Below are 71,070 nucleotides of genomic sequence, written 5' to 3'. Positions count from 1 at the left end.
TGCTCACTGACTCTGCACTATTGTGTGTCGTGAAGGCCACCTTGGAGAAAGCTTACCTGAAGATCAGAGGCCAAATGCCCATGATCGCTGAAGTGTTCGCCCTGTTAGAATGTTATAAGTTTCTACGAGATCCCCCTTATTCTTCTGAACTCCAGCGAATACAATACTGATTTTATTTGATTTATTGTCACATGTATTATTATACAGTAAAAAGTATTGTTTCTTGTGTACTATTCAAAGCATACCATACATAGAGAAGGAAATGAGAGAGTGAAGAACGTAGTGTTACAGTCATAGCTAGAGTGTAGAGAAAGATCAACTTACCTAAGGATCGCCAAATCTGTAAGAGATTGAATTAGAGCATTGTTAGAGAGTTCATAAGAGTTAGAACAGTTTTAGAAGCATAGAACAAGTGTAAAATATAAAATTAGAATTATAAAATATAGAATGCTGAGCACAGCTCACAAGAAGCTGCCACTCTTTAGCAGCATCTTGAATAAAAACAAAAATGACTCAATCTCCTCATACGTCAGTCCCACCATCAGGAATCAGTCTAGTAAATGTTCTCTGCACTCACTCTATAGCAAGATCATCCTTCCTCAGATAAAGAGACCAAAACTGCACTCAAAATATTTCAGCTGTATAACTGTAGCAAGATAACTGTAGCAAGACATCCCTGGTCCTGTACTCAAATCCTCTCACTTTGAAGGCCAACATACCATTTGTCTCCTTTATCACCTGCTACACCTGTTTACTTTCAGTGACTGGTGTACAAGGACACCCAGATCTCATTGAACATTTCCCTCTCCAAATTTATGACCACTCAGGTAATAATCTGATTTCCTGTTCTTGCTGCCAAAATGGATAACCTCACATTTATCCACATTATATTGCATCTGCCATACATTTGCCCAGTCACTGAATATATCCAAAGCACACTGGAGCATCTCTGCATCCTTATCACAGCTCACTCTCCCACCAGCATTGTAGCATGCAGGCACTGGATTTAGTTTTTGAAGAATAAGCGAACCTCCTAGCCTGACTTTCGTCCAGCAGAGGGGATGGGGGTGGTATTTGGCGGGCCCAGGGTGGGTACAGAATGTGCTTCTGGCTACAATCAGCCGGTTAATTGGCCAGCCAGCACGAAACATGCCTTGGGAAAGGCTCATCACTGCTGGGGAGGATGGGAAGAGAGGGTGGGTATGGGGAAAAGGGAAGGTGCAGGGCTGGCATTTCTACTGTGCTCCCTCAAGTGGGATCACTGCTGTGGAGCTTTTCTCAGAACTGTTCACCCATGAAAACTAAATAGCGATGTAGAAAGACTGCAAAGAGTGTCAGAGCAGCATAATCAGACACACAGTCTGTCCCCCAGACACCTTTATACATTTATTCCAGCCCCAACATTGCATCCTGCATTGAGGTTACAGCTATAATGTGAAGGCCATTTGGCCAACTACCTCTCTCAACAACCGTAAAAATGGACAGACCACGTGAAATGACATTCAATTAGCCCCTCAGTGGACTAAAGTTGATTGTTAGCGGGTGCACTTTCAACTGTTGCACGCATCTGCCCGACAAAATATAGTCCGAGTGCATGATGACGTCTCCTCACATGATTTCATGGGCTTCCTAAGCAGCGCAAAATTCTTGTTCGTCTTGTGATCTGATTTTATTCACAATCCACAGCAGACTCAAGTTTGGATTAATTCGGATGGTTGAAACCTCAGAGAAAGGAGTGTTGTCACTTCCCACTCAGCACCTTCACACAGTGAAAAGCAGGCAGCAGAAAATGAATTTTACAGCAAAATGTATATTGCTTCACATGAGTTCCAAAGTCTAACGTCAGAACATAAGAACATAAGAAATAGGAGCAGGAGTAGGCCATCTAGCCCTTCAGGCCTGCCCCGCCATTCAACAAGATCATGGCTGATCTGAAGTGGATCAGTTCCACTTTCCCACTTTCTCCCCATAACCCTTAATTCCCTTGTCTATCAGAAACCTGTCTACCCGTGACTTAAATATATTCAGCGACGTAGCTTCCACCACTTCAATGGGCAGAGAATTCCACAGACTCACTACCCTTTGAGTGCAGAAGTTCCTCCTCAACTCCGATCTAAACTGCTCCCCCCCCCCCCCCTTATTTTGAGGCTGTGCCCTCTAGTTCTGCTATCCTTTCTAAGCGGGAAGAATCTCTCCACCTCTACCCTATCTATCCCCTTCATTATATGTCTCTGTAAGATCCCCCTCAGCCTTCTAAACTCCACGAGTACAGACCCAGTCTATTCAATCTCTCCTCATAGGCTAACCCCCTCATCTCCGGTATCAGCCTAGTGAACCTTCTTCAGCCTAGTGAATCCACCATGGCCAACTTGCCCCTCATACCTTTAGTTTCAGTTGCTTAGATTTAACACCCTAGTTTCTGACAGAATTTTACATTATGTTTGAAGATAATATAATTCAATCATATCATCCACATTAAGATTCCAATGAGGCTCATCAAGTCTATATATAGATTGAATCTGGCGAAATAGTGCAGCAACAATAATCTCCCCCTCAATGCCAACAAAATGAATCCAATAAGGAATTCATAGTCAACACAAAAAGTCCCTTTTGCCCATCGTGTCTGCGCTGGCCGTCATACACCTGCTATTTGGCTTTTAATTTAAACACCTTCCAAGCTTTCCAGTTAATGGAACAGACAAGAGTAGGTGCTGACTTTCAAGTCATTCAACAATTTCTTTATTTAACATTTCCGGTACCAACTCAAAAATAAACAGCTGCAATTCATTCACTCTTTTACTGAACATCAACTCTCAACTGAACTTTAACTCATAACTGTGCACTATCTTTAATGATTTAACTGAAAATACATACTACCAAGTTTAGGAAAAGCCTCGGTCAAGAAATATTCCTGATGTAGAATCAGTCTTCTTCTCTGAGGAAAATTCCTTCAGAGCCCATGTCTTACTTTGGTTAATCTCTATAGAATTGTCATGGGCAAACAAGGGACTGCAGTGTCTTTTATCCATAAATTCTCCACTTACTTCCAGAAGATTCTGTGTCATCCAGCCAACTGTGTAACTAGAAACTGATCATATGGCTCTGACATCCCATGAAATTACTTGTAAACAACACCATTAAACTTAGTTCAAATTGTATGTTCCACACATAACAGTGATATACCTTGAGGCCACTTTGTGTGTTTGAATGTAAACATAAGAACATAAAAAATAGGAGCAGGAGTAGGCCATCTAGCCCTTCGAGCCTGCCCCGCCATTCAATAAGATCATGGCTGATCTGTCGTGGCTCAGTTCCACATTCCCGCCCTCTCCCCATAACCCTTAATCCCCTTGCCTACCAAAAACCTATCTACCCGCATCTTAAATATATTTAGCGAGGTAGCCTCCACCACTTCAACGGGCAGAGAATTCCAGAGATTCACCACCCTTTGAGTGAAGAAGTTCCTCCTCAACTCTGTTCTAAACTGCCCCCCCCCCTTATCTTGAGGCTGTGCCCTCTAGTCCTGCTGTCCTTTCTGAGCGGGAAGAACCTGTCCACCTCTATCCTATCCATCCCCTTCATCATCTTATATGTCTCAATAAGATCCCCCCCTCATCCTTCTAAACTCCAATGAGCTATTCAGCGTCTCTTCATAGCTCAACCCCCTCAACTCCGGCATCAGCCTAGTAAACCTCCTCTGCACTCCCTCCAAGGCCAAAATATCCTTGCGTAAGTGCGGCGACCAAAACTGCACACAGTACTCCAGCTGCGGCCTCACCAATGCCCTATACAGCCGCAGCAAGACCTCCCTACTTTTATATTCAATCCCCCTCGCTGTGAAGGCCAGCATCCCATTCGCCTTCCTGACCACCTGCTGCACCTGCAAGCTGGGTTTTTGCGACTCATGCACAAGGACCCTGAGGTCCCTCTGCACCGTCGCCTGCTGCAGTTTTTCGCCACGTAAGTAATAGTCCTTCCTACCATTATTCCTACCAAAGTGGACCACCTCGCACTTGCCAACATTAAATTCCATTTGCCAGTTCCTGGCCCATTCGCCCAGCCCTATCTAGATCCTTCTGTAGACTCTCCACACCCTCCGCACAATTTGCCGTTCCACCAATCTTGGTGTCATCAGCAAATTTCGACACCATACACTCGGTTCCCTCCTCCAGATCAACTTCTCTGATTTAACCAACACAGGAAGCTTCAGATCCAGACCAGAGTAACTTTACAACTGGCATTTGGTTTTAATTATAAGTTGACCAAAAATCCCAGCATGCTTAACTCTCAGCCACAATAGCCATTTTAAAGCCACCATTGCCAATATTGTTGTTAAATCATTGTTGTATCCATTCATTCTCCATCTATATACCTACCTCTTCTACTCTCATTTTCCAGCACTTGGTCTGTAGCCTTGTATACGACAGGGTTTAACTGCTCATCTGAATACTTAATTGTTGTGAGGTACTTCTACCACCCTTTCAGGCAGTGAGCTCCAGATTCCTACCATCCTCTGGGTGAGAAAGTGTTTTCTCAAATCTCCTGTAACTTTGCTGTTCCTTACTATAAATCCATGTTCTCTAGTTATTAACCCTTTACTAAGAGGAAAAAGTTTTTTTTCTATCTATCCTTTCTATGTTCCTCATAATTTGGTACACCTCAATCAGGTATCCCTCCCCTCAGTCTTCTCTGCTCGAAGGAAAACAACCCCAGCCTAACCAGCCTCTCTTCATAGCTGAAACACTCCAGCCCAGGCAGCACCCTGGTGAATCTCCTTTGCACCCTCTCCAATGCAATCACATCCTTCCTATAGTGTGGTGACCAGAACTGCACTCAATACTCTAGTTGTGGCCTAACCAGCTCCATCATAACATTCCTGCTTTTATATTCTTTGCCTCAGCTAATAAAGGCAAGTATATGCCTTGTTTAACCACTTTATCTACCTGTTCTGCTGCTTCCATTCAGGGATCTTTGCACATGCACCTGTTGAGGCCCAGGCCAAAAACTCTAAGATATTTTGTGAAGTTAGCCTGGACCCTAGGTTTGGCATTGATGAGCATAAGGTGTTTTGCTCCAGGCGTAATTCAGGCACCCACCAGGAAGCTTTTATCAAACAGAATATAACAAAAAGAATTAGCATAACTTTTACCAATCACAAAAGTTAACCAAAACACAATATAATTCTTAACAGCTGGTTATCTCTGTTGTTCCAAATTAAAGCAATATCCACAGACATATACACTTTCTTCAGAATTAGGTAGCACTAAAACAAGAATGCTCACGCGATGCCAGATTCCAGCTTTCCAACACATAAGAACATAAGAAATAGGAGCAGGAGTAGGCCATCTGGCCCTTAGAGCCTGCCCCGCCATTCAATAAGATCATGGCTGATCTGTCGTGGCTCAGTTCCACATTCCCGCCCTCTCCCCATAACCCTTAATCCCCTCGCTTATCAAAAACCCATCAACCCACGTCTTAAAAATATTTAGCGAGGTAGCCTCCACCACTTCAACGGGTAGAGAATTCCAGAGATTCGCCACCCTTTGAGTGAAGAAATTCTTCCTCAACTCCGTTCTAAACCGCCTCCCCTTTATCTTGAGGCTGTGCCCCTAGTCCTACTGTCCTTTCTGAGCGGGAAGAGTCTCTCCACTTCTATCCTATCCATCCCATTCATCATCTTATACGTCTCAATGAGATCTCCCCTCGTTCTTCTAAACTCTAACGAGTACAAGCCTAGTTTATTCAGCCTCTCCTCATAGCTCAACCCCCTCAACTCCGGTATCAGCCTAGTAAACGTCCTCTGCACTCCCTCCAAGGCCAAAATATCCTTGCGTAAGTACGGCGCCCAAAACTGCACACAGTATTCCAGCTGTGGCCTCACCAATGCCCTATATAGCCACAGCAAGACCTCCCTACTTTTATATTCAATCCCCCTCGCTATGAAGGCCAGCATCCCATTCGCCTTCCTGACCACCTGCTGCACCTGCAAGCTGGGTTTTGCGACTCATGTACAAGGACCCCGAGGTCCCTCTGCGCCGTCGCCTGCTGCAGTTTTTCTCCACGTAAGTAATAATCCTTCCTACCATTATTCCTACCAAAGTGGACCACCTCGCACTTGCCAACATTAAATTCCATTTGCCAGTTCCTGGCCCATTTGCCCAGCCTATCTAGATCCTTCTGCAGACTCTCCACACCCTCCGCGCAATTTGCCGTTCCACCAATCTTGGTGTCATCAGCAAATTTCGACACCATGCACTCGGTTCCCTCCTCCAGATCATCTATATAAATGGTAAATAGCTGAGGCCCCAGCACCGACCCCTGGGGCACTCCACTAGTCACCAACCGCCAATCCGAATAGCACCCATTGACCCCCACTCTCTGCCTCCTATTTGACAGCCAATCCTCTATCCACACTAACACCCTACCCCCAACTCCATGTCTCCTGACCTTCTGCAATAACCTCTTGTGAGGTACCTTGTCAAACGCCTTCTGAAAATCAAGAAAGACAGAAACCCAAACAGCAGTTTTCAGAGAGGGATATATCCTCAGACAGCAAAACTGAGAAATAACCCTAATCTGTAGCAGCTTCCAGTCTTCAGATTCAAAGACAGGAAAGAATACCCTCTCTCTGCAGCTTCCAAAACGTCAACACTCAGACAGCAGAATCTCTACCTCCAGAAAAAGGAGACACTGCCATCTCTCAACAGCATCTGAAACAGCAACAAAGCTGGCATTCTCTGTGAAAGCCTATAACGTGGAGATGCTGGCGTTGGACTGGGGTAAACACAGTAAGAAGTCTGACAACACCAGGTTTAAGTCCAACCGATTTATTTGATTGTAAACTCACAAGCTTTCGAGGTTTCCCTCTTCGTCAGGTGAATGGAGAGTTCTGGCCTCAGCAGAGCATATAACAGCACAGTTTACAGATTACTGATTAGAATGTGAATCTTTACACCTAACCTGCTGTTCAAGTCTTGAAGTGGCTAACAATGTGAGTGGAAGGAGCACTGAGCACAGGTTAAAGAGATGTGTATTGTCTCCAGACAGTACAGTAAGTGAGGTTTAGCAAACCCAGGCAAGTCACGGGGGTTACAGATAGTGCGACATGAACCCAAGATCCTGTTGAGGCCGCCCTCATGTGTGCGGAACTTGGCTATTAGTCTCTGCTCAGCGACTCTGCGCTGTCGTGTGTCGTGAAGGCCGCCTTGGAGAATGTTTACCTGAAGATCAGAGGCCGAATGCCCGTGACCACTGAAGTGTTTGCCAACAGGAAGGGAACAGTCTTGCCTGGTAATTGTCCACCTGGTGACCTATGACCCCAGTCATATGATCTGACTTATCAATCATCCCAATCAAGTTCTACTCTGCAATCCCAGGGAACACTAAAACATCAGAACACTGCATTAGTCCAGATTAAAACAAACATTGTATCAACTATACTGCTTCAGTAACAAAAGAGGATACTGGTTATAGACACAACAGCGCCAATAAAACGCCAGGATCTGCGAGAAACATTCTGCAGAGAAATGTGATTAAAATACATTTCTTAAAGCACAGTATTGTCACATACCCCAAGGTTCCTCTGGTCCTCTTTACTTCCTATCATCCTACCGTTCATTGTGTATTCCCTTGCCCCATTAGTTCTCCCAAAATGCATCAGATCTCACTATTCTGTGGTGAGGGTTCCCTACCTACCATGCATTCAGGTAGTGAGTTCCACATTCCCACACCCTCTGGATGAAAAGGTTTTTCCTCACATCCTCTTTATCTCTATGCCCTCTAGTTCTTGACTGCTGTCATAAGAGGAAAGGTTTTTTTCTTTCTACCCTATCTATGTCCCTCATAATTTTGTACATGTTTGTAGACTTCATTGAATGCAGTCAAAGGACCCAGCCAGATAACAAAATGGGTGAGAATGTTTCAGAAAAGGCTGAACTAACCTTAAAAAGTGGATTGGCACAGCAATCAGACAGTAGTAGTATTTTGATGATCACAGCTGATTGCTGCAGCCTGAGTCCAGAAACGGCACCAAACCACACCCAGTGTAAATGAATAAAGAATTTTTCAAGTAGAACCTATGAAATCATACTAAGATTGATTTTCCTGCATAAAAAAGCAAGTATCTGTCCAGAGTGTTTGATGGGGACAATGTCTACGGAGTTTTACTCTGTATCTAACCCCGTGCTGTACCTGTCTTGGGAGTGTTTGAAGGGGACAGTGTAGAGGGAGATTTACTCTGTATCTAACCCCGTGCTGTACCTGTCCTGGGAGTGTTTGATGGGGACAGTGTAGAGGGAGATTTACTCTGTATCTAACCCCATGCTGTGCCTGTCCTGGGAGTGTTTGATGGGGACAGTGTAGAGGGAGATTTACTCTGTATCTAACCCCGTGCTTTACCTGTCCTGGGAGTGTTTGATGGGGACAGTGTAGAGGGAGCTTTACTCTGTATCTAACCCCGTGCTGTACCTGTCCTGGGAGTGTTTGATGGGGACAGTGTAGAGGGAGATTTACTCTATATCCAACTTTGTGCTACACTTGTCCTGGGAATGTTTGATGGCACAATGTTGAAGCATAGAAATCCTATAGCAGAGGAAGCCGTTTGGCCCAAAAAGTCTTCACTGATCATAATCCCACCCAGGCCCTATCCCACATATTCACCCTGCTATTCCCTGACACTAAGGGGCAATTTTTTTTAGCATGATTCATCAACCTGACCCACACATCTTTGGAGCAGAGGGCATTTTACTCTATATCTAATGCCCTGTTGATTTTTTTTGCAATTTGTTATGCTCAATGCACCCTGTACACTTCAGTAGTATTTGAAATATTTCTGTTTCCTTTGCAGCCTCCGCAACCCGCACAGTTCGAGTCCGTCTCTTCCTCATTTTCGGTCTGTTGCTTTTCAAGTATTTTTTGTGGTGACAGGGCGGAGCTATAGGTAAATTGTTTTCTGCCTCCAAAGCATCACAAACTTCAAGATCCTCATTAGTTTTCACTCTGAACTCAAAGAACAAAGAAAACTACAGCACAGGAACAGGCCCTTCGGCCCTCCAAGCCTGCACCGACCATGCTGCCCGACTTAACTAAAACCGCCTACCCTTCCAGGGACCATATCCCTCTATTCCCAGCCTATTCATGTATTTGTTAAGACGCCCCTTAAAAGTCACTATCGTATCCACTTCCACTACCTCTACTGGCAAAGAGTTCCAGGCACCCACTACTTTCTGTATAAAAAATCTGCTTTGTACATCTCCTTTAAACCTTGCCACTTGTACCTTAAACCTGTGCCCCGAGTAATTGACTCTTTCACCCTGGGAAAAAGCTTCTACTATCCACTCTCTCCATGCCTCTCATAATCTTGTAGACTTCTGTCAGGTCTCCCCTCAACCTCTGTAGCTCCAGTGAGAACAAACCAAGTTTCTCCCACTTCTTCTCATTAGCTCATACCCTCCATACTAGAAAACATCCTGGTAAATCTTTTCAGTACCTTCTCCAAAGCCTCCACTTCCTTTTGATCGTGTGGCAACCAGAATTGAACACTATATTCCAAATGTGGCCTAACTAAGGTTCTATAAAGCTGCAACATGACTTGCCAATTTTTAAACTCAATACCTCAGCCAATGAAAGCAAGCATGCCATATGCCTTCTTGACTACCTTCTCCACCTGCATTGCCACTTTCAGTGACCTGTGTACCGTTACATCCAGATTCCTTTGCCTATCAATATCCTAAGGGTTCTGCCATTTCCTTTCTGTATTAGACCTTCCAAATGCATTACCTCACTTTTGTCTGGATTAATCTCCATCTGCCATCCTTCCGCCCAAGTCTCCAACTGATCTATATCCTGCTGTATCCTCTGATAGTCCTCATCGCTATCCACAAATCCACCAAGTTTTGTGCCATCCACAAACTTACTAATCAATCCAATTACATTTTCCTCCAAATCATTTATATATATTACAAACAGCAAAGGTCCCAGTACTGATCTCTGAGGAACACCACTTGTCACAACCCTCCATTCAGAAACACACCTTTCCACTGCTACCCTCTGTCTTCTTTGACCAAGCCAGTTTTGCATCCACCTTACTAGCTCACCTCTGATCCCATGCGACTTTACCTTCTGCACCAGTCTGCCATGAGGGACCTTGTCAAAGGCCTTATTGAAGTCCATGTAGAAGTCCATGTGCCCTACCCTCATCAATCATCATCATCACTTCCTCAAAAAACTCCATCAAGTTTGTGGGACACAACCTCCCCTTCACAAAACCATGTTGCCTCTCACTAATACGTCCACTTATTTCCAAGTGGGAATAAATCCTGTCTCGAAGAATCCTCTCCAATAATTTCCCTACCACTGATGTAAGGTTCACTAGCCTGTAATGAACTGGATTATTCGTACTACCCTTCTTAAACAAAGGAACAACACTGGCTATTCTCCAGTCCTCTGGGACTTCCCCTGCAGTCATGATGTGGAGATGCCGGCGTTGGACTGGGGTAAACACGGTAAGAAGTCTGACAACACCAGGTTTAAGTCCAACCGATTTATTTGATAGTAAACTCACAAGCTTTCGAGGTTTCCCTCTTTGTCAGGTGAATGAAGAGTTCTGGCCTCAGACAGGGCATATAACAGCACAGACAGTTTACAGATTACTGATTAGAATGCAAATTCCAGAACTCTTCATTCACCTGACGAAGAGGGAAACCTCGAAAGCTTGTGAGTTTACTGTCAAATAAATCGGTTGGACTTAAACCTGGTGTTGTGAGACTCCTTACTGTGTTGACCTCCCCTGCAACCAGTGAGAAAACAAAGATTTATCCTCAGGCCCCAGCAATTTCCACCTTGCCTCTCTCAGTATTCAGGTGTATATCCCGTCAGGCCTGGGGACTTGTCTATCTTAATGTTTCTCAAGAACCCCAATACCTCCTTTTTGATCTCAATATGACTCAAACTATCTACATATCCTTTCCCAGACCCATCATCCACCAAGTCCTTCTCTTTAGTGAATACTGACACAAAGTACTCATTTAATACCTCACCCATTTCCTCTGGCTCCACGCATAGATTCCGTCCCTTGTCCTTGAGTAGGCCAACCCTCTCCCTGACTACCCTTTTGCTCTTTATATATTTATAAAATGCCTTGGGATTTTCCTTAACCCTGTTGGCTAATGCTTTTTCATGACCCCTTTTAGCCCTTCTTACTCCTTGCTTAAGTTTCTTTCTAGTTTTCTTGTATTCCACACTTGTTCCCAGCCTCCTAGCTTTGACAAATGCTTTGACAAATTCAAATCATCTTGACTCTCCCAGCCTCTCTCCCCGATTACGGTTTCTATCCCATTCAATCCCCTCCCCACATCCCCATGTACACTCTTCCTTATTATAATCTACCCCATTCCATCTCCTCCCACATCCCCATATACACTCTCCCCTATCACAGTTTACCCCATTCAATCCCTTCCCACAGTCCCATGTACATTCTCCCCTATCACGGAGTCCATCACCAGTATTGGAGGAGGTGTTGTCTATTTGACAGCCTCATTCAGCTGTTCTTGAATGTTTAACTTGGATATGCTAGATCCCACTGGAAACGATGGGAATGAGTAACTGGAAAGTTGCCTTGTGTATTGAGTCTATTATTCCCACATGATTCTGTTTTCTTTCCAAATGAGAATGATCACTGTGATTTGATTACCATCAGTGGAACATTTCTGAAGTTAGAAATGCCCTTTTTTCTGTTGACATGTCTCTGGGAAATGTCATTCATTGGTGATGTACCAACATCTCCCATCTTTCTTTTGCAGGTTGATCCCATTCCAGCCTTGATCATGACCAAGATCAACTTCTAGTCAGTGGAAGCAAATGGGGACCCTCATTACTGTCTTGGGTCAAGATGTGCAATTACATGACAGATCTGGGCTGGTGGAACAGTCTGACGAAGCCCCCAGTGGTGTTTCTCCATGCGCTGCTGGTGATTTCTCCTCTCCCTCCATCACCTCTTATCCCAACCCTATGCCAATTGGCTGCTTCTCCCACTGCCCTGAATCCTCCTGATTTACACTCCCAAAGCCTTCCTATCATCGCTGACCCTGAGGAGCCCCATTTCTATCCCTGTCCTAGGATCTCTACTGAGTTATATTGGTGTGATACTGATCCTCACATATGCACAGCAAGAAATTGCAGCCCCTCCACCACCCCTCAGTGTCTTTCGAGCCACTAACTGCTCACTCCAATGTGCCTTTTATCCTCCCACTCAGCTCTTAAACTCCCAGCACCTCCTGCCCTCAGGAACACTATTCCAATGGCCCCAAGACAAATCTCTGCCTCAGTCTCCCAATTCATTTCACACCTTAACTGTGAGGAGGCCGAGATACAGACTTCCCTTCCGCATCCCTGCTTCCTGGTGCTAACAGGGCTGGAGAACAGGCAGAGGAGATGGGCATCTGTTGATGCCTGCCATTCGCTCGCCTGCCCATACTGTACCCATCTCGAGGGGGTGGGGGGAGGAGAGAAAGTGTCAGGGGTTGTGGGGCGGGGGGAGCGGTGGATGGGTTGCGGTGAGTGGGTTATGGGTTAAACATCAACACTGTGATGAGAGTTGCTTAGCACAAGCCCAAGGGGCTTCAAGACACTTGAATAAAATTCTCGTGGATGGTTATACATAGTACAGATTCCAGCCTCTGTTGATTTAAGTGTTCTCGCAATAACATCCAGCCACCCCACCCTCCCAGCACCTTGGCTCCTCACTTTTCCCCATTTAGTTTATGTTACTATTCTCAACTCCCTAACCCCTTTTGAGTTGGGAAAGTGAGGGGAGCTGGCAGTAGTCATTATGGAAGGTTGAGGAGTCATAAAAACATAAGAACTAGGAGCAGGAGTAGGCCATCTGGCCCCTTGAGCCTGCTCCATCATTCAATACGATCATGGCTAATCTTTTTGTGGACTCAGCTCCACTTACCTGCCCGCTCACCATGACCCCTTAATTCCTTTGCTGTTCAAACATTTATCTATCCTTGCCTTAAAAACATTCAGTGAGGTAGCCTCAACTGCTTCACTGGGCAGGGAATTCCACAGATTCACAATCCTTTGTGTGAAGAAGTTCCTCCTCAACTCAGTCCTAAATCTGCTGTCCCTTATTTTGAGGCCACGCCTCCCAGTTCTAGTTCCACGCACCAGTGGAAACAACTTCCCTGCTTCTATCTTATCCATTACCCTTTTAATTAAATGTTTGAAAGATGTTTTGTTTCAGATTATATCCAATTTTCTACGGCCCTTCTTTCCTGTTCCTTGTTACTACCAAATATAACCTTTTCAAACTATAAACCACAGAAATTACACAGAAACACTATTGTAGTGTGCAACAACTACAATAAAGAGAAAACAACGCTTACTTACCAATCAGCACTCTCCCTTGTAGCTTCTGCTGCCTGTTTCACCTAACTCACTCTTTTCACCTAACTCCAAAAGCACTCCTCACCATGCAATCAGAGCAGCACTCTGAGGCCTCTATTTTTATAGGCACAACTTATAAAGGCCTGGAACTGGTTTTAATTAATTGTACAAACAACCAGCCAAATTCAGTTGAGAGCTAACTCAGCTGATTCCTGTCTCACAGTTTGGGAGGCTGAGGAGTGTCTCAGAGGGAAGAACTTGGAATAATCATGGTCACTCGAGAAAAAGTAAAAGTAAAACCCATGGGGTTGACACATCTCCTGGACCTGATCATAGCATCATAAAATCCCAACAGTACAGAAAATTGCCATTTGGCCCATAGAGCCTGTAAATGACAACATCCTAGCCAAGCCCTATCCCCGTAGCCCCACTAATCCCCCTAACGTGAAGGGAGAATTTAGCCAATCAATCTAACCTGCACATCTTTGAACTGTGAGAAAAAACCGGAGCACTCGGAGGAAGCACAAGCAACTGGAGGAAGCCCATGCAGACACAGGGAGAATGTGCAAACCTCTACACAGACTGTCATCCAAGGCTGGAATTGAACCTGAGTTCCTGATGCTGTGAGGCAGCAGTGCTAACTACTGTGCTGCCCTAGGATGACTTGCATCCTAGAAGTGCTTGAGAGTGGATGTGTTGGTTATCATCTTCCAAATTTCCCTGAGTTCTGGCAAGGTCTCAGTGGATTGAAAAACTTGGACTGTGGGGTTGGGGAATTAGGCCTGGGGTAAGGATGGGGGTGAGAGTTTGGGAGGAGCATTTGGTGTCTTGGGTTGGGGTTGGGGAGAGCTTGGGGTGTCGAACACTGGGTGTTGGATATGGGCTGTAAGGTTTGGGGTGCTGGATTCTTATTTGGATCAAGTCTGAGTGGCCTGATGGAACCTACAGAACATCAGGGACCAGGTTATTGCTGTGTAAATGCCTCGACTGCACTGTCTGCAACACCTTCCATTACTTTGCTGATGATCAAGAGGAGGGTTGATGAGGCAGTAATCAGCCAGGATAGATTTGTCCTGGACAGGACATACCTGGACAATTTTCTACTTGGTTGATGCCAGCATGGTTAGGATGGCTGCCAGTTCCGTATGCAAGTCTTCAGCCAGAATGTGCTCAGGGTCCATAGCCCTTGCTGTATTCAATGCCTTCAGCCAATTTGTCACATGAATTGGACGAAGACTGACATCTGAGATACCGGGGACCTCCAGAGAAGGCCAAGATGAATAATCCTCTTTGCAATTCTGGCTGAAGATTTGTTGCAAATGTTTCAACCTTATCTTTCGCACTGATATGCTAGACACCTCCATCATTGAGAATATTTGAAGAGTCTCCTCCTCCAATAAGTTGTTTAATTGTTCACTGACATTCACAACCGGATATGGTAGTACCACACACAGAACCTAGATCAGATCAGTTGGTTGTGGAATTACTTAGTTCTATTACTTGCTGAGCATGCTGTTTGGCATGCAAGAAGTCCTATGTTGTAACTTCACCAGGTTTACACCTCATTTTTAGGTATGGCTGGTGCTGCTCCTGGCATGCCTTCTTGCACTCTCCATTGAATCTGGTTGATCCCTGGCTTGGTGAGAATGGTAGAGTGGGGGATATGCCAGGCCATGAGGTTACAGATTGTCGAGTACAGTTCTGCTGTTGCGGATGACCACAGCACATCATGGATGCCCAGTCTTGAGTTGCTTGAGTGACACACAGTACAATGGAGGATCTCCTCAATATAAAGATGGGATTTTGCTTCCACAAGGACTGTTCATTCCTACTGATACACTCATCAACAGATGCATTTGCAACAGGGAGAATGATGAGGTGAAGACTTTGCTCTCTTGTCGGTTCCCTCATCACTTGCCCAGTCTTTCAGAAGTTACCTTCAGGACTTTGACGCTACCGGGCCACACTTGGTAGGAGTTGAAGGCCTCTCCCAGTAGATTCTGTGCTCTTCCCATTATCAGGGAAGGTGTTCTCCATGGAGGGCAAACATGGTGTTAGGCTTGGGATCAGTATTTGATGCATTGTGCTTGAGTTTATGGTTCCAGTTTTGGGGGAGGATTTGAGTTGAAACGAGAGTTTGGCGTTTGGAGCCATGGCTTTGTATGTTCGGGTCTAGGGTGAGGGTTTCAGATAGAATCATAGAACCCTACAGTGCAGAAAGAGGCCTTTCAGCCCATCAAGTCTGCACTATCAAGTCTGCACTAAACACAATCCCTACCCTCAGGTCCCTACACATTATACAAACTAATCCCTCTAATCTACGCATCCCTGGACATAAAGGGGCAATTTCTCAGCATGGCCAATCAACCTAACCCACACATCTTTAGACTGTGGGCAGAAACCCACGCAGACAAATGTACAAACTCACACAGACTGTGACCCAAGCCAGGGATCGAACCCACGACCCTGGAGCTATGAAGTAGCGGTGCTCACCACCGTGCTACCCCGCACGGTACAGGCTCACTCTCCCGCCCTCCGGGGTCGTTAACCGCTCCAGCACGAGGGCCATGACACAAAAGGCACGCTCCGCTCTGATTGGCCGATTCTCGCCAGGATGGCGGCTGCTGATTGGCTAACACCGGGGGTAGCTTCCCATTGGCGAACCGCTGCCAGGAAAAGCCGCTTCGGATTGGAGGACTCCAGGAGGCGGTGGATTCCCTGTTTTCGCTGAGGTCCGGCTGGAAAGAGCAGATTCCAACCGAGTGAATCTCTCGGAAACAAGTGATCATATATGATCGGGAGAGTCCCAGAGTCCGGCTGATGGAGGCGACAGAAACGGTGTTCCTTTATCATCTCCTGCTGATATGTGGCGGTGAGAGGGGGCGCGGTCAGAGCGGGGTGGGCGGGTGCGGTCAGACCCGGCTGGGTGGGGGGGCGGGGTCAGTGTGGGGCTGGGGGGCGGGGTCAGAATGGGGCTGGGGGGCGGGGTCAGAGTGGGGCTAGGGGGGCGGGGTCAGTGTGGGGCTGGGGGGGCGGGGTCAGAGCGGGGCTGGGGGGTGCGGTCAGAGTGGGGCTGGGGGGCGGGGTCAGGGGGGGGGGATTAGAGTGGGGCTGGGGGGGTGGGGTCAGAGTGGGGCAGGGTCAGAGTGGTGCTGGGGGGTGCGGGGGGATGGGAGGGCGGGGGCGGGGGCGGGGGGGCAGGGTCAGAGCGTGTGCGGGGGGGTGGGGGGCAGGGTCGGGGCGGGGGGCAGGGTCGAGGCAGGGGAGTGGGGGGGGCGGGGTCAGACTGTAGGTGGGGGGGCGGGGTCAGAGTGGGGGTGGGGGGGCGGGGGCAGGGGCAGAGCGGGCGTGGAGGGGCGGGGGTAGGGGCAGAGGCAGAGCAGGGGTGGGGGGGCGGGGGTAGGGGCAGAGGCAGAGCAGGGGTGGGGGGGCGGGGGCAGGGGCAGAGCGGGGGTAGGGGCAGGGGCAGAGCGGGGGGGGGGGGGCGGGGGCAGGGGCAGAGCGGGGGTGGGGTGGCGGGGGTCGGAGCGGGGGTGGGGGGGCGGGGGTCGGAGCGGTAGTGGGGGGGCGGGGGCAGGGGCAGAGCGGGGGTGGGGGGGTGGGGTCGGAGCGGTAGTGGGGGGGCAGGGGCAGAGCGGGGGTGGGGGGGCGGGGTTCGGAGCGGTGGTGGGGGGGCGGGGGTCGGGGCGGGGGTGGAGGGGTGGGGGGCGGGGGGCGGAGCAGGGGGTGGGGGGGCGAGGGTCGGAGCGGGGGTGGGGGGCGGGGGTCGGAGCAGGGGGTGGGGGGCGGGGGTCGGAGCAGGGGGTGGGGGGGCGGGTGGTCGGAGCAGGGGTGGGTGGGGGGTGGGGGCGGGGGTCGGAGCGGGGGTGGGTGGGGTGGAGCGGGGTGGGGGGGCAGGGGGCGGGGTGGGAGGGCGGGGGTCGGAGTGGGGATGGGGGGGCAGGGCAGGGGGCGGAGCGGGGGTGGGGGTGGGGTGAGAGCAGGGCTGGGGTCAGAGCCAGCTGGGCTGGGGCAACGGGGTCAGAGTGGGCTGAGGGTCAGAGCGGGGTGAGAGAGGCGGGGTCAGAGTGGGGTGGGGGGGCAGGGCAGGGGGCAGAGCCAGCTAGGCTGGGGGGCGAGGTCAGAGTGGGCTTGGGGTGGAGTCACTGGGGTGGGGGGACAAAGTCACTGGGGTGGGTGGTGGGGGATGCGGGGTCACTGGGGTGGGGGGGTGGGGTGTGCGGGGTCACTGGGGTGAGGGGTGGGGTGTTGCGGGGTCTCTGGGGTGGTGGGTGCGGGGGTCTCTGGGGTGGTGGGTGCGGGGTCACTGTGGTTGTGGGTGCGGGGTCACTGGGGTTGTGGGTGCGGGTCACTGTGGTTGTGGGTGCGGGGTCACTGTGGTGGGGGGTGCGGGGTCACTGTGGTTGTGGGTGCGGGGTCACTGGGGTGGAGGGTGCGGGGTCACTGTGGTTGTGGGTGCGGGGTCACTGTGGTTGTGGGTGCGGGGTCACTGGGGTTGTGGGTGCGGGGTCACTGGGGTGGGGGGTGCGGGGGTCACTGTGGTTGTGGGTGCGGGGTCACTGGGGTCGGGGTGCGGGGTCAGAGTGGGGTGGGGGGGTCAGAGTGGGGTGGTGGGGTGGGGGGTCAGAGTGGGGTGTGGTGGTGGGTCAGAGTCGGGTGGGGGGTAAGAGTCAGGAGGGTGGGAGGTAAGAGTCAGGTGGGGTGGGAGGTGGGGTCAGAGTGGGGTGGGGGGCAGGATAGAGTGGTGGGCGGGATAGAGTGGGCGACGGGGTCACTGGGGGCGGGCAGGCGGGGTCATGGAAGAGGGATCACTGGTGGGCATGGTCACAGAGTTGGGGGCGGGGGTCACAGTGGGGCGGGGTCACAGTGGTGCGTGGGGTCACAGTGGGTGGGTGCAAGTTCTGCGCCATAACAAATGTATCTTTCTACTTCTCTCCCCGCTCCTCCCTGCCTGTCCCCCGCCCCCTCTCCTCCCTGACTCTCCACGCCCCTCCCCGCCCTTCCCGTCCCCGCCCTTCCCGTCCCACCCCTGCCCCTCCCCTCCCCCTACCCTGCCCCCTCCCCCTCCCCTGCCCCCGACTCTCCCCTGCCCCCCGCCTCCCTTCCCCCCCCACCCCCTCGTCTCTCTTCTCTCTCTCTCTCTCCCCCCAACCCCCTTTCTCTCTCTCTCTCTCTCTCTCTCTCTCTCCTCCCCCACCCCCTTTCTCTCCCTCTCTCCCCCCCACCCCTCTCTCTCTCTCTCTCCCCCCCACCCCCTTTCTCTCTCTCTCTCAGACCAGTCGTGGGGTTTTGACATTGAAAACTCTCCAACTCAACAGCACCGTTGGGACATCAATCACTTTACCAGGTGACTCAAGGACAGATGCAGTTTCCATTGAGTGGACCTACAGGATAGCAGCCGGGAGTGTTGCAACCCACATCTGCAATTGGTACCGCAACAATGCCGTGGACTGCAGCGCAGCATACAGACAACGGCTGTACCTCCACCTCAATGGCTCACTCCGCATTGCATATATCCGCATAGCCGATAGTGGGTGGTACAATCTCCTTATGAGGTACAGCATGCATGATACTTTTGCGAGGAATATAAGGCTACGGGTTACAGGTGAGTAGCTTCTCTTCTTTCTAACGTATTCAGGATCATCACTAGTCTGTCATGTATTGTGCCAGTATTCTATTGTACTCTATATGTGCATTGACTGTGTCTCTCAGCCCTCTCTCAGGGGAGATATCTGTACACTGACTGGTGTCTCTCCACTCCCTCTGTCTCAGGGAGATATCTGTACATTGACTGGTGTCTCTCAGTCCCTCTCTCTTAGGGTGATATCTGTACACTGACTGGTGTCTCTCAGTCCCTCTCTCTCAAGGAGATATCTGTACACTGACCGGTGTCTCTCAGTCCCTCTCTCTCAGGGAGATATCTGTACACTGACTGGTGTCTCTCAGTCCTTCTCTCTCAGGGAGATATCTGTACACTGACTGGTGTCTCTCAGTCCTCTCTCTCAGGGAGATATCTGTACACTGACTGGTGTCTCTCAGTCCTTCTCTCTCAGGGAGATATCTGTACACTGACTGGTGTCTCTCAGTCTCTGCCCTCAGGGAGATATCTGTACACTGACTGGTGTCTCTCAGTCCTCTCTCTCAGGGAGATATCTGTACACTGACCGGTGTCTCTCAGTCCTCTCTCTCAGGGAGATATCTGTACACTGACTGGTGTCTCTCAGTCCTTCTCTCTCAGGGAGATATCTGTACACTGACTGGTGTCTCTCAGTCTCTTGCCCTCAGGGAGATATCTGTACACTGACTGGTGTCTCTCAGTCCCTCTCTCTCAGGGAGATATCTGTACACTGACTGGTGTCTCTCAGTCCCTCTCTCTCAGGGAGATATCTGTACACTGACTGGTGTCTCTCACTCCCTCTCTTTCAGGGAGATATCTGTACACTGACTGGTGTCTTTCAGTCCCTCTTTCTCAGGGAGATATCTGTACACGATTTCAATAAATTAACCAGCCTCTCACCCATTCCTGGCGAAAGGCGCCAGAAACCCGGGTGTCGTGAAATTACACCTGTCCCAAAATCTGGCCTGATTTTTATGCATTTTTCCCCTGCAAAACCGGCATAATGCGGTGGTAAAAACCCACCCGAAGTTTACATATGATTTTGACGTGGGTGAGCATAAGGTATTTCACTCCAGGTTCATAGAATGTTCATCAAATCCTACACTGCAGAAGGAGGCTATTCAGCCCATCAAGTCTGCACCAATCACAGTCCTATCCAGTCCCTATTCCCATAACCCTGCTAACCCTATTTACCCTGCTAACCCCCAACACTAAGGGTCAATTTAGTGTGGCCAATCCACCTAACCCGCATATCTTTGGACTGTGAGAGGAAACTGGAGCACCCGGAGGAAACCCACACAGACGTGGGGAGGAAGTGTAAACTCCATACGGACAGTGACCCGGGTCTCTGATTCTGTGAAATGGCAGTACTAACCACTGTACCACCATGCCAATCAGGGATTATCCAAGTTACTCACTAGGAAGCTTTAATCAACAAAATTTATTTAAAAAGTCAGAGTGTATCAAAAAGAATTGGTATAACTTTTACCAATTACAAGACTTAAACATAACACAGTATATTTCTTAACAGCTAGCTATCTCTGTTATTCCAATTTAAAACAATATCCCATAGACATAAACCCTTCCTCAAAACTTGTTTGCACAAACGCAAGCATGCTCATGTGATGCTGGACTTTCAGTTCTTCCAGATCCCTGGACATAGGTCCTGATAGCAGGCTCCAGAGAAGGGTACATCCACCAAAAAGCAGAAGTTGAGAGGTTTTCCCGTCCTGCCTGCCAAGGGAAATAAAAGGCAATATTCACAGAATCCCTTCAGTGCCGAAGAGGCCGGTTGGCCCATCAAGTCTGCCCTGACTCTCTGACAGAGTAACTTACCCGGGCCCTCGTGGCTAATCCATCTAACCTAGCAATCTTGGGATACAAAGGAGCAATGTAGCATAGCCAATCCACCCAACCTGCGCATCTTCGGAGTGTGGGAGGAAACCGGAGCACCCAGAGGAAACTTACACAGGCACAGGGAGAATGTGCAAACTCCACACTGACAGTGACCCAAAGACAGAATTCAACTCGGATCCTTGGAGCTAGGAGGCAGCAGTACGAATCATTGTGCTGCTCATGAGCCCATTACCTTCTACACCCGTATACTCGCTTTCTGGGTTACACAATCAAACACTCCTCCCCCCAACTCTCTTTGTGCTACTGCTTTCTGCAGCCTCTCTTCATTTAAATAATAATCCATTTTCTCACTCTTTAATCCAAAATTAACAATCTCACATTTTCTCACATTAAATTCCATTTACCGATTTTCTACCCACTCACTTAACCTGTCAATATCTCTCTGTAAACTATTTATATCCCCTTTACAACACGCTTTCCTTCCCAACTTTGTATCATCCATAAATTTGGCCACAGTACACTCTGTTCCATCCTCCAGATCATTGGGGCGTGTATGGGGTGTAAGGGTGTAGTACCTTTGGTGGGGGAACATGTCACATCCTTTCCTAGACAGGATTCTCCAGGTTTATATCAACAGCACCATGGATGACCCACCAATAGTAGCCAAAGTCACGAAAGCTGTCGCCAGCTATCCAGTGGCAAAGCCCCAGGGGCAGATGCCATACCCGCAGAGATCTATAAAGCTGCTGGTCCTGCACTTATCGAGAAGCTCATCGAGTTGTTCCAGTCCTTTTGGAAGCAAGGATCTATTCCTCAGGAACTTAAAGATGCTTCCATCGTACACCTCTACAAGAGGAAGGACAATCGGCAAGTATGCAATAACCACTGAGGAATCTCGCTGCTCTCCATCACAGGAAAAACCCTCGCAAGAGTCCTGCTAAATCATCTGGTCACTCATCTGGAGCTGGGCCTGCTTCCAGAGTCACAATGTGGCTTCCGCAAAGGTCGTGGGACCACTGACATGATTTTTGCTGCGCGCCAACTTCAGGAGAAGTGTCAGGAGCAGAATCGCGAGCTCTACACAACCTTTGTTGACCTCGCGAAAGCCATCGACACCGTCAGCCGACAAAGCCTGTGGAGGATCATGTCAAAGTTCGGCTGCCCCCCTCCCCCCCCCCCCACCAAATTCACTCAAATGATATGCCAGTTCCATGATGGCCAGAGTACTGGATGGCGGAGAATCCTCTGAGGCATTCCCCGTCACCAATGGCATCAAACAGGGCTGTGTGCTCACACCCACACTGTTCAGCATGATGTTTACTGCCATGCTGAATGATGCCTTCCAGGACAGTGTTGCTGGAATCAGCCTCAAGTGCAGAGTGGATGGGAAGCTCTTCAACCTGAGAGAACTTCAAGCTATTACCAAAGTGAGAGACTGTTCTGAGAGATTTACTCTTTGCCGATGACTGTGCCCTGTATGCTGGCTCGGAGCCAGAGATGCAAGTCAGTACGGACAAATTTTCTATGGCTTCTGACAACTTTGGACTCACCATCAACATTAAAAAGACCAAAGTCATGCACCAGCCTGCTCCTCATGCACTGTAAACAGAACCCATAATCACAATGAAAGGGCAGAAACTACAGGCAGTGGACCAGTTCACTTATCTTGGCAGCACCCTCACCCAAGCAGTGACTATTGATACAGAAGTTAACTGCAGTATAGCAAAGGCAAGTTCTGCTTTTGGTAGGCTGCGCTCCACTATATGGGAACGTTGAGGAATCAGCCCAGCAACAAAACTGAAGGTCTACAGCGCCGTGGTACTCACTATCCTCCTGTGTGTCTGTGAAACGTGGACTGTGTATCAAAGGCATGCAAGATAGCTCAATCATTTCCACATGACTTGTCTTCGCAGAATATTACACATCCGTTGGCAAGACAAAGTACCAGACGCTGAAGCTCTCTCTAGAGCAAGTCTACCATCAGTCCACACACTGCTGATGAGAGCGCAGACCCGGTGGGCAGGTCATGTCATCCGTATGTCAGACGAGCGCATACCCAAGCAGTTCCTTTTTGGGGAACTCTCTGCTAGAAGACGCTCGCATGGAGGACAGAAGGAACGTTTCAAAGACACATTCAAGGCCTCCCTGAAGTCGCTTGACATTGACGCGACCACCTGAGAAACGCTGGCACAAAACCGCCCTACCTGGTACTGCCTCACTCACAAAGGCTGTCAAGCTCACGAAGCAAGGTATATTGCTGAAGCACAACTTAAGCGTGAGCTGCGCAAGTCCAGAGCCACAACTACACAACTACTACAGTGTGCAACAACTACAGTGTGCAACAACTACAGTGTCTACACAAGTCTGTCCAATATGTGCCAGGACATTCTGTGCCGGAATTGGCCTGATCAGGCATCTTCGGACACACCGCAACCAGCCTCAAAATGACTAATGGTGTTGAAGTCCTCATCGATGACGATGGTGGAACAACAATGCATTCTGAAGAGCTGCAGTGCCAGCACTGATCCCTGTGGCACTCCTCTGGGAGTGGAGTTAACACTGCTTTAAGCCATTTAAGGTTAACACTGATATTGCAGTCCCAATTTTCTCACACTTAAGCTGATTTGATTTGATTTATTATTGTCACATGTATTAGCATAAAGCGAAAAATATTTTTCTTGCTCGCTATACGGACAAAGTATACAATTCATAGAAAAGGAAATGACAGAGTGCAGAATGTAGTCATAGAGAAAGATCAATTTAATGCAAGGTAGGTCCATTCAAACGTCTGACGGCAGGGAGGAAGAAGCTATTCTTCATCCGGTTGGTAGGTGACCTCAGATTTTGCATCTTTTTCCCTACGGAAGAAGGTGGAAGAGAAAATGTCTAGAGTGTGTGGAGTCTTTAATTATGCTGGCTGCTTTGCCAGGGCAGCAGGAAGTGTAGACAGAGTCATTGGATGGGAGGCTGGTTTGCGTGATGGATTGGGCTACTTGTGTAGTTTCTTGCGGTCTTGGGCAGAACAGGTGCCATACTAAGCTGAGCTACAATCGGAAAGAATGCTTTCTAAGGTGCATCTGTAAAAGTTGGTAAGAATTGTAGCTGACGTGCCAAATTTCCTTAGTCTTCTGAGAAAGTAGAGGTGTTGGTGAGACTTCTTAACGACAGTGTCGGCATGGGGAGATCAGGACAGGTTGTTGGTGATCGGACTGCCTAAAAACCTGAAGCTCTCAACCCTTTCTACTTTTTCCCCATTAGTGTAGACAGGAGCAAGTTCTCCTTTACACTTCCTGAAGTTGATGACAATCTCCTTTGTTTTGTTGACATTGAGGGAGAGATAATTGTTGCAGCACCAGTTCACCAGATTCTCTATCTCATTCCTGTAATCTGTCTTGTCATTGTTTGAGATCTGACCCACGAGGGTGGTGTCATCAGCAAACTTGAAAATCGAATTGGAGGGGAATTTGGTTGCACAGTCATAGGTGTATAAGGAGTATAGTAGGGGGCTGAGAACACAGCCTTGTGGGGCACCGGTGTGGAGGATGATCATGGAGGAGGTGTTGTTGCCTATCCTTACTGATTGTGGAGCGTGAATTAGGAAGTTCGGGATCCAGCTGCAGAAGAAGGTGCCAGGGCCCAGGCCACGGAGTTTGGAGATGCGTTTTGTGGGAATAATAGTGTTAAAGGCTGAGCTGTAGTCAATAAGTAGGAGTCTGACATAGGTATCTTTGTTATCGAGGTGTTCCAGGGTTGAATGCAGAGCCAGGGAGATGGCATCTGCAGTGGACCTCTTGCAGCAGTAGGCAAACTGTGGTGGATCCAGGCAGTCCGGCTAAATTCTCTCATTTTGTGATCAGTCCTTCCGAAGGGATCCTTAGTATTGAGATCATTTAACCAGCAATTTGTACATTCTCCCTGTGTCTGCGTGGGTTTCCTCCGGGTTCTCCAATTTCCTCCCACAGTCCAAAGATGTGCAGGTTAGGTGAATTGGCTATGCTAAATTGTCAGGAGGACTAACAGGCTAAGTATGTGGGGTTACAGGGATAGAGCCTGAGTGGGATTATTGACAGTGCAGGCTCAATGGACCAAACAGCCTCCTTCTGTACTATAACACTCTATAAACTTACCTCATTACACATTATCGGATCCAAAATACACTGATCCCTAATTGGCTCCATAAAACATTGCTCCCAAAGCACATCTTGAATGCACTCTTTCAATTCATTCTCTTCACTGTCATTTTTAATTTGATTAGCCCCATCATTGTGAAAAGGAATACAATGCTCCTTTTACATATGGCTACTTTTTGGGAGACTACCTAACCCCATACCTGACCTGGGAGTGTTTGATGGGTACAGTGCAGAGGGAGATTTACTCTGTATCTAACCCCATGCTGTACCTGTCCTGGGAGTGTTTGATAGGTACAGTGCAGAGAGAGATTTACTCTATATCTAACCCTGTGCTGTACCTGTCCTGGGAGTGTTTGATGGGGACAGTGTAGAGGGAACTTTACTCTGTATCTAACCCTGTGCTGTACCTGTCCTGGGAGGGTTTGATGGGAACAGTGTAGAGGGAACTTTACTCTGTATCTAACCCTGTGCTGTACCTGTCCTGGGAGTGTTTGATGGGGACAGTGGAGAGGGAAATTTACCCTGTATCTAACTCTGTGCTGTACCTGTCCTGGGAGTGTTTGATGGGAACAGTGTAGAGGGAACTTTACTCTGTATCTAACCCTGTGCTGTACCTATCCTGGGAGTGTTTGATGGGGACAGTGTAGAGGGAGCTTTACTCTGTAACTAACCCGCTGTTGTATTTACCACATCCTGCTATATTCTACCCAGTTTTGTGCTCTTCAGTCTAGTTTGAAATACCTTTTTCTTTTTCAGCATCTGCTCCCCGTGCACTTCGATCCCAGCTGTGCGTTCTTCCCGGGTTACTGCTAATCATAAATTTTCTGTGGTGACTGAATGGATTTAAAGGTAAATAATTTTTATGGACTTTGTAATGTCAGCACTGGAAACTTCTCAGTCTTCACATGGAATTCAGGTAGGTCACACTGCCTGTATGTCCTGCCCTGTCACTCGGGGGTGAGGCCTATATGTGCTGCCCTGTCACTCAGGGGTGAGGCCTATAGGTGCTGCCCTGTCACTCAGGGGGTGAGGCCTATAGGTAATGCCCTATCACTCAGGGGGTGAGACCTATATGCGCTGCCTTGTCAATTTGTAAGTGAGGCCAACATGTGCTGACCTGTCACTCAGGGACTGAGGCCTATACTTGCTGCCCTGTCACTGGAGCAGTGAGGCCTATACATGTTGCTCTGTCGCTCTGGCAGTGAGGTCTATACATACGGCCTTGTCACTCAGGGGGTGAGGCCTATATGTGCTGCTCTGCCGCTCTAGCAGTGAGGCCTATATGTACTCCCGTGTCACTCAGGGACAGTGAGGCCTATACGTGCTGCCCTGTCACTGGGGCAGTGAGGCCTATACGTGCTGCCCTGTCACTGGGGCAGTGAGGCCTATACGTGCTGCCCTGTCACTGGGGCAGTGAGGCCTATACGTGCTGCCCTGTCACTCGGGGGGTGAGGCCTATACATGCTGCCTTTGTCACTCGGGGTGAGGCCTATAAGCGCTGCCCTGTCACTGGGGCAGAGAGGCCTATACGTGCTGCCCTGTCATTCTGTAAGTGAAGCCTATATTGCTGCCCTGTCACTCGGGGGGAGGCCTATATGTACTGCCCTGTCATTTTGTAAGTGAGGCCTATATGTGCTGCCCTGTCACTCAGGGGGTGACGCCTATACGTGCTGCCCTGTCACTCAGGGGGTGAGGCCTATACGTGCTGCCCTGTCGCTCTAAGTGAGGCCTATACATGCTGCCCTGTCACTCAGGGTGAGGCCTATATGTGCTATCCTGTCACTTGGCAGTGAGGCCTATATGTGTTGTCCTGTCACTCGGGATGAGGCCTATACATACTGCCCTGTCACTCGAGGGGGGAGGCCTATATATACTGCCCTGTCACTCGACAGGGGAGGCCTATATGTGCTCCCCTGTCACTGGGGCAATGAGGTCTCTACATGCTGCCCTGTCACTGAGATAGTGAGGCCTACGCATGCTGGCCTGTCACTTGGGAGTGAGGGAGATTGGTTAGTTGGTGTGAGGCCTATACGTGCTGTTCTCTCATTCGGGGGTGGGGGAGTGGAACCTATACATGCTGCCCTGTCACTCAAGAGGTGAGGCCTATACCTGCTGCCCTTTCACTTGGGGGTGAGGCCTATACCTGCTGGCCTGTCACATTAACTCTGCACTGTTCCTTACAATGACCACCTATCACGTGGAAATAAGGAAAGCTAGGAGGTAGGAGCAGGAGGAGGCCATTTGGACCTTTTGAAGCTGCTTCGCCATTCATCACGGTCATGGCTGAAGCATGATTAGGCTATAGTCCAACTCAATAGCCTAATCCTGCTTTGTCCCCATAATCTTTGATCCCATGCCCCCTATATCCAGCAGTTTATTGAATACATTCAATGTTTTAGCATCAACTACTTCCTGTGGTAAGGAATTCCACAGGCTCACTACTCTGGGTGAAGAAATGTCTCCTCATCTCCGTCCTAAATGGTCTACCCTGAATCCTCAGACTGTGACTCCTAGCTCAGGACACACCCACTATTGGGAATATCCTCCCTGTGTCTACCTTGTCTAGTCCTGTTAGAGTTTTATAAGTCTCTATGAGATCCCCTCTCATTCATCTGAACTCCAGCAAAAACAATCCTAACCTAGTCAGTCTCCCCTTGTACATCAGGAGGGTCCTTCCCTGCCGTGCTTCAGATTTCTGAAACCTTTCCCCATTTAGAAAATAGTCTTCCTCTCAAAGTGCATAACTTCACACTTTTCCACATTGTATTCCATCGGCCACTTCTTTGCTCACTCTTCCAGCCTATCCAAGTCTGCAGTACTCCCCACTTCCTCAACACTACCTGTCTCTCTGCATAAATTTGTATCATCCACAAATTTAGCAACAATGCCCTCATTTCAATTTTCCAGATTGTTAAAGTATATAATGAAAAGTTCTGGTCCCAACGCTGACCCCTATGGAACACCACTGCCATCCTGAAAAGGACCTCCTTATCCTCACTCCCTGCCTTCTGTTTGTCAGCCACTCTTCTATCCATGCCACTTCCTATCCTCTAACACCATTGGCTCTTGGCTTATTTATTCAATCCCCTCCCACATCCCCATGTACACTCTTTCCTATCACAGTCTACCCCATTCAATCCCCTCCCACATCCCCATGTACACTCTCCCCTATCACAGTTTCCCCCATTCAATCCCCTCTCACATCCCCATGTACATGACCATTATTGGACTGTTTTTGGATGAGAATTCATGTCTGACTCTCCCTCTCTCTCCCATTCTGCCTTTTTATTAATTATATTTCTGGGGTGCATGTGGCATTGGCTAACCAGCATTTATTATTTCCCCCTAGCTGCCATTAGAAAGGTGGTGGTGAGCTGCCTTCTTTAACCACTGCTGTCTATGGAACGTATGTGCATCCACAGTGCTGTTAGGGAGGGAGTTCCACTATTTTGACCCAGCAACAATCAAGGAATGTTGATATATTTTCAAGTCAGGATGGTGAGTGATTTGGAGAGGAATCTCCAGGTGCCGGTGCTCCCAGGTATCTGCTGTCCTTCTAGATGGTAGTGGTCATGGGTTTGGAAGGTGCTGCCTAAGGAACCTTGGTGAGTTGCTGCAGTGCATCTTGTAGATGGTACATACAGCTGCCACTGTGCACCAGTAGTGGAGGATTGAATGAATGTGGAAGGGGTAGCAATTAAGCTGGCATATCCTGACTGGTGAAGTTCGAATGCCATATCCCACAGAACATGAATATGTGAAAGAGGTGGGAGGTTTGCCTGGAGTGTTATGGCTAATATTCAAGAACCACTCATGCCCTCCCACCTGAGTGGCCATATTTAGTATTGACCTGATTGTATTCAGTGTGTTTAAATGCTGTTGTGGCTGTCTTTGTTGGTGTGCCTCTGGGGAATGTCATTAAGTTGTGATGTACAGACACCTCCATCATTCCTTCACAGGTTGACCCCATTCCAGCTTCAATCGTGGTCAAGGTCAAAGGTCATCCTCCGACCAGTGCAAACAAAAGAGGATCTTCATCGCCTGTCCTGGGACCAAGGCTTTCAAAGACGTGGCAGATCTGGGCTGGTGGGACTCCCAACTTGAGGAAGGCCCCAGGGAAGTTACTCCGCTAGCCGCTGGTGGCCTCTCTTAATGCCATCACCCTCCGTCACTCCCTGATCAAATCCTAAACCCATTAGCAGCACCTCCCACTGCCATGAAATCACCTGATGTACACTCCCAAACCTCCCCCACCATCACTGACCCTGTGTTTCCATCCCTCTCCCCCATCCCAGGGTATGTACTGAGTTGCCCTGGTGCAGTTCTGATCCTCCCACAGCAAAATTCCTGTCCCCGTTCCAACGCCCAAGGTCTTTGGAGCCTGCTTCTCACGTACTCCCACTATTCTCCTTCCAGCCCTTGACCTCACCCTAGCGATGATATTCTGAAAAAGACCCATAGTGGAGTCTGCCCACTCCATGTTGTACCTTAACCTGCGATAATAAGGGAGGCCATAGCCTGCAGTGAACAGCATCACCTCCATGCTCCTCTCACCAACCCACCCCCCCTACCCCAACAGGTCTGGCAAACAGCCGGGGGAATAGACATCCACGATCGCCTGCCAGTTTCTGCCAGGCTGTCCAAATTATACCATTCTGGGAGGGGATGGGGGTGCTGTGGAGTGAAGAGAGCAGCTGTATATGTGTGTTGGCTGCGTGTGGATGGTCGGGGTCAGGGGCAACCAGACTGTGATTGCCTGAGTTACCTCAGCACCAGCACAGGGGGATTGGAGATATTTGAATAAAATACGCACAGATAATTAAAAGTGTTGGAGTGTCCAATTTCTGTTGATTTTATCCATCCCTGACATAGCATCGCATATTATGCAGCAAGCCATTCTCCTGTTACAGCTGCTTCCATTAGCCCCACTTTCCCATTTAATTCTCATCCTGATCATTTGCTGGCTTGCTATCCATCGATTGCTGTCTTGAGAACTGCCTCATAGTGTGTTGGGAGATAAGATAACGCTACAGACTGGGTAGTGAGGAGTCTGGGTTTGGGATATTAGGTTCAGAACGTTGTGTTTGGAGGAGAGTTTTTGCATGTTGGCTTAGGGGACTTGGGTCAGCAGTTAGGGCCTTGGGTCTGAAGTGCTGGCTTTGCATTATTGCACTTAGTTGGTGGGTTCGCAATGTCCGGTAGCATGTATGATATGTTGGATTCGCAATATCTGGTGGTGGGTTTGCTATGTCAAATTTGCAGTGTTTGGTGGTGGGTTTGCAAAGTTGGGTTTGCAATGTCAGGTGCCAGGTTTGCAATGTCAGGTGATGGGTCTGTAATACTGGGTTCGTGGTGTCAGCTTCGCAATGTTGGGTTTGCAATGTCAGGTGTTGGGTTTGTGAAGTCAGGTGGACAATTCTTGCGCCAAACCTGAAGTGTAGCGTGCAATGCTAGGAATCAGTTTCACTTCTGGCACCAAGCAGTTTGCAATTCTCCAAGTCCCTTTCTAAGGGCGTGACCTGGATTGCGCCCATTCTCACCCAAAAAGGGCGTGAGGCTGATTTGCCTGAGGCTTTCTGCACTTCAGCCTCATTAGCAAAAGTGAGACATGGCCCATCCCTCTCCTGGAATGCACCCACCTGTCCAGCATGATGTTACATCAGTGCCAATCACTGCTGCGGCTATAAATTGTAGTTCAGATTCTGTGATTGTGAGGGTCAGTGAGGAGATGAATACCACTCCCCCCCCAGGGTGCAAGAGGGAGGGTCAGCCACTGTGTCAGTGCGAGTTGGGGCAGTGTGTCCCCATGGGCATAGGGGCTTGGGGGGAAGGTGGGGGGAAGAGGGAGAGCGAACGAGCTGGGCCAGGGGTCCTGAGGTCAGCTTTTGCCGCTGGATTGGGGTCATGTGGCGAACATTCTCCCTTCTGGCCAAAGATCTCTGAAGGGTTCCAGAGGTCGAAGTCAAATCCCACTAATGTGGCAGCCTCCACCTATCTGCTGGACAGGCTCCATGGTTCACCACAGACATCGCAGGCCCCACTAACAGTCACAAATACCTGCAGCTCTCATCCCGATTAAAGGAGCTTGGCAGGTGTTTACAGAGCTCTGCACATTGCATTAACTCTGCACTGCTCCCTACAACGGACACCCATCACATGGAAGTCAGGAAACAGAAGATAGGAGCAGGAGGAGGCCTTCTGCCCCTTCGAGCCTACTCCACCATTCATTACAATCATGGCTGATCATCCAACTCAATAGCCTAATCCTGCTTTCTCCCCATAACCTTTAATCCCATTTGCCTCAAGTGCTATATTCAGCCACCTCTTGAATACATTCAACAATTTGGCATCAACAACTTCCTGTGGTAATGAATTCCACCGGCTCACCGCCCTGGGAGAAGAAATGTCTCCTCATCTCCATCATGAATGGTCTACCTGAATCCTCAGACTGTGACCCCCCCTGGTTCTGGACACCCCCACCCTCGAGAGTATCCTGCCTGCAACTAGCCCTGTTCTAGTCCTGTTAAAATCTTATAAAGAACAAAGAACAACACAGCATGGGAAACAGGCCCAACGAGCCCATGCCGCCATTTTAATATTGTGAGTTCCCTCTTCCACCCATGACCCTAGTCTACTCTTATGGCACTCCACTTTGGAAACCAGATTGAGGGGAGACTAATTTAGGGACAATTTGTTAGACCAATCAGCCTAAGAGCACATCTTTGGGAGGAAACTGGAGCACCCGGAGAAAACCCACGCAAGCATGGGGAGAATGCACAAACTCCCACAGATACTGGCCCAAATCCACGTATCTGCACAGCAAACAGTGATAGTCACTGAGCTGTCATGTTGCCCAGCATCTGGTCCAGTTTAAGCATACACTAACAATGTGAAGCACTAGGCTATTCTCGATACATCCAAGAGCAGCCCTCGTACACCCCACCACGTGTATGCCCCTTGTTGGATAACAAGGCGGACCGAAGCACCTGTGGATTAAAAGAGAAAAACATCAGTAACATGCACATCTTATACAAACATTCAAGGGAATCCCCAGAAGCTCAAAAGTAAAACAAGTGAGCCAGAAAATATGTTGGAAGGTCCATAGGAATCAATTGATTCCCAGGAATGTCCCTAGGCTCTTGATACTTATTTAAAACAGTCCCCTATATCCCTCCATCTCTATTCCGCTCATGTGCCTATCTAAGTATCCCTTAAACAACTCCAGCGTGCCTGCCTCCATCACCTTACTTGGCAGTGCATCCCATACCCCCAAAACCCTCTGTGTGAAAAACCTCCCTCTAACATCCAAATTATACCTTACCCCCCCTCACCCTAAGCCTGTGGCCCCTCATAATATTTGTTTCCAATCTAGAAAAAAGCTTACCACTGTTTATCTACACCCTTCATAATCTCATACACCTCTATAAGTATGAGGTTCCCCCTTCATTCGTCTGAACTCCAGTGAAAACAATTCTAACCTAGTCAATCTCTCCTCATACCTCATACTTCTCCACTATCTGTCTGAATGGCACGACATGTCTGGAAGCCGGTTTGCACCAAACATGCAGGTGGATAACTGCAGGTTTATATTGCCAGGGTTCCTCAACGAGGACTTTACCTCAGTTACCCATATGCTGTACATGAGCACCAGAGTCATAGTCAGCCTCATACTGCCACCAATGGCCTGTGGTATTGGGGATCCATTTCTGCAGCGGATGGTCATCGGGGACGGGCGGGTGGCAAATCTGTGCCCTACACCAGTGACCACCCAATTGCATTGGGTGCAGAAGGCATCGTGCTGCATCATGTGAAGGGAGGGTACGGCATTGTGGGACGCTATTGGCGACCAAGAGGGGGCATGGGCATGAGTCGACATCCAATTGAAGCTGTACCAGGGACAGTATCAGGATGCCAGGGTTCAGACATATGGAACATGGGATGCTGGGAAGGAATGAGGGACCCGGGAAGAATAACATTAAAGATTCCTCCCTCCCTGGGCAGGGGATAGACATGGCTGCCTTCTGCAATGTCAGCACAGGCCATAGGCTGCACCAGGTGAACAGGAGCCACTGTTCCCAGACAGGACCAGCCACACATCGGCCCAAGGGGAGGGCAGAAGACAGTGCAAGAGGAGAGCTCATCTTTGCAAGACATTCATGTCCTGCCATGAGCTGCCAGATGCTACATGCCGCCACCAAAGGCTCCGCCTGAGCGCAAAGACAGTGCGACAATCTGTCCACATCCTCGCAGACCTGGAACCTCCTGGGGAAGGAGAGCACACCCGCTCCCAATGGCAGTGAAGGTGACAGCAGCTCTGAACTTCTATACCACTGGGTCACCGGGGAGGAGTCTCTCACTATGGAAGGGGTTGGGGAAGTGAGGAGTTTCTCAGTCTGGAAGGGGTGGGGGAAGTGAGGAGTCTTACAGTCGGAGGGGGTGAAGAGTCTCAGTCTGGGAGAGGGGTGAGGAGTCTCACTGTGAGAGGGGGAGATGTGAAGTCTCACTGTGAGGGGGGATGGAGTCTCACTGTGAGGGGGGATGGAGCCTCACTGTGAGGGGGGATGGAGCCTCACTGTGAGGGGGGATGGAGTCTCACTGCGAGGGGGTGGAGTCTCACTGCGGGGGGTGGAGTCTCACTGCGAGTGGGGGTGGATTCTCACTGCGAGGTGGATGGAGTCTCACTGCGAGGGGCTGGAGTCTCACTGCGAGGGGGGGTGGAGTCTCACTGCGAGGGGGATGGAGTCTTACTGCGGGGGGGGTGGAGTCTCACTGCAGGGGGTGGAGACTCACTGTGAGGGGGTGGAGTCTCACTGCGAGAGGGTGGAGTCTCACTGCGAGGGGGTGGAGTCTCACTGCGAGGGGGTGGAGTCTCACTGCGAGGGGGTGGAGTCTCACTGCGAGGGGGTGGAGTCTCACTGCGGGGGGGTGGAGTCTCACTACAGGGGGTAGAGTCTCACTGCAAAGTGTGGAGTAAGGGGTCTGAGAGCTCGAATATTGAATGGTCTTCATTCTGATCTCTGATGAAGGCTCGCTGCAGCTCCCGTACCGAATCAGAATGTGGAAAGTTGCATTTACATAGCACCTTTGACACAGTAAGACATCCCAAGCCGCTTCGCAGGGACATTTTGAACCAACATTTGAAACGTATGGAGGAGATATTTGTGTGTGAGAGAGAGAAAGAGAGGCTGCAGGTAGCTGCTACTAGGGGACATTACTATAATGTTCATGGTGGGAGATATTGGAAGGATGTCTGAGGTAGTTTCTTTACTCAGAGACTGGCTGGGGTGTGGAATGCACTGCCTGCTGTGATAGTGGAGTCGGACACTTTAGGAACTTCCAAGCGGTTATTGGATGGGCACATGGAGCACTCCAGAATGATAGGGAGTGGGATAGTTTGATCTTGGGTTTGGACATAGCTAGCACAACATCAAGGGCTGAAGGGCCTGTACTGTGCTGCACTGTTCTAAGGTTTAATGAGACACCACAGCTGTATGCAGACTTTATTTGCAGAGGAAGCAATGGAGGAAAGGAAAGAGTGCATTTCTAGAAGATATCACAGGATATGAGTGTGACTACTGCGCGTGTAACCTAATTCACACATCCCGCCTATTGTGTTACGAAGTTTTAACTTCCTTCGTGGGCGCTGTACTACATGCTGATCTGTGCCGGAACAGATCTGATGGTGAGGAGAAATGGCAGCTTGTCATCTCAGCGCGCTGATTTTATTCCTAACGACTCCCCTGTCTGCCGGTAAGAATGTGTTCGGTACCTGTCTCTGTCATCCTTTGAATGCGCGTTCACCCTGGTCTCTCCCTGTCCCTGCTCGCTGTCTGAGCAATGACACACAAACAACATCCTGCCTTCCTCACATCTAGTCCTGTCCTTTCTCCTTCCATGTGGCAACTCCGGGTTTATCAGTCCCCTCCCTTGTCTATCTCTGCTTCACTTATCCCATCTCTGTCCTCCATTCTGCTCCCTCTCTCTCGCCTTCTCTCTTCACCCCTTCTCTATTCCTCTTTTCTCTCTTTCTTTCCCTCTTCTTCCCTTCCTTCTCGCTCTTGCCCGCCTCTCTCTTGCCGTCCTTCTCTCTCTTGCCCTCCTTCTCTCTCTTGCCCTCCTCTCTCTTGCCCTCCTTCTCTCCCTTACCCTCCTTCTCTCCCTTACCCTCCTTCTCTCTCTCCCCCTCTTTCTTGTTTTCTGTCTTCACACCCCCCATCCCCTCTCTCTGTCATCCTCACTTTGTCTCTGTCGCTCTGCCTCTCGGTTTCTATCTTGACATCATTCACTTATGAGAGAAAACACACTGGGAGGAAGCTGAATCAAACCACCAATTTTCCTGCCGTCATCTGCCCTGGGAGAACGGTGAGCTCAGCGAAACCCCTGGGGAATTAGCGGCCTGATGGCTTGAAGGGTTCATTGGGGGAGTGGGGAACAGTGTCAGGGGGAGGACAAGGTCGGGCTTGGTGAGGGAATACTGCAGTCTCCCTGCCTCTAGCCTACCCCATAGCAGCTCGGGAGAGGCACCAAGGGAGAAAAGATGTCCATTCCAGTTTTGCCTTTCATACAAACATGGACAGGAATTAAGTGGAAGCCATTCAGTTTCTGTTCCACCTAATTCCATAGAATTAGAATTAATTAATAGAATTTCCAGTGCAGAAGGAGGTCATTCAGCCCATCGAGTCTGCTTCAACCACAATCCCACCCAGGCGCTATCCCCACAACTCCAAGCATTTACCCTAGCTAATCCCCCTGACACTAACAGACATGCTATCATGGCCAAGCCACCTAACCTGCACATCTTTGGAGCGTGGGAGGAAACCGGAGCACCCGGAGGAAACCCACGCAGACACGGGGAGAACATGCAAACTCCACACAGATAGTGACCCAAGTCAGGAATTGACCCCAGGCTTTCTCCATGATACCCAACCCTCCATAGATTAAGTCTGTCAATCTCTCCCCCCCCTCTCCATTTTGCTTCCCTTTTCTTTATGGATTTCCATTATATTTTTGTTTCCACGTCTTGCTTTTGGCTGGCAGCCTGATCATCATTCTGCCTTTCACACTTGTGCTAGACACTGCCTTTTGTTTCTTAATTTGACACTTTACCACTTCCTTGCTCCACCAACTCTTTTTATTGTCCTTGAATCTCTCCTGTCTTCAGCCCAATCACAGGCTTCTTTTCCCCTCTTTTCCATATCCCTCCGATCTATCACCCCATTCCCTTCAACTCACCCGAAGCCTATTTCAATTCCTCCCCCAGTTCTGATGAAATTCATCAACCTAATGCTCTGTTGTTCTCGCTGCATAGAGGCTTGCTGAGTATTTCCAGCATTTCCGCCTTTATCTGAGACTGCCAGCACCCGCAGTGGTTTCTTTTTGTAAAAATTCTAACCTCTTGAATGCTGGTCCCTGATGCAGAGCAGTCAGCAATCCGATGGCTTTTTTGATTCTCTCTGCTCCATGCCATCCTGAATCTACCCCAACTCCCCCTTTCCTGCACTGTCCCTCATTCCCTGATCCCTTTCGCACTCCAGAATTCAGCCTTGAACATATTCAATGCAATACACCCCTCCCCCACAGGGTCATCTATCACTTGTTTAATTGTCTTTCACTGAGCACTGACTTTTGTTTGTCTATTAATGTAATCCGCTATCTTACTTTTATACCACTATTATACCATCTCTAGTCCTTAAAGCTGCCAATTATTAAATTGTTATTTGAATGACCACAAACTAAGAGAAGGAATGTGCAATGAGACCTGGATTTCATCGTACACCAGTTGCCGAAAGAAGACGAGGAAGGAAAAAAAACATGCAGGGGCAGCAGGCAGTGAAGGCAAATGGTATGTTGGCCTTCATAGCAAGAGGATTTGAATACAGAAGCAGGGATGTCTTGCTGAAGCTTACAGGGCCTTGGTGAGGCCAAACCTGGAATATTCTTTACCTGAGAAAGGATTTTTTTGCTTCGGAGGGAATTCAGGGAAGTTTCCAAGACTGATTACTGGGATGGCGGGGCTGACCTGTAAGGAGAGATTGAGTCGCTTATGATTGTATTCACTGGAGTTCAGAAAAATGAGGGTGGATCTCAAAAAATTCTAACATGACCAGACAGGATAGATGCAGCAAGGATGCTTCTGATGGTGGGATTGTCCAGAGCCAGGGGTCGTAGTCTGAGGAAAAGGGGTAAATCTTTTAGAATTGAATTGAGGAGAAATTTCTTGGTCAAGAGGGAGATAAGCCTGTGGAATTAATTCTCTAAGGACAGCAGTTCAGACCAAAACATTGTGCATTTTGAAGAAGGATTTAGATATTGCACTTGCTTTGTCTTTTGCACAAAACAATCTTTGTGTAACTTCCCTGAGCTCCCACCTATTACCAACCTTCTAATTTCCTTCACCCCCTCTTCTAAACAGTATTTAATCTGTCACATTTCTCCCTCTCTTCAGCTCCAAAGAAGAGGCTTATATTCTCAGTGTTAAGCCTGTTTCAACCTCCACAGATGCTGTCAGACCAGCTGAGTTTTTGCAGCATTTTTCTGCACTTACTTCAGTGACAACTCTCTGGGGAGTAGAACGTCAAATATTCACAATTTCTCTCTTTGTCTCAGTCCTAAGTGGCCAATCCCTTATTTAGAGATTGTGAATTCTCTGGTTCTGGGCACCCCAGCCAAAGGGGAGCGTGAAGAAATGACCTCAGCACCCACTCAATTTGGTGCCTGCCCCTTGTATATATATTTTATTGACTGAGTAAAAATACATTGGTTATTTGTTGTTATAGGACATTAGAAGTAAAGGGGAAGGGATGGGATATATTTGGATAGGGGATGGATGTTTGGATGAACGTGTACTGCCGCATAGTCACGTGTATTGTTGTGACGCCATTTGTAGTTTCATGGGCCTTTAGTCAGTCTAGACCAAGCCTTTGTACACTGAGCAACTTCTCAATAAATCTCCCTTGTTGACTGCAAACAACTCCGCGTGCAACGCCTTCACTTTCTTTTGACACAGGTTCACAGGTTCAAGGGGAGGGGGGGTGAGGTTTAACTCAGATATCAGAGGGACATATTTTACACAGAGGGTGGTGGTGGCCTGGAATGCACTGCCAAGCAGGGTGGTGGTGGAGGCGGACACACTGGGATCATTTAAGACTTACCTGGATAGTCACATGAGCAGACTGGGAATGGAGGGATACTGAAGAATTGTCTAGTTGGACCAATGAGCGGTGCAAGCTTGGAGGGCCGAAGGGCCTGTTTCCTGTGCTGTATTGTTTTGTTCTTTGTCTGAAAGAGACATAGCAGTACATAACAATTAATATATAGGTGCAACAGGTAATATGAAAGGTAAATGGAATCATTGCTAAAGAAATAGAGTAAAAAAGAAAGGAAGTGCTACAGAATAGAGTAGGTAAGTAGAAAATTTAAACTATATAGGGCATTGGTGAGACTGCATCTGGAGCACTGCATACAGTTTTGGTCCCTTTACTGAAGGAAGGATATAAATGCTTTGGTCTAGAGAAGGTTCACTAGATTGATTCCAGGGATGAAAGACTTATGAAGAGATTCAGCAATTTTTCAAGAGTTTAGAAGAACAAGAAACATAGAAAATAGGAGCAGAAGTAGGCCATTTGGCCATTTGAGCCTGCTGTGCCATTCATTATGATCATGGCTGATCCACCAATTCAATAGGCTGATCCCACTTCCCCCCATATGCTTTAAATCCCTTCGCCACAAGTGCAATATCTAAATCTTTCTGCAAAATGCACAATGTTTTGGTCTGAACTGCTTTCCTTACAGAATTAATTCCACAGGCTCATCACCCTCTTGACCAAGAAATTTCTCCTCAATTCAATTCTAAAAAGTTTACCGCTTTTCCTCAGACTACGACCCTGGCTCTGGACAATCCCACCATCGGAAGCGTCCTTGCTGCATCTATCCTGTCTGGTCATGTTAGAATTTTTTGAGATCCACCCTCATTTTTCTGAACTCCAGTCAATACAATCATAAGCGACTCAATCTCTCCTCACAGGTCAGTCCTGCCATCCCAGTAATCAGTCTTGGAAACTTCCCTGAATTCCCTCCGAAGCAAGAAAATCCTTTCTCAGGTAAAGAAGCCAATATTCCAGGTGTGGCCTCACCAAGGCCCTGTACAGCTGCAGCAAGACATCCCTGCTTCTGTACTCGAATCCTCTTGCTATGAAGACCAACATACCATTTGCCTTCACTGCCTGCTGCCCCTGCATGTTTCTTTTTTCTTTCTTGTCTTCTTTCAGCAACTGGTGTACAATGAAATCCAGGTCTCATTTCATGTTCCTTCTCTTAATTAATGGTCATTCAGATAATAATCTGCCTTCCTGTCTTTGCTACCAAAGCGAATATCCTCACATTTCTCCACATTATGTTGCATCTGCCGTGCATTTGCTCAGTCATTCAACTCGTCCAAATCACACTGAAGCATTTCTGCATTCTCCTCACAGCTCAGCCTCCCCCCCAGCTCTATGTCATCTGCAAATTTGGTGATATGACATTTGGTTCCTTCATCTAAATCATTTATATATAATATAATCATAGAACCATAGAACCATACAGTGCAGAAAGAGGCCCTTCGGCCCATCAAGTCTGCACCAAACACAATTCCACTCAGGCCCTACCCCCATATCCTACATTTTATACCCACTAATCCCGCTAACCTATGCATCCCTGGACACTAAGGAGCAATTTCTTAGCATGGCCAATCAACCTAACCCGGACTGTGGGAGGAAACTGGAGTACCCGGAGGAAACCCACGCAGACACGAGGAGAATGTACAAACTTCACACAGACAGTGACCCGAGCCAGGAATCGAACCCAGGTCCCTGGAGCTGTGAAGCAGTAGTGCTAACCACAGTGCTACTGTGCCTCCCATAGATATATATATATATATATATATATAGCTGGGGTCCCAGCACTGCCTCCTGCAGTGTTTCACTAGTCACGGCCTGTCATTTGGAAAAAGACCCATTTATTCTTACTCTTTGTTTCCTTTCTGCCAATCAGTTTTCTATCCATCTCAGTTCACTACTCCCAATCCCACGTACTTTAATTTACCTGCTAATCTCTTATGTGGGACCTTCTCGAAAGCCTTCTGAAAGTTCAAATAAACCACATCAACTGGCTCCACCTCATCAAATCTACTAATTACATCCTCAAAGAATTCCTGTAATTTGTCAAGCAAGATTTCACTTTCATAAATCCATCCGATTCTGTCACTGTTTTCCAAGTGGTCTGCTATAAAATGATTTCTACAATCTCCCCGACAACTGACATCAGGCTGACTGGTCTAGAAATCCCTGTTTTCTCTCTACCTCCCTTTTTAAATAGTGGGGTTACATTAGCTACCCTCCAATCTGTAGAAACTCTTCCAGAGTCTGCTGAATCTTGGAAGATGACCACCAGTGCATCCACTATTTCTACGGCCACTTCTTTAAGTATTGTGGACTGAGATTATCGGACCCTGGGGATTTATCAGACTTCAATCCCATCAACTTCCCCAACACCATTTCACACCTAATATTGAATTCCTTCAGTTTCTCCTTTTCACTAAACCCTGTGTTCCCAACATTTCTGATCTGTTATTTGTGTCCTCCATTGTGAAGACAGAACCAAAATACATATTTGATTGGTCAGCCATTTCTTCGTTCCCCATTATAAATTCTCCTGTTTTTCATGATAAGTAACCTACATTTGTCTTCTTTAATCTGTTTCTGTTCACATACCAGTGGAAACTTTTACAGTCAGTTTTTATATTCCCTGCAAGCTTACTCTCTTATTCTATTTTCCCCTTCTTAATCCCTTAGTCCTCACTTGCTGAATTGGAAACTGCTCCCAGTCCTTGGGTCTGTTGTCCCTTCTGGCCAATTTGTACGTCTCTGCTTTGAATCTAATACTATCTCTAATCTCCCTTGTCCATCATGGTTTGGCCACCTTTGCAGACAAGAATAAGCAATTGTTGCGGTTCAAAAATGCACTCTTTGAATGTTTGTCATTGCCTATCCACCATCATCCATTTCCGTAACATTTCCCAATCCAATTTAGCCAACTCACGTCTCACAGCATCATGATCTCCTTTATTAAGATTCTAGACCCTGGTCTCAGGATCCACTACGTCACTCACCACCTTGATGAAAGCTTCTATTATGTTACGGTCACTCATCCCCAAGGAGTCTCGCACAACTAGATTGTCAATTATTCCATTCTCATTACACTATACCCAGTCTAGGATGGTCTGACTCAGTGTATTGGTCCAGAAAACCATCCTGTATACACTCCAGGAATTTGTCCTCTACAGTATTGTGATTAATTTGATTTGTCCAATCTATACACAGATTAAAATCATCCATAATTACAGATGTTCATTTATTGCTTGTGTCTCTAATTTCCTGTTTAATGCCCTGACAGTTTGGGGATCTGTATACAATTCCCACTCACACTTTTTGCCCTTAATGTTTTATCAGCTCTACCCATACACATTCCACATCATCAGGGCTAATACCTTCCTTCAGTGTGGTGTTAATCTCCTCTTTAATCAGCAATTCAGCTCCACCACCTTTTTCCTTTTTGTCTGTCCTTCCCAGTTACGGAATACAGCTCTCCTCCCCAGTCACCCTGCAACCAAAGTAATCCTAACTATATCACACCTTTATGCATCGATTTGCACAATTAATTCGCCCACATTATTGTGAATGCTCTATGCACTAAGGCACAAAGCCTTCAGGCTTGTCATTTTGACATTACTTATCCCATTCCCATGATTTTTCACTGTAGCCCTATTTAATTCTGACCTGTGAATTCTCTGCCTATAAACACTTCCTTATTTCCCTTTCTGCCTTTTGTTCTTGTCCTTGATTCCTCCTCCTCTGCCTCCTTACATAGGTTCCCATCCCCCTGTCATTTTAGTTTAACCCTCCCCCACTACTCTAATAAATACCCGCCTTGAGGACTACAGTCCCAGTCCTGTGCTGGTCTAACCCATCCAGAGGAGTTCTAATTGAAGTAATGAAGATGCTAAAGGGTAAATATAGAGTAGATGTTTCCCCTTGTTGAACATTCTAGAATAAGAGGCCGTACTGTTAGGCTAAGGAGTGGCAGATTTAAAACACAAATGAGGAGGAATTACTTGACCCAAAGAATAGGGAACCTGTGGAATTCTCCACACCCAGAGTGCACCAGAAACACCAAACAAATTTAAGGAGGAGATAGATAGGTTTTCAATGAGTAACAGGATGAAGGGTTATGAGGAGCAGATAGGCAGGTGGAGATGAGGCCAAGATGGGATAAGCCATTATCGTATTGAGTTATGGAGAAGACTCAAGGGGCTGAATGGCCTATTCCTGCTCCCAGCTCTCATATTCTTCCTCAATACTGACCCTCTGGCAGTGCAGCACTCCCTCAGTACTGACCCTCTGACAGTGCAGCACTCCCCCAGTACTGACCCTCTGGCAGTGCAGCACTCCTCAGTACTGACCCTCTGACAGTGCAGCACTCCCTCAGTACTGTCCCTCTGACAGTGCAGCACTCCCTCAGTACTGACCCTCTGACAGTGCAGCACTCCCTCAGTACTGACCCTCTGACAGTGCAGCACTCCCTCAGTACTGACCCTCTGATAGTGCAGCACTCCCTCAGTACTGACACTCTGACAGTGCAGCACTCCCTCAGTACTGACCCTCTGACAGTGCAGCACCCCCTCAATACTGACCCTCTGACAGTGCAGCACTCCCTCAGTACTGACCCTCTGACAGTGCGGCACTCCCTCAGTACTGACCCTCTAACAGTGCAGCACTCCCTCAGTACTGACCCTCTAACAGTGCAGCACTCCCTCAGTACTGACCCTGTGACAGTGCAGCATTCCCTCAGTACTGACCCTCTGGCAGTGCAGCACTCCCTCAGTACTGACCCTCTGACAGTACAGCACTCCCTCAGTACTGACCCTCTGACAGTGCGGCACTCCCTCAGTACTGACCCTCTGACAGTGCAGCACTCCCTCAGTACTGACCCTCTAACAGTGCAGCGCTCCCTCAGTACTGACCCTCTGACAGTGCAGCACTCCCTCAGTACTGACCCTCTAACAGTGCAGCACTCCCTCAGTACTGACCCTCTGGCTCACCTGGTACAGTTCTAATACAGTCCAATGATGTGTGGGTTAGGTTGATTGGCCTTCATATATTGACCCTTGTTGTCAGGGGGAGTAGCAGGATAAATACATGGGTTTGTGGGGATAGGCCTGGGTGGGTTGTGGGGATAGGCCTGGGTGGGTTGTGGGGATAGGCCTGGGTGGGTTAGAACATAGAACACTACAGCACAAACAGGCCCTTCAGCCCACAAGTAGCACCGATCATATCCATACCTACCAGGCCTATCTATAACTCTCAATCCCATTAAATCCCATGTACTCATCCAGAAGTCTCTTAAAAGACCCCAGCGAGTTTCCCTCTACCACCACCGACAGCAGCCAATTCCACTCTCTCACCATCCTCTGAGTGAAAAACTTACTCCTGATATCTCCTCTGTACTTGCTCCCCAGCACCTTAAACCTGTGTCCTCTCGTAGCGACCATTTCAGCCCTGGGAAATAGCCTCTGAGAATCCACCCTATCTATTCCTCTCAACATTTTATAAACCTCTATCAGGTCGCCTCTCAACCTTCGTCTCTCCAGGGAGAAGAGACCTAGCTCCCTCAACCTATCTTCATAAGGCATGCCTCCCAATCCAGGCAACATCCTTGTAAATCTCCTCTGCACCCTCTCAATAGCTTCCACATCCTTCCTGTAGTGAGGTGACCAGAACTGCACACAGTACTCCAAGTGGAGTCTGACAAGGGTCTTATAAAGTTGCAGCATTACCTCCCGACTCCTAAACTCAATCCCTCAATTAATGAAGGCCAGTACACCATACGCCTTCTTGACCACATCCTCCACCTGCGAGGCCGATTTAAGAGTCCTATGGACCCGGACCCCAAGGTCCTTCTGCTCCTCAACACTGCTAAGCGTCCTACCCTTGATATTGTACTCCTGCATCCCGTTGGTCCTGCCAAAATGGACCACTACACATTTATCCGCGTTGAAGTCCATCTGCCACTTCTCTGCCCAGTCTTGCATCCTATCTGTTGTGAGGATAGGCCTGGGTGGGTTGTGGGGATAGTTCTGAGTGGGATCCTGGGTGGAGGTACAATGGGCTGAATGTCTCCTTCTGCAGTGTAGGGATTTTCTGATTCTATTCTATGATCCATCTGTTCATAGCTGGAGAATTGTCTGCAGTGCTGCTCTTCCCAGTGCTGTACCATTAGCTCTGATCTTCCCCAAGTTGCGCTCTGTGAGATCCAGCTGTAAACAGCGTGTGTGTGAGACTGTAATTAATGTTTTATATTTTCCTATTGAAGGTGCAGGTAAAGTGAGGGTTCAAACTCCAGATTACCCTGTGAATGGGAGCCTGGGACATTCGGTGTGGTTACCTGTGGATATTGATCCTATCACAAAGGATGCAGAAATCACTTGGCGATTCATTGGAGATTCTGTTGTCACCGTCGCCCGATTTAGTGTCGATGAGAACAAAATTAAATTCTTTTCGGGCAGGTTCTCAGGAAGAGTCAAAATGTATGGGAATTGTACACTTCAGATAAATGAATTGTCAAAGCTTGATGAAGGCAATTACACAGTGACTGTGACAACATCTGTAGATGAGAAAGGAGAGCTTTCTCTGCAGGTTTATGGTGAGTTTGTTTCTGTATCATTTCTCGGCCCCTCTCTCACTGAGTGGGGAGTATGGAGACAGGAGCTTGTGGAAGGTTTCCCAATTCTTACTCACAGCCTCTCCTTGTTCACACAGAGCCCGTCTCCAAGCCCAAAATAGAGCTGATGAACAGGACGGCTGGTGAGACCTGTAACATGACCCTGCGCTGCTCTGTGGAGAGAGGAGATGGTGTCGTCTATAACTGGTCCCCAAATTACATCATTGACGCAAATTACTCCATTGAACCGGTCTCCAGGAACATGGAGCAGTTGGATGTGTCAGTGGGAATGTCTGACTCCATTAATTATTCATGCACAGCCTGGAACCCTATCAGTAATGAGAGCACTGTGTTCAGTGAGGAGAAACCATGCCAGCACCTCCAGAAAGGTCAGTGTCAATCTCCTGTCTCCCATAGGAAAGCTTGAGGAAAGATTTGAATGGCTGAGAGACAACTGCTGGACCCCAAGTGTTCAATTGCAATTGTCTAGGGCTGTATTCCTTGGGATATAGAAATTTAAGGAATTGTTTTTCCAGGATTTCAGGATAGGAAGAACAGTTAGGGTATCACAGAATTGTTAGAGTACAGAAGAAGGCCTTTCAGCCCATCATGTCTGCACCAGCTCTCCAAATGAGCATCATGACTTAGTGCCATTTCCCTGTCTTTTCTCTGTAACTCTCCACATTGTTTCTATTCAAATAACTATCACTTGAATTACTCTATTGAACCTGCCTCCACCACATTTCCAGCCAGTACGTTCCAGACCCCAACCACTCGCTGTGTGGAAAAGTTTTCTCTCACATCCCATTTCCTTCTTTTGCAAATCACTTTAGATCTGTACCCTCTCATCCATGATCCTTCTAGTGCAGGAGTGGCTTCCCTCACTGTTTTGAACACCTCCATCAGATCTCCACTCAACCTCCTTCTCTCCAAGAACAGTCCCAACCTCTCCGGTATATGCTCATAACTAAAGTTTCTCATCCCTGGAACCATTCTTGTAAACCTCTTCCGCATTCTCTCCAATGTGTTCACAGCTTTCCTGCAGTGTGGCACCCAGAACGGTGTACAATACTCCAGCTGAGGTCTAACTACTGGGCAGCATGATGACAGAGTGGTTAATACAGCTGCCTCACAGCTCCAGGGACCCGGCTTCAATTCCAGCCTCAGGTCACTGTCTGTGCAGAGTTTGCACATTCTCCCCATGTCTGCGTGGATTTCTTCCACGTGCTCCGGCTTCCTCTCACACTTCAAAGATGTATGGTTTTAAGTTGAATGTCCATGCCAAATTGCCCCGAAGTGTCAGGGGATGAGCAGGTTAAATACATGGGGTTACAGGGATAAGGCCTGAATGGGATTGTTTTTGGTACAGGCTCGATGAGCCAAATGGCCTCCTGCACTCCAGGGATTCTGTTCTCGACTAACTAATGTCTTGTATAAATTCAGAATAACCTCCTTGCTCTTGTCCTATGTGCCCCTATTAATAAAGTCCAGAATATAATATGTTCTATTAACTTCTCTCTCCACCTGTCCTGACACCTTCAATGATCTATCTTCTATCAAAATGCATCACCTCACACTTCTCTGCGTTGATCTTTATCTGCCTCCTGTCTTTCATAGAACCCAAAAGTGCAGAAAGAGGCCCTTTGGCCCATCGAGTCTGCACCGACCACAATCCCACTCAGGCCCTATCCCCATATTTCTACACATTTACTCGCTAATCCCTCTAACCTACACATCCCATCCTGTCTGCCCACCCCATCAACCTGTCTAAGTGCTTTTGAATGTCTACACTGTCCTCTTCACAGCTTACAATACTTCTAAATTTTGTATTAACCACAAACTTTGAAATTGTCCGCTGCACACCAAGATCTAGATCATTAATCACACACACAGCCTAAACCTCCCCCCACTGAAATGGGCCAAGCAAGACACTCAGTTCAAGGGGCAACTATCCTGGTCCCCCCATGCCGATGTTATAGTTAAGAAAGCCCACCAACACCTCGACTTTCTCAGGAGAGTGAGGAAATTTGGCATGTCCTCTCCAACTCTAACCAATTTTTACAGATACACCATAGAAAGCATCCTTTCCAGTTGAATCACAGCTTGGTATGGCTCCCGCTCTGACTAAGACTGCAAAAAAAATTACAAAGGGTCATAAACGTAGCCCAATCCATCATGCAAACCAGCCTCCCATCCACTGACTCTGTCTACACTTCCCGCTGCCTCGGCAAAGCAGCCAGCATAATTAAGGACCCCGGACATTCTCTTTTTCTGTTTCTCTTTCTGGAAAAAGATATAAAAGTCTGAGGTTACGTACCAACCGACTCAAGAACAGCTTCTTCCCTGCTGCTGTCATACCTTTGAATGGACTTACCTTATATTAAGTTGATCTTTCTCTACTCCCTAGCAATGACTGTATATTCTGCACCCTCTCCTTTCCTTCTCCTCTATGTACTCTACGAAAAGTATGCTTTTTCGGTATAGCGTGCAAGAAACTGTATCCCAATGCATGTGACAATAATAAATCAAATCAAATCAAATGTTTTTAGGAATAGCAAAGATCCCAATATTGACCCCTTAGGAATAAGACTACAAAAATTTTTCTCCAGCCCTAAAAATATTTACCATTATTCTCTGCGTCCTATTATTCATAGAACATAGAACATTACAGCGCAGTACAGGCCCTTCGGCCCTCAATGTTGCACCGACCAGTGGAACCAATCTAATGACCCTCTAATCTAAACTATTCCAATGTTATCCATATGCCTATCCACTGACCATTTGAACGCCCTTAAAGTTGGCGAGTCCACAACTGCTGCAGGCAGGGCATTCCACCTCTGAGTAAAGAACTTACCTCTGACAGCCATCCTATAATTACCACCCCTTAATTTAAAGCTATGTCCCCTTGTGTTAGCCATCACCATCCGAGGAAAAAGGCTCTCACTGTCCACCCTATCCAATCCTTTGATCATCTTGTATGCCTCAATCAGGTCACCTCGTAACCTTCTTCTCTCCAATGAAAATAACCTCAAGTCCCTCAGCCTTTCCTCATAAGAGCTTCCCACCATACCAGGCAACATCCTGGTAAACCTCCTCTGCACCCTTTCCAATGCCTCCACATCTTTCTTATAATGCGGCGACCAGAACTATACACAATACTCCAAGTGCGGCCGCACCAGAGTTTTGTACAGTTGTAACAGGACCTCACGGCTCCGAAATTCAATCCCTCTACCAATAAAAGCTAACACACCGTACGCCTTCTTAACAACCTTATCAACCTGGGTGCCAACTTTCAGGGAGCTATGCACATGTACCCCGAGATCTCTCTGCTTGTCAACACTACTAAGAGTCCTTCCATTAGCCCTATATTCTGTACTCCTGTTATTCTTACCAAAGTGAATCACCTCACACTTTTCCGTATTAAACTCCATTTGCCACCTCTCAGCCCAGCTCTGCAGCTTATCTATGTCCCTCTGCAAACTGTAACATCCATCCTCACTGTCTACAACTCCTCCAACTTTGGTGTCATCAGCAAATTTACTAATCCATCCTTCTACACCTCATCCAGGTCATTTATAAAAATGACAAATGGCAGTGGCCCCAAAACAGATCCTTGAGGTACACCACTTGTAACTGCACTCCAGGTTGAATATTTCCCATCAACTACCACCCTCTGTCTTCTATCAGCTAGCCAATTCCTGATCCAAACTGCTAAATCACCCTCATTCCCATGCATCTGCATTTTCTGCAATAGCCTACCATGGGGAACCTTATCAAACGCTTTGCTAAAATCCATATACACCAAGTCAACTGCCTTACCCTTATCCACCTCTTTGTTCACCTTTTCAATAAACTCGATAAGGTTTGTGAGGCACGACCTACCCTTCACAAAACCCAGTTGACTATCCCTAATCAATCTATTTCCCTCTAGATGATAATAAATCCTATCCCTTATAATTCTTTCCAAAACTTTGCCCACAACAGAAGTAAGGCTCACTGGTCTATAATTCCCAGGATGGTCTCTACTCCCCTTCTTGAACAAGGGGATAACATTTGCTATCCTCCAGTCTTCCAGTACTATACCTGAAGCCAACGACAACATGAAGATCAAAGCCAAAGGCTCTGCAATCTCCTCCCTAGCCTCCCAGAGAATCCTAGGGTAAATCCCATCCGGCCCAGGGGACTTATCTAGTTCAGTTAATTCTGTACCTTCAAACCCATGACCACCACCATCTAGGAGGACAAAAGCAGCAAATACCTGGGAACACTACCATCGGTATGTTCCCCTCCAAGTCACTCATCTTCCTGATTTGGAAATATATCGCCGTTCCTGGAACTCACTCCCTAACAGCACTATGGGTGTAGCTACACCTCAGGGACAGCAGCAGATCAAGAAAGCAGCTCACTACCACCTTCTTACGGGGCAATTAGGGATGGGCAATAAATGCTGACCTAGCCAGTGAATCCCACATCCCTGGAATGAACAAAAACAGATTCCCTCATCTCAGTCCTAAATGATCAGAGCCCCGTTATCCTGAGACCGTTTTAGACCCCCAACCAGTGGAGACAATCCCTCAGTGTCTACCTTGTCAAGCCCCCTCGGAAATTTATAATTTTCAAGGAGGTGGCCTCTCGCTCCTTTAAACTCCAGAGAATAAAGGTCAATTTATTCAGTCTCCCATCGCAGGACAACCTCCTCATTTCTAGGGACCAATCTAGTGAACCTTGGCTGTCCCCCCTCCAATGCAAGTACATTCTTTCTGAAATATGGTAGCCAATACTGCACACAATATTCCAGATGTGCTCTCATTAAAATCCTGTACCAGGGTATTTGTACAATTTACAATTTTTAGACTATATTCGCTAGTTCCTTCAAATCAGAGGTTTACAGGGTGGAAACAGACCCTTGGCCCAACTTGTCCATGCCACCATTTTTTTAAACCACTAAGCGAGCCCCAATTGCCCGCGTTTGGCCCATATCACTTTATACCCATCTTACTCATGTAACTGTCTAAATGTTTTTTAAAAGACAAAATTGTGCCTGTCTCTACTACTACCTCTGGCAGTTTGTTCCAGACACTCACCACCCTCTGCATGAAAGAATTGCCCCTATGGACTCTTCTGTATCTCTCCCTTCCTTCTCGCCTTAAACCTATGACCTCTAGTTTTAGACTCCCCTACTTTTGGGAATGCCCCTCATTATTTTATAGTCTATATGATCACCTCTAAGATCCCTACACTCCAGGGAAAGAAGTCCCAGTCTATCCAGCCTCTCATTATAACCCAAACCATCAAGTCCTGGTAACATTCTAATAAATCTTTTCTGTACTCCTTCTAGTTTAATATTATTGTTTCTATAATGGCGGGGGGGCAGAACTCATAGAATCCCTACAGTGCAGAAGGAGGCCATTTGGCCCATCGAGTCTGCAATGACATTTCAACAGAGCATCTTACGCAGGCCCTATCCCTGTGACCCCATATACATATCTCACCAATCTCGCTTACCTACACACGTTGAGACATTAATTTAGCATGGCCAATTCACCAACTCTGCACATCTTCAGAGTAAGGGAGGAAACTGGAGCACCCAGAGGAAACCCATGCAGACACAGGGAGAATGTGCAAACTCCACACCATCGGTCATCTGAGGCTGGAATCGAACCAGGGTCCCTGGCACTGTGAAGCAGCAGTGCTAACCACTGTCCACCCTCGATTCTGCAACCAGTAGAAATAGTTTTTCTCAGCCTAAGCTTGGTTAATAGGGCCATAGGGTACAAGAGCAAGAAATACAAATCTTACAATCCCTACAGTGCAGAAGGAGGCCATTCAGCCCATTGAGCCTGCAGCAACAACATTCTCACCCAGGCCCTAGCCCCACAGCTTCACATATATATCCTGATAATCCCCCTGGCCCTAAAAGGCAATTTAGCATGGCCAATCAATCTAATCTGCACACCTTTGAAGTGTGGGAGGAAACATGGAGAGAACGTTCTTTGTTCTTTGTTAACCTGCAACCTCCATGCAGACACTCACCCAAGGCCAGTTGGAACTTGAGTCCCTGGTATTGTGAGGCAGCAGTGCTAACAACCATGTCAGTTACACTGAACGTGTGTAAGGCACTCGTTCAGTCTCAGCTGGAGTGTTGTGTACAGTTCTGGGTGTCAGACTGGAGGAAAGATGTGAACATGTTAGACATTGTGCAGGACAGATTCACAAGAATGGCTCCAAGGGATATAGTGACCACAACAGCGCACAACACTCTAAATATGGTCTAACCAAGAGATATGGAGACCAGAACTATGCTCCAATTGTATCTTAACTGTGGTTGTATGGAGACCAGAATTTTGCACAATGGTCGTGTGGTCTAACTAAGGAGTATCGAGATGAGAACTGTTCCGGGTTTGTCTAACCACGGTCTTGAACTACTGAGTACAAGCATTAGAAAATCATGTTGCAGTTATATAAAACCTTGGCTAGGCCGCACTTGGAGTATTGTATGCAGTTCTGGTTGCCACATAACCAGTTAGACATTGAAGCTTTGGAGAGAGTTCAGAGAAGGTTCACCAGGACGTTGTCTGGTCTCAAGAGTGTTGGCTATGAGGAGAGGTTGAGTAAACTAGGATTGGTTTAGCTGGAAAGATGGAGGCTGAGGGGAGACCTGATGGAGGTCTACAAAATTATGAGATGCATACACAGGGTGGATAATCAGAGGCATTTTCCCAGGGTGGAAGTGTCAATTACAAAGTGGCTCATATTCTAGGTGAGAGGGGGAAAGTTTAAGGGGATGTATGGGGGACGTTTTTCACGCAGAGAGTGGTGGGTGCCTGGAACGTGCTGCCAGAGGAGGTGATGGGAGCAGGCTCATGAGCAACATTTAAGAGGCATCTGGATGGGTACATGAATAGAAAGGGAATAGAGGGATACAAACCGAGTAAGGAAAGAGGTTTTTTTCAGTTTAGTTCGAGTATCATGATGGCATGGGCTTGGAGGGCCGAAGGGCCTGATCCTCAGCTGTACTTTGTTCTTGTTCTCTGAATATAGAGACCAGAACAGTATTTCAAGTGTGGTCCAACTATGGGATATGGAGAGCAGAAATATAATGGAAAATGCTGAATAAACTCAGGGGTTTGGCAGTATCTGTGATGAGAGAAACAGAGTTAACGTTTTGAGTACATGTTACCCCTTTACAGACGATAAACCTCATGCTCCTCTATCCTCATTTCGAGGTGGCAGTGACATAGCGGTATTGTCACTGGACTAGTAATCCAATGTCTGGGGTAATACTCTGGGGACCTGGGTTCATATCCCACCACGGCAGATAGTGAAATTTGAATTCAATAAGAATAGCCATAAAACTATTGTTAATCGTGAGGAAAAGCCCATCTGGTTCACTTTTGTCCTTTAGGGAAGGAAATCTGTCATTTTCACCCGGTCTCGCCTACATGTGACTCTAGACCCACATGGTTGAGTCTTAACTGCCCCTTCAAGGGCAATTAGGGGTGGGTGTTAAATGCTGACCCAGTCAGCGGCAGTCACACCCTGTAAACAAAAGTTTAAAAGAAATTACTCCTGAGGAAATGAGAGGTAATATTGGAACTTGTCCATTTGAAATCTCTTTGGCAATGGTTCCTCGTTACTTCCTATCTTGCAGATTCAAGTGTCTTCTCATATACCTGGTTCACAATCATCATCAATGCTGTCTTCATCTTCATCATCATCATCATCATCTCTGTTGCCATTCTCTATAAGCGACATCAGAAATCAGGACATGGAAGTGCAGGAGGTAATAGTTCACCTTTGTCTCAAGCAGTTTATCACAGGGCATCAAACTCATGACCAATCACCCTTCAACCACCTTGTGTGTAAGACTTACGTGTCATTACCACGATCAGGATAAGGATTGCGGTACTGAAGTCTATGTCATGTATTAAGCTGTGACCCTCTGGGCTCCAACCCCTGACCTTTTTTCTCATACATTTGCGGAATGTGGGTATTGCTGGCGAGGCCAGTATTTATTACCCATCCTTATTTACCCTTGAGAATGTGGTGGTGGGCTGCTGCCTTCTTGAACTGTTGCAGGTGTAGGTTCACCCACAATGCTGTTCAGGAGGGAGTTCCAGGGTTTTGACCCAGTGACGGTGAAGGAACGGTGATATATTTCCCAGTCAGGATGGTGAGTGACTTGGAGGGGAACCTCCAGGTATCTGCTGCTCTTGTACTTTTAGATGGAAGTGTTCGTGGGTTTGGAAAGAGTTCCCTCAGGAACCTCGGGAGTCCGAGGGTTAGTACCTCCAGGATGTTGATAGTGGGGGGGTTCAATGATGGTTATGCCATTGAATATTGAGGGGCAATGGTTAGATCATCCCTTGTTGGAAACGGTCATTGCCTGGCACTTGTGTGGTGTGAATGTTACTTTACATTCTCTCTACCTCTCTCATTTCAGATTTGACTCTGACTCCACTGTCCCTGACACGGACCCTCACAATTCCTAACAACTATGTAAGTAACTATCCAGGGAATTAGCACTTCCCCTCCACCCCATGCAAAGTCACAGTAAAATCCCATGCCACCTCCCAGGCAATGCTAAGTTCATCAAACACAGCTTTTCCTGCTGAAATGAACATCAAGTGATCAACAGCAGAAATCAATTTACTGCGGAGGTGGTGTCTCATTGTCGCTGGACTAATAATCCAAAGAGCCAGGGTAATTCTGAAGGGATCCGGGTTCGAATCCCACCATGGCAGATGCTGAAATTTGAATTCAATAAAAATCTAGAATTAAAAGTCTAATGATGTCGATTGTCGTAAAATCCCATCGGGTTCACTAATGTCTTTTAGGGAAGGGAATCTACTGTCGTTACCTGGTCTAGCCTATATATGATTCCAGATCCACAGCATATAGCTGACTCTGAAATGGCCAAGCAACCTACTAGGTTCAAGGGCAGTAGAGATGGACAAAAAATGCTGGCCTAGGCAGCGATGCCCACATCCCATGAATAGCAACAAAATTCAACATTAGGGACAGTGTAATGGGATTGTCTCCATCCAGCAGTTCCTGCTCCCCAATACAGTCTCCCCAGCATACGATAGCACAGTGGTTAGCACTGCTGCCTCACAGCTCCAGGGGCCCAGGTTCATTTCTCGGCTTGGGTCGCTGTCTGTGTGGAGTTTGCACGTTCTCCCCGTGTCCGCATGGGTTTTCTCCGGGTGCTCCGGTTCCCTTCCACAGTCTGAAAGATGTGCTGGTTGGGTGGATTACGCGGGCTAAATTCTCTCTCAGTGCACTAGAACAAATGGTGACTAGGGGATTTTCACAGTAAGTTCATTGCAGTGTTAAGCCTTCTTGAGACAATAATAAAACTTTATAGAAAGACTAAATGCGGACTGGATGACCAGTTTGGGGAACACCTTCATTTAGTCTGCGAGCATGACCCCGACCTTCCCGTGGCATGCTGTTTGAACTCAGCACAGTGGTTAGCACTGTTGCCTCACAAAGCCAAGGACCTGTGTTTGATTCAGGCCTCAGGTCTGTGTGGCCTCAGGTCTGACAGTCTGTGTGGATCTTGAAGGTTTCCTCCCACAGTTGAAAGAGGTGCAGGTTGGGCGGATTGGCCAGACTAAATGGGCGGGGTTACGGGTACAGGACAGGGGTGGGCCTTCAAAGAGTCAGTGTAGATCCAATGGGCCGAATGGCCGCCTTCTGCACTGTAAGGATTCAGTGGAAGGTCTATTATTGACTTTGTTCCTTTAACTTGCAGGAAAACATACAGTCACCGAATGGTATAACGATTTACGCAACGATACAGAAGCCTAGCAGCACGTGAAACAGAAGGTACACGAGATGGTCAAAGGGCCCCCAGGCACCCTGAGCAGTGCCCGGCTTGGACCAGAGGCTCTGGGGGAGACAATTGAGGGGAACACTCCCCCACCTCACCCCATAACCCCACCACATTCCCTGACAGTGGTCAAGATCAAATGTGAGAAGATATGTGCGTCTTTGTACATCTAACACAGTTTATCTCAGCTTAACACACTGTCTAAGATCCAGTGCTATGCAGAAAGATTCTTAGAGGTATTATTTAAATTGGCCCAGGCACCCAATCCCACACTGTCTTGCAATGTTCCAGTGTCCATCATTGTGATAATCAGCTGCTGTGTTCAGTGTGGACAGTATCATCTCCACCACATTCACACAACTCCCCGGTTCTGACCGAAAACATGGGAAATGTTCCATCTCCCTGAGAGAGCAACGAAAGACTCCATTGATTGTGTCATTCCTTGGACAGTGCAACGGTCCCTCAGCACTGACCCTCTGATGGTGCAGCACTCCCTCAGTACTGACCCTCTGACAGTGCAGCACTCCCTCAGCACTGACCCTCTGACAGTGCAGCACTCCCTCAGTACTGACCCTCTGACAGTGCAGCACTCCCTTAGTACTGACCCTCTGACAGTGCGGCACTCCCTCAGTACTGACCCTCTCACAGTGCAGCACTCCCTCAGTACTGACCCTCTGACAGTGCAGCACTCCCTCAGCCCTGACCCTCTGACAGTGCAGCACTCCCTCAGTACTGACCCTCTGACAGTGCAGCACTCCCTCAGTACTGACCCTCTGACAGTGCAGCACTCCCTCACTACTGACTCTCTGACAGTGCTGTACTCCCTCAGCCCTGACCCTCTGACAGTGCAGCACTCCCTCAGTACTGACCCTCTGACAGTGCAGCACTCCCTCAGTACTGACCCTCTGACAGTGCAGCACTCCCTCAGTACTGACCCTCTGACAGTGCAGCACTCCCTCACTACTGACTCTCTGACAGTGCTGCACTCCCTCAGTACTGACCCTCTGACAGTGCAGCACTCCCTCAGTACTGACCCTCTGACAGTGCAGCACTCCCTCAGTACTGACCCTCTGACAGTGCAGCACTCCCTCAGTACTGACCCTCTGACAGTGCAGCACTCCCTCAGCCCTGACCCTCTGACAGTGCAGCACTCCCTCAGCCCTGACCCTCTGATAATAGTTACAGACAAATTTGTGAGGTTCCAGTCATTCATCAGAATATTAAGATGTAATTTCAGTCATTTTTCTTATTTGATAATAAATTATTGTACTTTGGTTTGGGAAGAGTTTCAACTCTGATGGTTCAATTGCTTCAGATATCTGTCTCCCTCGCGTACACAGATTTCCTTTGCTGAGGTTCCTGAAGTTCAGTTTCACTCATAGGTCCAGATTACCGCACAATATCATTCTCTCTGGTTTCTATCTGAACTCCTGTTCGAATGATTCCCTTACTCCAGCAGTCCCAATATCTCAAATTCCTCAAATGCTGCTTCATCCCGATATACTGATTCCCAGGAAGCTGCGATCACACTGATTCAGGGCAATGTTTAATTAAACATTCAACACAGCATTGAATACCGGCCACAGTTTAATTGTCCCTAATCACATGTTAAGCTCTAAACGATGTAGCAATGGATTGTAATCACTTTGACAAAGTGATTGTACACTCCATAAAACCCAATATACTTGTTCTATGCATAACATAGTGCAGCACTCCCTCAGTACTGACCCTCTGACAGTGCAGCACTCCCTCAGTACTGACCCTCTGACAGTGCAGCACTCCCTCAGTACTGACCCTCTGACAGTGCAGCACTCCCTCAGTACTGACCCTCTGACAGTGCAGCACTCCCTCAGTACTGACGCTCTGACAGTGCAGCACTCCCTCAGTACTGACCCTCTGACAGTGCAGCACTCCCTCACTACTGACTCTCTGACAGTGCTGCACTCCCTCAGTACTGACCCTCTGACAGTGCAGCACTCCCTCAGTACTGACCCTCTGACAGTGCAGCACTCCCTCAGTACTGACCCTCTGACAGTGCGGCACTCCCTCAGTACTGATCCTCTGACAGTGCGGCACTCCCTCAGTACTGACCCTCTGACAGTGCGGCACTCCCTCAGTACTGACCCTCTGACAGTGCAGCACTCCCTCAGTACTGACCCTCTGACAGTGCAGCACTCTCTCAGTACTGACCCTCTGACAGTGCAGCACTCCCTCAGTACTGACCCTCTGACAGTGCAGCACTCTCTCAGTACTGACCCTCTGACAGTGCAGCACTCCCTCAGTACTGACCCTCTGACAGTGCAGCACTCCCTCAGTGCTGACCCTCTGACAGTGCAGCACTCCCTCAGTACTGACCCTCTGACAGTGCAGCACTCCCCCAGTACCGAACCTCTGACAGTGCAGCACACCCTCATTACTGACCCTCTGACAGTGCAGCACTCCCTCAATATTTACCAAGAAGTGGGAAGTGAAAGATCACTGCCTGTGATAAACAGAAGTTAGAGCTTCTGGCAGAGGCTCTGAGGGACTTCACTGGTGCATTCCATGAGAAGTCAAACCAGCAACATTTAACAAGAAGTGGGAAGCAGAAGATCTGGTGTCAAGAAGTGGTCAGCCCGAAATGCTGCATTAGTGTTTTCTTCCCCCCCTCCTGCTCGAACCAAAAAAAAGGTAAAAGTGAAGGTAAGAGTTTTACCATTTTTTTCAAGTAATTTAGTTGGTGCTGGAAAGGTTGGTCAGTGGGGTTATGTGTTGCACTTGTGAGATGTGAGAGATCCCTGACACTTTCAGTGGCTGAGACGACTATGTCTGCAGGAAGTGCACCCATTTGCAGCTCCTTCCAGGACGTATGGAGAGGTTGGAGCAGTGGTGGGATGCACTCAGGAGCATGAAGGAGGTGGAAAGCGTCATAGATCGGAGCTTTAGCGACATGGTCACACCAAAGACGCAGACAGATAGATGGGTGACCGCCAGAAGGGGCAGGCAGTCAGTGCAGGAATCCCCTGTGGTCATCTCCCTCCCTAACAAGTACACCACTTTGGATACTGTTGGGGGATTTGGGCTATGAGGGGATATCAGCAGCAGCAGAAAAGCAGTGGTACCATCGCTGGCTCTGTTGTTAAGCAGGGAGGGACAAAGAGGACTAGAGCAATAGTTATAGGGGACTCTATAGTTAGGGGTGCAGATAGGCATTTCTGTGGATGTGAAAGAGACTCCAGGATGGTATGTTGCCTCCCTGGTGCCAGGGTCCAGGATGTCTCTGTCTGGACAGGAAGCATTCTGAAGGGAGAGGGTGAACAGCCAGAGTTTGTGGTACATATTGGTACCAACGACATTGGCAGGAAGAGTGATGAGCAGCAGTTTTGGGAGTTAGGTAGAAAGTTAAAAAGCAGGACCCCTAGGGTTGTAATCCTAGGATTACTCCCTGTGCCACGTGCCAGTGAGACTAGGAATGGACAGATAGAGCAGCTCAACACGTGGCTAAACAGCTGGTGTAGGAGTGAGGGTTTCAGATATCTGGACCATTGGGGTCTCTTCCAGGGCAGATGGGGCCTGTACAAGAAGGACAGGTTGCATTTAAACTGAAGGGGCACAAATATTCTGGCCGGGAGGTTTTCTAGTGTCACGTGGGAGGATTTAATCTAGTTTGGCAGAGGGGTGGGACCCAAAGGAAAGATGAAAAAGCTGAAGGAGAATGAGACAGAAGGGCCAGTAAGACTCAGAGAAACAGCAGGCAGGTGGGATTGCGAATTAGAGAGAGTCTGGTGGACTGAAGTGCATTTGTTTCAATGCGGGAAGTCTAACAGTTAAGGCAGATGAACCTAGAGCTTGGATTAGTACTAGGAACTATGATGTTGTTGCCATTACAGAGAGTTGGTTAAGGGAAGGACAGGATTGGCAGTTTAACATTCCAGGGTACAGATGTATCAGGCGTGATAGAGGGGGATGTAAAAGGGATGGGGGAGTTGCACTACTGGTTAAGGAGAATTTCACGGCTGTACTCTGGGAGGACACCTCAGAGAGCTCATACAGTGAGGCGATATGGGTAGAGCTCAGGAATAGGAAAGGTGTAGTCACAATGTTGGGGGTTTACTATCGGCCACCCATCTGCCAGCAGGAGATTGAGGGACAGATATGTAGGCACATTCTGGCATGGTGTAAAAGTAACAGGGTTGTTGTGATGGGAGATTTTAATTCCCCCTATATTGATTGGGACTCATTTAGTTCTCGGGGCATGGATGGGGCAGAGTTTGTAAGGAGAATCCAGGAGGGCTTCCTGACACAGTGTGTAGATAGTCCAACTAGGGAAGGGACCTGGTATTGGGGAATGAGCCTGGCCAGGTGGTTGATGTTTCAGCAGGGGAGCAGTCCGGGAACAGTGACCATAATTCAGTACGCTTTAAGGTACTGATGGATAAAGATAAGTGTAGTAGTTCTCAAGCTAAGGTGCTAAATTGGGGGAAGGCTAATAACAACAATATTAGGCAGGAACTGAAGAATGTAGATTGGGGGCAGATGGTTGAGGGCAAATCAACATCTGGCATGTGGGAGGCTTTCAAGTATAAGTTGATAGGGATTCAGGACCAACACATTCCTATAAGGATGAAGGATGAGTATGGCAAGTTTTGGGAATCTTCGATAACAACAGATATTGTGAGCCTAGTCAAAGAGAAAAAGGAAGGATTTGTCAAAGCTAGGAGGCTGGGAACACACGAAGCAAGTGTGGAATACAAGGAGAGTAGAAACAAACTTAAACAAGGAGTAAGAAGGGCTAAAAGGGATCATGAAAAAGCATTGGCCAGCAGGATTAAGGAAAATCCCAAAGCTTTTTACTTTTTATATAAAGAGCAAGAGGGTAGCCAGGGAGAGGGTTGGCCCACTCAAGGACAAGGGAGGAAATCTATGCGTGGAGCCAGAGGAAATGGGTGAGGTATTAAATGAGTACTTTGCATCAGTTTTCACCAAAGAGAAGGACTTGGTGGATGATGAGTCTGGGAAAGGATGTATAGATAGTTTGAGTCATGTATAGATAGTTTGAGATCAAAAAGCAAGGTATTGGGGTTCTTGAGAAGCATCAAGATAGACAAGTCCCCAGGGCCTGATGGGATATACCCCAGAATACTAAGAGAGGCAAGAGAGGAAATTGCAGGGGCATTGAGAGAAATCCTCACTGGCTACAAGGAAGGTCCCAGAGGATTGGAGAGTAGCCAGTGTTGTTCCTTTGTCTAAGAAGAATAGCGAGAATAATCCAAGTAATTACAGGCCGTTGAACCTTACATCAGTGGTAGGAAAATTATTGGAGAGGATTCTTCGAGACAGGATTTATTCCCACTTGGAAATAAGCACCCCCTGAGCACTGACCTTCTGACAGTGCAGCACCCCCTCAGCACTGACCTTCTGACAGTGCTGTGCTCCCTCAGTTCTTGGGAAGGTAAAGGGGCCAAAGCCAAAATGTTTGACTGATGCCGCACCCAAATATTCCAATTGAAGAAACTGGAACCCGAGCTCAGGGGTCTGGAAGATCTTGGCATTATAAGGTTGATGCAATTTGTGGAGTGACCCTATCTTTCATTGCTTTCCTCAAAGCAGGGAATCAGGCTGCATTTATGGGGATTATAAAGTAATGGTCTACTGGACCTCTAAATCCAACAGGTAGCTGAGGCCCTGAATTGAGGAGTTTAATGCCAAGTGAGCAGGGCCACTCATTCCCTTAACTAAACATGAGACAGACTTATCTTCAACTCAAACTAAATGTGGCAAAAATATATTATAGTCCATACACAGAAGGGTTTATATGAATAAACTCACCTGCCCTTTGAGGCCTCGGCGTATGCTATATTCTAGGGTGGAGTACAATTCCAGGGTAGATTTGAAACCAGACTACACCCTGATAATTTTTCTATTTTGGCATAAATGTGAGCAAATGATACTTCTTTCCAGGAATGATCCCACTGACAAAGTAAGGACCTTTTATGGTGAAACAAACTATTTAACAACATGGTTTAAATAGAACTCTAACAAATAAAGCAACTTTAACAATTGAACATTTAAAAATGAAAAGGAAACAACTTTAATTCATAACTTATCATTGTTTCAGTTCCAAGGAAGCAACAGTCATTTTACAGACTTAAAATACCTCTTTAAATGTGGGCAGCCATAAATGTACTTGCAATAAGGAATGTAGACCATGTTATGAAGCTGAGCTTTTGAAGTGTGGCCCCTTTAAAAGCTGGTTTTGTGGCAGTGCTTAGAGGTTTAAAATGTAGGTCTGTACAGGGTATACAGATTGCAACATTTACAGCAAAGACCAAGCATCAGGATTGCCTTGGTAACAGGCTTTGCAGGCTTTTGAATTCAGCCTATAAAGAAGACACTCACCTCCTAGGGAGCGATCAATTTTGAATTCGTTGTTACTGACAACATCAGACCAATTGGCTGGCGGATAGGAGACAGAGGGTGGTGGTTGATGGTAAGTATTCGTCATGGAGTTCAGTTATGAGTGGTGTGCCTCAGGGATCTGTTTTGGGGCCACTGCTGTTTGTAATTTTTATAAATGATCTGGATGAGGGTATAGTTGGGTGGATTAGTAAATTTGCTGATGACACCAAAGTCGGAGGTGTGGTAGATAGTGAGGAAGGGTGTCTTAGTTTACAGGGGGACTTGGACAAGTTGCAGAGCTGGGCCGAGAGGTGGCGGATGGAGTTTAATGTGGAAAAGTGTGAGGTAATTCACTTTGGCAGGAATAACAGATGTGTAGAGTAATGGGCTAACGGTAGGACTCTGAATAGTGTTGATGAACAGAGGGATCTAGGTGTATGTGTACATAGATCCCTGAAAGTTGGGAATCAAGTAGATAGGGTTGTTAGGAAGGCATACGGTGTCTTGGCGTTTATTGGTAGGGGGATTGAATTTAGGAGCCGCAGCGTCATGTTGCAACTGTACAAAACTCTGGTGCGTCCGCACTTGGAGTATTGTGTGCAGTTCTGGTCCCCACGTTATAGGAAGGATGTGGAGGCATTGGAGATGGTGCAGAGGATGTTTACCAGGATGTTGCCTGGTATGGAGGGGAGGTCCTATGAGGAGAGACTGAGGGATTTGAGGTTGTTTTCGTTAGAAAGAAGGCGGCTCAGAGGGGACCTTATTGAAACATATAAGATGATTAGAGGTTTAGATAGGGTGGACAGTGATAGCCTTTTTCCTCGGATGGAGAAAGCTAGCACGAGGGGGCATAGCTTTAAATTATGGGGTGGTAGTTATAGGATGGATGTCGGGGTAGGTTCTTTACCCAGAGGGTGGTGAGGAATTGGAATGCCCTGCCTGCTGCAGTTGTAAATGCGCCTAGTTTGGGGGCGTTTAAGAGATCCGTGGATAGGTTTATGGATGGAAAGGGTTTGGTTTAGGTTAGAGGGTCATTGCTTTTTAATTGGTCGGCGCAACATTGTGGGCCGAAGGGCCTGTTCTGCGCTGTAATGTTCTATGTTCTATGTTCTAATCCTGTTGTAGAAACATTGATAGGTCATCAGTAATAAAACTAGGAGATCAACTGCCTACCTGCAGTTCAATGGAAAAGCTGCCACCTCTAAAGCCCAGAGAGGGAAAGAGCAGCTCTCTCCAGTTTTAAATATCTCTTCAGAGAATTCACCATCTGTCTAATGAAGGCTACCAAATCAGGAAGAGCGTACAGGCAGCGGAATCATCAGAAGAACTCCAAAAGTTTTCCAAAGCCAAAAAACCTGTTTTTTTTTAGTGACTGAATTTTCTTGTTACATTCTCTTTTTTTTGTTAATGAACGGATGTTGTATTTATTTGAACAGCATTCCAGTAAAATCTGATTTTTTTTTGTCAGTGTGTTACTTGTTACAAGGAGTGTTCATCATCAGAAAGCTTCCGAGTGTAAACTTAGTTAAAGTTCCCGGTTAATTCAATAAATTAGTTGTTCCCTTGAAGTGATGTCAGGTATTTGTTAGTTAATCTCTACTTACTGAAGGACATTTTGCACCTTCCCACACACGTTTAACAGATGCCGAAGCGAGGTATTTCTCTTTGGGGGACTTGGCGTGGCTTCTCAGAACGAGGATCAACCTCTGTTGTTACAACAGCCGAGAAGCTTTCAGGGTGAAGATTAATTTCAGAGCAGACTGCAGAAGCTTCTGTCTTCAAATAGTCGCCAGCTAGAAATGTAACTCTAAACGCTTTCTGCAAAAGTTTTTTTCAAAAAAAAACATCTTCACATGAACCTATCAATTACTCTAATTAAACTTAAAGGGAAACTTAAAGAAATAAAACTCTGTTAATCTTGCCGAACCACCTGCAAGATTGAAATCAGCAATTATCCTGCTGCCCCAGACTCTGAGCTTTATTCCCACCAAACATACTGACTGCTTATACCATAAAGCATAAACATTCCCCTTAAACACAGAAATATCCATATCAGTTGAACTACTATCATCACACCTCCCCCTTAAAAAATGATCCAACAATATGAAAAGATAGCTTCATTTTTCCAAAGCCTCTAGTTTTTCACATTAGCATTCTTAGATATATAATAATCTAAACATGCAAATTTATAGTACAGTCCAGTTAAGTATTTTATTTCCAATGTTGAATGTTCTATCCTTCATACATATCTTGACTGTGATAAAGCATCTGCAATCATGTTCACTCTTCCTGCCACATACATAATCTTCAAATTAACTGGCTGGAATAATAAGATCCATCTAAAAAGTCTTGCATTTTTATCTTTAATCTTCTCCACAAACTTTAATGGATTATGGTCAAGTGTAAACAATTGTCTCTCATGAATCGCTGGCAACATAAATGTTGCAATGCCAATACCAAACTCAATGTCTCCCCGATGGTCAAATATTTATTTTAATGAGTATTTAGTTTTTTTAGAAAAATAACCAACAGATCTTTCTATCCTTTTGTCGTCTTATAACAAACAGCACCACTCACAGCAGTGACCACCTTAAATTGCTTCACATAATTCGATATTGTTGGAAAATTAGTGTTTGTAAAATTATAACAATTGTAAAATGCTAATAGTTGTAAACTTGCACGGTCTGTTTTTTTTTAATGGATGATGTATGTGCATATCCAGTACGCAGACAGAAATACTGTATTGAGAGGCCAGGCAGTAGTGTTGCCAAGACAACAGGCTGTTTTTGAAGTTTGCCCAATCGATTTAAACTAGGTATTTGGTAACCTGTAAACCAATCCTGTCGTGTGATGTTGCTATGTCATAGAATCATAGAACTCTAGAATCAGGGTAGAACCCTAGAACCACCCCCCCCCCCACCCCCAGAGTCTGGGTAGAACCTAGAACCCCCCCCCCCAGAGTCAGGGGGTATAAGAGACGGGAGGTGGACCAGTGGCAAACTGGAGAAGGAGAGCACACTGCCACTCTGCACTTGGGGTCAATAGCAGAGGGAGGGAGGGAGGACAGTGATCAGGACTGACCATCAGAGTCAGAGTGGGGGGGAGCTGCCAGGTAGTTGGAGGGATGGGGGGGATAGTGTGGGAAGATCAAGTCTGCTGGGCAAAGTGTGGCCCCAGAGGCGGGGGGGGGAGGGGCAGGGTCAGGGATGGTCCAGAGATATCCAGAAGACCGGTGACCAAGGAGTGGGGGGTGGTTTGAAGGGCCAGCAATGCGGGGTCGCTGGCTGACTAGCGATCGGCAGTGCAGGGTTACTGTGCATGCATCCATCTCCACTCTGACAAATCGCCACATGCACATTGATCTGCTCAGCGCAATGCTGCTGGTCTCTCCAGCAGTGATAGATCCCTTCTCCTGATTTTCAGCGGGAATTTCTCTGAGGCACTCTGTGTGTGGGATTCATTTTGAAAATCCCTTCGGAGTTATTCCCGCTTTTACGTGAATTCGGCACTCAGAATTTTTTTGGGGGAGAATGCCTGTGTTTTTTCAGTCAGTGGAGCACCCACCCAGGAATACCCTACAGTAACAACCAGTAATCTCAGCATTTCGCTTTTTGTTGACAGTATTGGGAATTCCTCAGTAACTTTCATTTTCATATTTCGTGGGGTCACCTCTAATCGTATAGCCTTGGAATGTGACTTGGGTTTTTATAAATTCACTTTGAGCCAAATTTACCACCCAGCCCACGTCTTGTCAAATAAACAATTCCTTTAAATGTTTGAAATGCCTCTACTACGTCTGAATGAATACCACCAGATAGTCAATGTACACAGCATAATCACTTCTCCCAGAAATGACTGTATCGGTTAGCCTTCGAAATGTTCCTGGCACATTTTTCATTCTTAGGGCCATGACTTTAAACTGGTACAAATCATTTGGCGTCAAAAAAGCCAAAGCTTCTTCCGCCTGTTCTGGACTATCCTTAATAGTCCAGGCCATATAAAGTGTTTTTTATATTTTTGCTTGAATTTACCTTATGCCTAAATGACCTCTGTGATAATACTGTACCTTTAAAAAAATGTATTCATATCATGTTTCTTGTGAGGGGTATGTTTAAAATTCAGTTCTGTTTTACACCTTGTTGATTTGTCTACATGAGGCATGAGGAATCTATGTCTATAAGAGGAGCATTGCTTGAATCAAAACAATAGAGATAGTTAGCAGTAAAGAATTGTATCTGGAAATGTTTAAGTATTTCAATTGGCAACAATAAAGGTAATTCATTTGTTATAGTTAAGCTGTATTGTTAAATGAAGTTGTTTTGATAAAAGCTTCCTAGTGTATTAATAAAAATACACTGAGAGTGAAACACTTTCCCTCACACTAATACCAAAATAGAAAAACTGTTGGTGGCTTGTTGGGCTTCATAACATAATTTGCAGTTTCTCACTGGTACCCTAACACCTCCTACTGGAATCTCATGCACTAACCACAAAACCTACTTTCTATAACCCACTGGTAATACGATGTGGTGAACCTTTGCCCATTTTTCATCCACATGATTATGTATCGGTCTCCACTTCCTCATTAAGACATACAATAATGTTCCAGTATACACTCAGATTCTTCTTCTGTGTATGTTTTCTCTGCATCTTCCTGTTGTAATGCTGGCAACTTTCCTGAACTAAAGATATTTATTTCATCTTGCATCTTCTTGTTCTTTATCAGCCATCTCGTCAAAATTGCTTCTGATAACTGAACCTCAGCCTTTTTATTTCAACTCTTTGATTTCTCCACCTCCCGGCTCAACCTGTGGCTTTGTGATCTTGTTCCCACACAATTGGGAAAAAATACCAGGCTAAGTTTCCTGCAACACCTCAGTTATTTAATTTTCCACTGGCTTTTCAACCACAGCAGGCATCACTTCCCCCTGTAATCGAGCTATATTGTTACCCAGGATAAACTGCATTTTTGAAAATATAATTTCTCTATTACTCCTACCATCACTTCACCACTTTTTCGCCAACCTTACTTTAAAGAATGGAATGCTATTCCCTTTGCCACTAATTCCACATATTGCCCCCTTTTCCGGCAATATTCCTTTTGAACTACATATTTCCTCATCTCGCTCCATTAAAGATTGACCTGTTCCTGATCTTAACTTCATCCTCCTGATATACACGTGGAAACCTTACCCACACAAGCAAAATCTTTAAAAGGTTGTGGTACTTGTTTATCAACGCCTCCCTGACCAGATCGTTCATACTTTTGCACCTCTTCAACTTAATCATTTCTTCCTTTGCCACTTTAACAAACCCCAATCCTGTTTTACCACATCTTTCTTCCCAATGCTTTTCTTGAACCACCAATACTGTGACTTTATACCAACTTTATTACAATGAAAACATTTAGGTCTTATTACTCTTCCACCCCCGTACATTTCCTTTCAAACATGAGGCAAACTCCCCACCCCCACCCCCTCCCCCCTCTCCCCCACTCTCCCCCACCCACCCTCCCCCTCCCCCCTACTCCCTCTCCCCCTCCCACTTCCTCTCCCCCCTCCCTCCCACCCACCCCCTACCCCCTCCCACCCACCCCCTCTCCCCCCCCCCACACCCCTCCCTCCCCCTCCTCCCCACTCCCTCTCCCCCTCCCTCTCTCCCATTTCCCCCCTCCCCCCTCCCTCACACCACTTCCCTCCCTCCCCCCTCCATCTCTCCCCCTCCCCCTCCCTCTCCCCTCCCTCTCCTCCCCTCTCCCCCCTCCCCCCACCTTCAGCCCCCTCCCCCTCCCTCTCCTCCCCTCTCCCCTCTCTCTCCCCCCTCCCTCCCACCCACCTCCCCCCCACCCCTCTCTCCCCATCCTCTCTCCCCTCCCTCTCCCCCCTCCCCTCTCCCCCACCCCCTCTCCCCCTCCCCCACCCTCTCTCCCCCCACCCCCTCCCCCTCCATTCCCTCTCCCCCTCCCCCTTTCTCCCCCCTCCCCCTCCCTCCTCCCTCCCACCCTCCCCCTCCCCCCAACCCCTCGCCCCCACTCCTTCTCCCCCCCCACCACCTCCCCCCTCTCCCCCCTCCCCCTCCCCCTCTCACCCTCTCCCTCCTCCCTCTCCCCCCTCTCTACTCCCTCCCACCCACCCCCCCACCCACCCCCTCCCCCCACCCCCTCTCTCCCCATCCCCCCTCCCCCTCCCTCTCCCCCCATCCTCTCTCCCCCCACCCCCCTCCCACCCACCCATCCCCTCCCCCTCCATTCCCTCTCCCCCCTCCCCCTCTCTCCCCCTCCCCCTCTCTCCCCCTCCCCCTCCCCCCTCCCCCTTTCTCCCCCTTCCCCCTCCCCTCCCTCTCCCCCCTCCCCCTCCCCCCTCCCCCCACTCCCTCTCCCCACCCGCTCGCCCCCCACCACCTCCCCTCTCTCCCCCCTCCCCCTCTCACCCTCTTCCCCCTCTCCCACCCCCTGCCCTCCCATTCCCTCCCCCCCTCCCCCTCTCACCCGCCCCCTCCCCTCCCCTCCCACTCCCTTCCGCCCTCCCGCCCCCCCACCATCCCCTCCCCCCACTTCCTCTCCCCCCCACCCACCCCATCCCGCCCACTCCGTCTTCCTCCAATCCCGCCCCCCACTCCCTCTCCCCCCCCCACTCCCTCCACCCCCTCCCCCACTCCCACCCCCTCCCAGCCGGGCTGCCCCCATCCCTCCCCACTCAGATGGCCGTGTTTACTCGCCTCCCTTCCTCCCCCCTAATCCCAATTGCAGATTGGCAGTGGTACCCCCTACCGCCATTCTACCCGAGGGCACTTGGGAATCAACCACGTTGCTGTGGCTCTGGGCCAGGTAAGGACAGCAGATTTCTTTCCACAAAGGACATTAATGACCCAGATGGATTTTTCCGACAATTGACCAGGGTTTCATGGTCATCAGTAGATTCTTAATTCCAAATTTTTTCATTGAATTCAAATTCCACCATCTGCTGTGGCGGGATTCGAACCCCAGGACATTAGCTGAGTTTCTGGATTAATACCACCAGGCCATCCCCTCCCCATTGTCTTTAAATGGGTCAAAGGGTGGTGAATCTCTGGAATTCTGTGCCTGTTGAAGTGGTGGAGGCTGCCTCGCTCAATATATTTAAGACGCAGATTGATAGGTTTTTGATAGACAGGGGGATTAAGGGTTATGGGTAGGCCCAGCAGACAGGCCTTGGTTTGTTGTAAAGCGCAGACACGACCTTTCCTTTCTTTTAATCAAGCAGAGTTGCATCGGAAGGCTGGGCAAAGGTTTTACACCTCCCTATCCCCGTAACCCCCTCCGGCCCTCCCTATCCCCGTAACCCCCTCCGGCCCTCCCTATCCCCGTAACCCCCTCCGGCCCTCCCTATCCCCGTAATCCCCTCCGGCCCTCCCTATCCCCGTAATCCCCTCCGGCCCTCCCTATCCCCGTAACCCCCTCTGGCCCTCCCTATCCCCGTAACCCCCTCCGGCCCTCCCTATCCCCGTAACCCCCTCCGGCCCTCCCTTTCCCCGTAACCCCCTCCGGCCCTCCCTATCCCCGTAATCCCCTCCGGCCCTCCCTATCCCCGTAATCCCCTCCGGCCCTCCCTATCCCCGTAACCCCCTCCGGCCCTCCCTATCCCCGTAATCCCCTCCGGCCCTCCCTATCCCCGTAATCCCCTCCGGCCCTCCCTATCCCCGTAACCCCCTCCGGCCCTCCCTATCCCCGTAATTCCCTCCGGCCCTCCCTATCCCGGTAACCCCCTGCGGCCCTCCCTAAACCTGTAACCCCCTCCCGCCCTCCCTATCCCCGTAATCCCCTCCGGCCCTCCCTATCCTCGTAACCCCCTCCAGCCTCCCCATCCCTGTAACCCCCTCCAGCCCTCCCTATCCCCGTAACCCCCTCTCTGTAAACCCCTCCGGCCCTCCCTATCCTTGTAATCTCCTCCAGTTCCTACAACCCTCCCTATTTCTGTAACCTCCTCCAGTCGCTACAATCTCTGCAGTCACATGTCAGCCAGACCAGGTAAGGACGGCAGATTTCCTTCCCTAAAGGACATTAGTGAACCAGATGGGTTTTTTCGACAAGCGACAATGGTTTCATGGACATTAGTAGATTCTTAATTCCAGATATTTTTATTGAACCGTCTGCCCTGGCAGGATTTGAACCAGGGTCCCCAGGCTGAGTTTCTGGATTAATAGTCTGGTGATAATACTCCTAGGCCAGATCACAACCAAGAGTTCAAAAAAGCAACTTGAATAGGGACACTTTGCGGTTCTGTGTAGAGAGCTGAGATGTCAGACTGAAGAGGAAATTTATTTCAGATGTTTTTTTTACCATGTTTGGTCTCAGCTGTGACTAAACTTTGCCTTCCTGTTGTATCAATCGATCTCTGGTGAAATAACCCAGATTGAGCCCACGCACACTTTCCAGCCTGAGAAAGATAGCAAAATCGTCACATCTTTCAGCGTCCGGTAGCTGATGCAAGCTGGGCCATCAGCCTTTCTCCACCATTTCACACCTCGGGTTAGAAACAGACAGATAGCTGAACGCACTAAATCTCTTCACTGAAAAGACTCAAGTCACTGCAGCCACTGTTACCCAGACAGATAAAACTCTGCTTGCTCCCAATCAGGGCCCAAATAGAGAGGGAGTGAGAGACAAAGAGAGAGGAGAGGTTGTGAAAGAGAACCAGGGAGTGAGAGAGATCAAGAGAGAGAGAGAGAGAGAGGGAAACAGAGATAGAGAGACAAAGGGAGAGAGAGGGAGAGAGTGACGGACAGAGAAGGTGGTTGTGGTTGAGCTGAGAGAAGGACTAACAGACACACACACATATCCACAGAGGGAGAGAGAGACACTGAGGAACATAGAGAGGGAGACACACACACACACACATTCACAGAGAGAGAGAGAGACACTGAGGAACATACAGAGGGAGACACACACACACACATTCACAGAGAGAGAGAGAGACACTGAGGAACATAGAGAGGGAGACGCACACACACACATTCACAGAGAGAGAGAGAGACACTGAGGAACATAGAGAGGGAGATGCACACACACACAGACTGAAGGAAAGACACTGAGAGAAAGAGTAAGAGAGAGAGAGAGACGCAGAGAGAGACATAAACACATACACAGGGAGAGAGACAGAGAAAGACACAAACACAAAGAGAGAGGCATACACACAAACACAGAGAGAGAGAAAGGCACAGAAAGAGATAGAGAAAGAGAGAAAGATACACACATACACCGTGCACACACACACACACACACACACACACACATAGGCAGAGAGAGAGATGAAGATACAAAGGAAGAATGGGACAGGCAAAGTTGTTGTCTTTATCATTACAATTCTAAGAGAGAAGGATAGAGACAGCGAGATAAGGAAAGAAATGGAGGGATTCGGAAAGAAAAGGAGACAGAGACAAATACACAGATGTGTAGTGAGACTATGGTGCACATAAAGGGGTTAATGACAGACTGAGGACAGTCTCACTCACACACTGAGCTCTGGCCTGTGTAATGCTAGGTTGAGCTGGGTGTAAATGCAAGCTTGGATTCAGCTGCAAGCTTGGAACTTCACTGCATCCACGTATGTCGTTTGGGGCAAATAATAAATACTTACTGTTCAACTACCTAAAACTACAAATACTTTAATAAAACTTAACAAACCATGCCCAACACCTCGCACCATGGTGCAGACAGGGCAAGAGATAGACAGAAAGACAAAAGAGGCAGAAGGAGAGAGCGAGAGAGGAGGGAGACAGAAAGCGGAGGAGCTGGACAGAGGCAAGACAGATAGAGAGAGGGAAATGTAGAGAGAGAGAGAGAGAGAGAGACAAAGAGAGAGAGAGAGAGAGACAAAGAGAGAGATGGAGAAAGACAGAGACAGGAGAGTGATGGAGGGAGGCAGAGAGGGGGAAGAGTGTGTGTGTGTGTGTGTGTGAGAGAGAGGGTGGTAGGAAGGGAAAGATGGAGAGAGACAAACTGAGGGAAGGAGAAGGGGGGTGGGGGGCAGCTGAATTCTGAGAATAAAAGTCATAGTTCCAAGTGAGCAGCCCATGAAGTGTGTGTATTCAAGCCCACACTCCTGTTTACACACTAATGTTCCATTCTTCTGTGA

The 71,070-nt window shown here is 47.9% G+C and overlaps 1 protein-coding gene across 1 annotated transcript; it reads left to right on the top strand.

Moving 5' to 3' along the window:
- The first annotated feature begins 34,631 nt into the window (after positions 1-34,631).
- LOC145340108 (signaling lymphocytic activation molecule-like) lies at positions 34,632-54,568 on the top strand. Its single transcript, XM_080184534.1, has 5 exons — positions 34,632-34,740; positions 44,398-44,727; positions 44,844-45,134; positions 53,189-53,244; positions 54,503-54,568. The coding sequence occupies exons 1-5, from the start codon at positions 34,683-34,685 to the stop codon at positions 54,566-54,568; spliced, it is 801 nt and encodes a 266-aa protein (XP_080040660.1). The 5' UTR covers positions 34,632-34,682.
- The last annotated feature ends 16,502 nt before the right edge of the window (positions 54,569-71,070 follow it).

This window comes from Carcharhinus amblyrhynchos, unplaced genomic scaffold (assembly GCF_965287045.1).
Source record: "Carcharhinus amblyrhynchos unplaced genomic scaffold, sCarAmb.v2.hapA scaffold_781, whole genome shotgun sequence".
NCBI lineage: Eukaryota > Metazoa > Chordata > Chondrichthyes > Carcharhiniformes > Carcharhinidae > Carcharhinus > Carcharhinus amblyrhynchos.
The sequence above is the reverse complement of the archived record's forward strand: the minus strand, read 5'-3'. Positions and strand labels throughout refer to the sequence as shown.

Coding starts and splice junctions, on each gene's coding strand:
- LOC145340108 (XM_080184534.1), top strand. CDS start 34,683: ATGGCAGCTTGTCATCTCAGCGCGCTGATTTTATTCCTAACGACTCCC. Junction 34,741..44,397: donor AACGACTCCCCTGTCTGCCG/GTAAGAATGTGT, acceptor TTCCTATTGAAG/GTGCAGGTAAAGTGAGGGTT. Junction 45,135..53,188: donor ATGCCAGCACCTCCAGAAAG/GTCAGTGTCAAT, acceptor CTCTCATTTCAG/ATTTGACTCTGACTCCACTG.